Source organism: Schistosoma haematobium, chromosome ZW, assembly GCF_000699445.3.
Source record: "Schistosoma haematobium chromosome ZW, whole genome shotgun sequence".
Taxonomy (NCBI): domain Eukaryota; kingdom Metazoa; phylum Platyhelminthes; class Trematoda; order Strigeidida; family Schistosomatidae; genus Schistosoma; species Schistosoma haematobium.
Window position 1 is genome coordinate 80,183,374 of NC_067195.1, and position 60,948 is coordinate 80,244,321.

Below are 60,948 nucleotides of genomic sequence, written 5' to 3' on the forward strand. Positions count from 1 at the left end.
GAAGTAGTTGAACGTTAATTAATAGCAACTAACAATGACATGATTTAAGGTCAGTCAGTTAAAAAAATGAAGTTATGAATTTTAAAGAAGTGATGGAATTTAAGTAGGAGAGAGGAAAAAATACTGCAAGAACGATGTAAAAAATGAAGACAAAGTTACTATGGTAAAGAAACATTTGCAATTGTTAGTGATGATATCCTAAAGTATTTCAAAATCATGATGGGACAGTGGAATCTACCTCTTGATGAACATCGTAAAATCTAAATAGGAGACTAGGTTCAGATTCGACCACATAAACTTTTATTAATCTATTTAGACTTTTTATCAATTTAAGAACAAGTAAAAAGCACCCTACTAAACAAGATAACATTATAATAGAGTAATGGAACCCTTATCGTTCTGAAATTAGCTTACGTTTCTTTAATTACGAATCTAGCTGAGGTGTTTTAGATTTTCAGTTTTTACACTTCAACTGTTTGCAGAAAGAAAATAATGACAGAAACGTTACGATAATATTTATCGGATGAAAATTCAATATCTGTTTGATTCTAGAAAAAAGATTGGGAGTAACTCATTGTAATGTAAAATTAAGACATTAAAAGAATTGAATAACTATACTGCTTAGAAATACTAAAAATTCAAATAGGAAAGCTATCTACGAAGAAGTAAAACAAAGAACATTTATCGGGTTTGAGATATTTAAATCGTTCCAAAACATTTGTTTTACTGAATTACACTGAGCTCGGTGATTAATGTTAACATGAGGAAAATTTCAAGAATGGAAATAAGTATCTTAGGATTTTTATGTAACGCACTTTATATTAATCTATTCTATAAAGATCTTATTTTTAGAACACAACTCTAAAACTTGAATACCGTTTAGAAATGCAAGAAAAATCTAACAGATCCTATGTTTATTAATTATCACTAATCTAAAAATTCCTTAAACGATTCTGTAATACTGCAATGAAAACCATCTTTTACTCACCAGGTATGTGTTGAATCTGGTCACCTACGCGAACTGAGAATGTTTCTCCAGCATCGACATGAACCATTACATAATAGTTACCATTTTCATTCAATAATTTATTTGTACCAGTCGATTGAGAATTCGAAGGAGTTTTAATAGGATTTGTTATTGTCCCATCAATACTACTAGTTATAAGAGGCAATGGATTGTGTGTTGTTGTTGTTGCTTCTAGCACATTCGACGGCGAAATAGCTTTGTAGTCATTATTTAAAGGTATATTCGATACCTGAGGATTAACAGATTGTAGATGAGCGGTAGGTAGATTAGTTGAAGAAGGATTCGGCAACATGTAAGGTCCTTGGGGATGAAACAACAATGAAGAAAGGGGTACACTAGCAGAATTTACCCCAGCTGCCGCCGCCGCTGCTGCTATAACTGTTGGGATAGAAGATGGAAAAATAGATTGTGAAACCGCTGGTATATGAAGATCTTGAACAGAATTTGTAGATAAGTTGAATGTTTGAGCAATATTTTGATGTTGATGATGGTAGGTATTCAACGTTTGTGGAAATTCTGAATTTCTTAAATTATTAGCTGGAATAATGCATATATTTGAATTAGAATTTTCTACGATAGTATTACTTAGCATAGTAGTACTATCATTTTGCAAACTTCCAGAATTGATCAACTCTGTATTCATACTATTAAATGTTGCTGTTTGTGCACCAAAAGAACAATTACATTGACTTATACAATTTCGACCATAAACAGATTCCAATTTAGGTAGACAGTTGTCATTTCTAATTATCATTTGACAATGTTCATTATTAAACATGTTGAAACTTGTGATAATTTACGTACATTGAATAAATAAATCATATTCAGGTCAATAAATACTTGCGGAATATTTTTTGAGCAAACCTTTTATCAAATCACTTGTAGAAATATTATTTTTAGAACATTTTCCATGTTATGTATAACCGAATTCCAACAAAAATTAATATCTAATATAAGTAAAGTGATTTGAGTTTAAAAAATAATTGTATATTTTTACTAGCTTATTAATATACATATAATTACAGTAAGAAAGTATACAAACACTTAATTCAAATTTGATAAACGCAAATTACCGGTTTTCAATTAGTGCATTTAGTCATTTTTAGGAAAGAAATTAGTATCACAAAAGACTGTTTACACGAATCAGCAATCATACAAAAGTTTATTCAAACAAGACTTCGAGTTATATATTTTAAGCATGGACTACTAGCATACAACACGTCTTTCTAAGTCAACATGGGTGTAGTGAATATCCCATAACTGCAAACTAGTGTTTCAAAAATGTTACCAGCTTTTATCATCAAACCACTACACCAATTAATTATCAACAGTTTGTTTAATTTCAGATCATTTAGAATTGAACTATGAGTAATTGTAAAAAAAATTGTTAAACAAATGCGCATTACGCCTTTGTTATTTTTTACTACTCGAAATAAAGGTACAAATGTTAGTTGCAAGAACCAAGGCTGGTAGTTTAACATTAAAGTGGATGACCTTTAGTTGCTATAGCCTTGAAGTGCTTATGCTTGAAGTCATCTTTAATTATTCTTATTCTTGTATTTAATATTTGTATATGTGTTATTGTTTAAAAGAAGAACATCTATTCTACTGGGAGGCTGTTTTGGCTTCTAATATCAGCTCAATTGGTGGCTTGTCATTAATCCGACCTCATGCGAAGCCATCATTCGGACAATTCATGTTATTGCATATTACCTAATAATCAGTATTAGGTTTGTTCACTTAACAACCTAAAGACCGTTCCCACATTCTGCTGGTTTTTGGTGTTATGTTTTTCATCTTTTCTATAGATAATAGAAGCACTACAACAACACGCATGAACAAACAGTATTTTCCGTCAGATCTTTAAGTCTTTTATATAAAATAATATTCACATGCACATACATATTATTAAAGCAACCAAGGGACTAAGAGTTAATGATAACGATGAAATATATCATACAAATAAACATTATAAGTAGAGAGCAAAAATTGATGATAATAATATGACAGGTGTACTAGTCGTGACAAGGATAATCAAAGCTCGAATCAGTGTCTTGACATGGTTATCACTGCCTTAGGCGAGACTATAATTTATGGACAAAACGGTCAGATTTAAGATAACAGATCTTGGATTTTAGAGCAAAATTGATCCATCCATTTGTCTAAATAGCGCTTTGGCATTTTAGCTGGTCAGTTCGTGATGAAAGCCTAACCCTAACCAACGGTTGTAAATCATAATTCTTATTTTTCAAACTGCTTTCTAACCCTCATTTAGCCTCAGTAAGTAAGTGGACTTTCTCGAAGCACCAAGGCGTCGCTCAAAGGTCATCTACAAATTATAGTCTCACCCTTCCTTAATATAGTATGATTTAGTATTTTTCAAATACATAGATATAATTGTATACTATAGTATAAGTTAGGGAAGATTTAAGTGTAAACAATGCTGGTAGGTTATATACTGCACGACGGGAATCTTCAATATAATAAAAACAGATAACAGTCAAACGATGAAAGTATGAATTAGACCGCTGAAACTGTTAAAATAACTGAAGTTTACAATCAATTATTTTAGAACAGTCGGAAAATCTCTGAAGTAAGCCCTTAAGAAAAATTGACTATTTTTTCTGCTATTTATATTACTAGTCAACCCATTGGGTGCTGATGAAGAATGTTATGTGTCTACAATAAGTCTGTCGTACGGATTTTATACTCAAAGTTGGTCTAATTTATACCAGCTAGTTACCAAAGCATCAAATGAAACATAGTTTAATCAACAAAGAGCATGAATATGAAAATCAAAGAGGATTATGAAGAATCATCCTGATGTTGATAACGCGCCAGTTAGTTGACTTCAATATGCAAAAAATGCCCCAAAATGGCGCAGATAGAACCTTTAGACACTTACAAGGCACCGAATTTGGAGTATTTGTAAAGTAATACCACGCTTCTGAAAGCATCTGTTACGATTTCAGATGATAATGAATGATCAAATACGAATGAATTTACTAAAGTCAATAGAGAGTACGGAAACACGGCAAAAGTTTTAAGAATGATCATAAGTAGGACGATTGTGGCAAACGTTTGGCCGAAAAAATCGCACTATTAACTTAATTACCTAACAAGTCTACTCACCAGGAAAGTGAAGTTAAAAATAGCGGCTTTTATAAAGTGCAATAAAGTGAACGTATAAAACTAAACTAAAATCATGTTACCCCATCGTCTATGGATAAATAAAGGATCGAAAATCTTTCCAAATAAGTATAAAAAGAACCTATTTGATTTGAATGTTTATACTAGCTGATGATTCCTTTGGTTCTGTATTTATAACAAATTCATTTTAACTCCGTCCAGTACAAATCAAGTTCTATGTCTTAGATTTCACTACCCTGAGAAATCTCAGTTGACAGATAGATTCTCATTCTTCTAATTGTCGTGTTGCTCTAGCTAACTTTTCGATTGCTTATCAGCTTAATCACTTTTCAGCATGGAATTTTTATCGATGTTATTTAAGGTAGCCCAAAGTACTTGAATGATTTCGATTAGTTGCATATACCTGGGATAAAATAAAAAACAATCTAACCTAGCGAGCTTCAACTATGAGTGAAAATTGTTCCTCGGTGCTGTTAAGTAGTGGCAGGAATGTGAAAACAAGCAGGGGTACAGTATATATATATTAATGAATCACATTCATATCAACATATATCCAGACAGATGACCGACAGGTTGTGTTAAATGTTTAATATCAAGGCTCTCTTTGCGTCCAAATTTCGCTCGAAGGAGTTGTTTGAGGTCATGAACGATACTTATTACAGTACTTGTTTCTATAGTTTGTTTAATCGGTTGAAAATCAAACATCTCAATACGGCATTTTTCGAACATTGCTTCTGAATTCGTTTCCTCTCTTTAAGTTGCTCTGACATGAGTAAAAAAAGAAGTATTTGGCAGGTGCAAGACCTATTCTTATCATCTGATTAATAAGAATTAGATAATGTCTAAAGCGGTCAGTGGTTTACTCTTCTCATTGATTACAGTCCTCTTCTCACAATTTTCGGTTCAAAACCTTGTATTCTAGCTCACTCTGCAAACCGTATCCAGCTATGGGTCTTGATACTTTTGGGTTACAGTTACGATGTTCAGTATCGGCGCGCCCAACATTTTGGTTAGGCAGACTTATCAGCGAACACCCTACGGCCTCCGAAGATATAGTTATTTCCTTCCTTATAACAGAAGACCACGCACACTGTCGCCTGACAACTGCTGTTGGTTCCTTGCCAGTCTCAGCATCTTAGATACAAACTGCCTGCAGGAGCGACCCTATTATTAATAGAACGATGAACTACGTCACCAATGTCTGGCCGTCAAATGGACTCGATGGTGACATGAGGCAGCTTTGCCACCGTCGGAATTTATTATGTGTCGTGAATGAGTGATTGGTGTTTGGAGATAGAGTGGTTGTGCTAGAGTTCCTACAATCAGGGGTGCTAAATTTGTTCCGAATTGGCCATCCTGGTAAAAAAACGAATGAAATTCATTGTCAGAAGCTATGCTTATTGGCCCCTCATAGACCATACATATGATGGATTTCTTAGGTAAATGCATGCGGCGAAGTTTAACGCGAAAGTGCCGCCGGTCATATGTCCACAGGTTGAGTATCCCTGGCCCACAATACATGTCGATTTTGCCGATCCATGTAATAGAACCATCTATCTTGCCGTGGCTGACACCTTTTCAGAATGGCCAGAAATTGTTCACATCACACCACCAGTGACTACCGAAACGAAAAATCTCTGGACGGAGATTTTTGATCGCAATAAGTCACCGGATGTAATTGTATCAGATAATGGTTCGCAGTTCACCTCAACTGGGTTCCAAGATTTTTGCCAACAGCTAACCATCAAGCAATTCCTCTCTCCACCTTACCATCCACAATCAAACGGCCAAGTACAAGGATTTGTGGATACATTCAAGAGAGCTGTAGTCAAGTCTAAAGTGGAGGGAACGCCAGTACAAACATTGCAGAACCTCTTATTCACTTACGGAACGACACCTGGTGATATGTTACCTGAGCAGAAGTCCCCGGCAGAGATCCTCATGTGAAGAAAATTGGGAACGATCTACAATCTGGTTCTTCCGAGAACTGCACCATCGCCGTCACAGACCAAGTCCCAGGAGCTGACAACGTACGAGGTTGGATGTCCGGTGTTCTCTCGGGACTACAAACCAAATCATGGTCCCTGGAGCACATGTTGTCAGAAAACTAGGCCAAGTTATGTACGAGGTAGAGGTGAGAAGAGATGGGAGGACTGCACACCGGAACCAGCTACGTAAGCGGCTAGCCCCGGTTCGCCCTTCGACCGAGGGAAGTATCCCGCTGGACATCCCGTTAGTTACCTTTAATCTTCCCGTAGTCTCAACACAGAAAGGAGCACAACGACAAGTCGATCTACCATCCAGAATGTGATCACTTCGACAATGGAAACAGATGATCAAGATGCACGTGGACCAGAGGAACGTACGTTATTAAAGAGGGAGGTGTTGGGTATGTTAGGTTGCCAGAATTCACTTGGTGAACACATTATTTTTGAAATTTCATTTTAAAATTTTGAATTTATTGTTTTCTCTCTAAAAGAGCTCATTTTCACCTTCGTGTCATATTTCTCACTTGGGAGGATCTTGAGCGTTATTGGTTCGTTGTATCTTTTATAATGCTATTTTGTAACGCGTCTGAAAGACAATTTTGTACTGTATATATATGTTTGATTTGTGCCTGTTGTTATTCCTCGTACTTATGGCTGCCTCTGGAATATATTTCCACGTTTCGAACCTGGACTTCTCCCTCCAATTAGCGGGGCTGGGACACATCAGAATAACTAGCATATTGGTCTTCGGTCACAGAGTATTCGTTTGGATAGCAGACTAGATGAACTCGTAATCTCTTCAAACATAACAATATCTCTAGTGTCAATATCGGTTACATTTGCAGCATTATTTCGTCCACATAAAATAAAGCCTCAACAATATCACTGATGCCATCGAAACGATGTAGCCTTAGGCAAGTTTAGATGCTGGTGACATCTCATCCATTTTCTTTAGAAAAGTAGGACTCGATTCACCAATTCTGTTTCCTAAAACATTCACCCTATACTCAGTTTCATGAACGAACTCAAAAATATGAAAGATAGCTCATGTGGCCCCCACACACAAAGTAGGATCAAAAAGCAGGATTCTAAAACGAATAAGTCGTTTTGGTACTCTATGGTATAAACGAATGCCAACTGTAGATGATTTGGAGGCGATCATCAAAATCCTTACAGCATTGTGAACTAAAGCTGCCACAGAAACTCAGGGTTTCACCGTCCTTCCGTCCATAGCAACTTTCGGAGTTATGTCACTCAGGTAGCCTACTAGGCACGTATTGCATACAGGTAAAGATAACCAGTGTAGCATCAGGCTATGCAGAAGTAGGCCACAACAAGCAGAAGGGAAAAAGCAAGATACTCAAATATAACACGGAGAACACTAGCTCAATCACACTTGGTGGGAAAACTTTGGAAGAGGTGGAAACTTTCACGTATCTGGGTAGCATAATTGATGAACAAGGAGGATCCGATGAAGAGATGAACGAAAGGATTGAAAATGTAAGGGTAGCATTGCTACAGTTGAAGAACATATGTGACTCATAAGAACTATCAACCAACATCAATACCAGATTCTTCAATGTCAACGCGAAAATAGTTCTACTGTGCGGAGCTGAAACCTCGAGAACTACCACAACCATTATCGAAAGAGTACAAGTACTTACAAACGGTTGTCTATGTGAGAAACTCGATATCTGTCGGCTGGATATCATCAGCAACAACCTACTGTGGGAGAGAACAAACTACCTTCCAGCTGAAGAGGAAATTAGGAAAAGATTCTTGAGGTGGCCGGGACACGAATTTCAGAAATCATCAAACTGAATCATAAGGTAAGCTTTAATTTGAAATCAAGAAGGCACTAGGAAGGGAGAAAGATCGAAGGGCGCGTCGCGTGGCAAGTTGGAGGCTGACATCAAAGAATAAATAGCACTTGACGAGGACTGGAAAGTAGGTCCTGGGCTGGGTTGTTTAGAATATCCTGGTCGGTGGCTTGTGCTCCTTCAGGAGGGTTGATGGGCGTCAGTGAGAAAGCCAATTGGTGCTAGCTTGTCATCCTAGCTGTAAGATTTGCTCCGAAGTTTAATACCAGCTAAAACAACGTCACGTAAGATAGTTGCTGAGAAAGAACATCTACGTAAACTAAAAAATGGCAAAGGTTGTGTATCGAGATCTGAAAGTCGATGACCTGAGGTGGTTGGCAGTTTGGTCTGAACTTGGATAGTCTGTTATTCGTAACATAGAAATAACCCTTCCTCAAACCTTGATGTTTGTGGTGATAAGAATTTCGCAGATATCAGATGGTCATGGAACCATTCGTAAATCAAAGATTCCCCATCCCTTTTGACGATCAAAAGAAGAGTTATTGGCCGGTAGTTTCAGTCAGATACTTTCGATGGCTGGAGTCATACGTGTTATCTTTCACTTGTTTGATACAATGCTTTGTTTTCCGATACGTGGGAGTAGTAAACCAGGTGATGGTCTTAGAGTCAAAAGAGGCATTTACGGTCCCGTAGATGTGTTCTTCAGCTACCGTGGTTGAAGGACATTTCTGCAGGTTGGTTCATTTTTGGGACCCTGAAGTAGACGTCATTAATGATGCAGTGGTTGAAGTATTTGGAAGTCACATCAAAAACACTGTGGCACCATGCTTGTTGGCTAGGTCATAAGAACCCGATAATGGATAGACCTATGATTTGGCTTGTCGGAATGATGTCACATGACGAAATAAGCCTTTCAGAATGACGGCATATCCGTTGATCGGGCTTATCTGGTACTGGTTTTTACCTTTCCTTAGGGTCCATTACTTGTCTTAGCTATCTGCATACATTTTTCTCAGTGATACATTCGTTTTCTTTACAGTAGTTTTTTTTAGCTTCAGCGTTTGAAAGGTGTTATTTAATGTTCTCTTAGGTTGTTCCTACATTTTGGCGACTATTTTCAGGGAAAAACTGGTTCATAACATGAAAGGTTTAGTGAAAGTCCCTAATGAACATCTATCCAGGTCTCCTTAGTCCCTCTACTATAAACTGTCTTTCAAAGCTGACCCATCTAAAGATCTGAGACTCCAAACGTTGTTGTGCGCAGGATACTCTAGTTTGATCATTTTATCCTACGGGAGGTAAAATTGGGATGTTAATACCTTTGAACTCTGCCTCAGTAAAGACCCAGTTTAAATGAAAGCATTTCTCGAATTTCTCTGTGTAATTGCTGAGTCGACTTCTTAGAAATCTCCCCTATTATTTGTGAGCCCTGTGAGGTTCATTTTCGGATGATGAGAGCCTCCCAATATTACAACTTGCGTCTTGGGAGAGCGAAACGGTTCGACCTTTCCGGACCCTGGTTGTCGTCCCTGATGTCATCAATAGGCTATCCACAGGTAACTACAACAACATACCTTGAGATACCAAGCAATCTTATTGATCAACAGATGTCAGTATCAGTTAGGAAAGGACAGGAGGCTTGATGACCTGTGTTAGTCCCGGAAAGGACGGTCTCTAGGTTGATCCAACTTTTGTTTGAAAGCGTTGACAGATGGGGCTCCAATCACATGTGGAGTTAATGAATTTCACTCGTTGATAATTCGATGGGAAAGTTGATAGTCAGCTGACAGGTAATTTGTTTTGGGCTTGTGAACTCTTCAGAATGTCCCCGTAAATCCTATGTTTTGGAAGGTAAAAAAAGTGGGAACATATCAGGTGCAAATTTATCACTGAGTTATTGGAAAACAGCAATTAAGGCACCTCTAGTTCTTCGATATGACAACAGGTATATGTTTAGTATAGCCAGTCGAGCGAAATACAGGAGCTTCGCTATCCCAAGAATCAGCTTAGTTGTTGTTCTCTGAACATTTTCCAAAAGCTCAGTGTCTTTTTTAGCAGGAGCTAGCCGCTTGTACGCAGCGTTCAAATTTAGGACTCGTGAACACTGTATACAAAGTCAAAAACGTTTCAGCGACGACGTGGCTAAAGACCCTATGTATTGACCATAAATTTCTAAAACATTTGGCGGCTATTGCACGGCAGTGTGTAGTAGTCTTTAAGTCTCAGCTAACAATGACTCCTAAGTCATTGTGTGTCCGGGCGACAGGTAGCTCAGTGTTATTCATCGTGTGTGTATCTGTACCTTGATGACCGATATGCATCACAACACACTTTGAAGTACTTATCGGCAACTGCCGGGTTTTAGACAATTCGGATAATTTCTTCAGGTCATTTTGGAGTTCTAAGCTATAACCCTTACAACGTATAGTTTTCTATATCTTGACATCGTCAGCGTACAGCAAGACCGATGATGATAGGAGACGAGGAGGGTCATTCGCATACAAGAGGAATAACACTGGCCCCCAAACTGTACCCGGAGGCAATCCTCTGAGCACAGTTTCCCAGCTAGAAAAATTTGCGTTCACCCGTACTCTCTGTTGGCGCCCAACTGAGAGGTCTTATACACATCATTAGATTGTCTCCGATTCCGACATTTCTTAACTTATGTAACAGCTGGTTGTGCGGAACTTCGTCAAAAGCTTTTCTGAAATCAATGTAGGCTACGTCTTCAGGTAACTTTTGGTTCTTAGTAGGGCACCAGCTTTCACGAGCGACTAATAACTTAGTGAGACAAGAACAACCTATTCCGAAGCCGTGCTGCTTCTCCGAAAGGATCCGTTTTTCATCGAGGAACCTAAGCTGCTCATTCCGAATAATCTTTTCTCAAAGTTTAATATCAACGCTAGTTAGACTAACGGGTCTGTAATTCTCAGGTTTATGTTTCGTACCTGTTTTGAAGACAGGATTTACTATGGCGTTCTTCCCGTCATCTCGTAGTCGACCCTGGGTTACGCGTAGATTAAAGCATATACTTGAAGGGTTCGCAACGAAGTTAGATAATTCCTTCAGTAGCCTAAGGTGCAGTTCATCGGGCACCGTGGATTTGCCTATGTCAAGCTTATTTAGCAGACCAAAGATATCGAGTTCTTCAGTGGTCACGCTGTCCAGTGTTTGTTTGAGGGATTGCTATGGACTGACGGGAAGAACGTTTCCACGGTACATACTTGGGCTTTACCAAAGTCCTCCTCCACTAATGATGAAGCAGTACTGTCTCCCCATAGTGCAGGAATATTTACTCTTCTTATTATCCTTTGGTTTATATAGGAATACAAGCGTTTAGGACATTCTATGAATTCCTTGACAATTTTCTCTTCGCACAATCGTCTAGACCTACGGAGGGTCAAGGCACAGGTATTGCGAGCTTCCCAATATTAAGATTTTGTGTCGTCAGTCACCACTAACCTAAATCATACCCACATTTTTCTTCTCCTAAGAAGGATGCGAACCTCCCTACTGAACCACGGTGGAGAGTTTCTCATCTCCCTTAGTGTAGTCCAAGAGATGTGGGGTACAGTAAGGAAATGCGTCCTATGCCGTTTCAATTGAGGGTTCTGACTCTACTGTCCAATCTACTGACGACGGTGAGTGTGTAATGTCTTGTATATCTGCTTTCCAGCCGTTAGGTCTGGATTGAGCTGATGCATGCTCGTTTTCGACAATTATACGGAAGTCAAAAGCTTGAACCACATGATCTCTTCTAATAATATGTAAAAAGTAGTCTTGTTACGTAACAAAAGATCAAAACAATATAATATATTTAGCGAGGAAAAATTCCACTGTCGTTTTAAATAGCGCGCGTTGTGTGTGAAATTTTCATGGCATTATGTGGGCTCTTCCGTCAAACTAGAGCTAATTATTACAAGTTATCAATTGTTGTTTCCAACAAACATATTATTATTTTTTTGAAATTTGAAAAAAATTAAGGATAACCTTCGACTGTTATTGGCTGACCAGTCGCACGTTCTCTGTAATTTTTTCGCCGGGATACTATTCAAAATTTTAAGGTTCTGTCGGTGGTACGATTTGTTTGTCCTTCTGAGTCGGTGTCTTACCTGTAAAGTGCTTTTTTTTACGATGGAGAGCATAATCGTTGATTATAACTTTGATTAATCTTGAATGATAGCTTTTATTATTAAAAAAGAACAATATATTGGTGTATTTTAAATGACGTAGCATCGTTGTGCATTGAGTGCACGCTGAACTTTTTTAGACTAGAATTATTGCTGTTCCTTCTAGAAACAATACCCACTTATCCTTAAGAAATTCTGTCACTTTTCATATTTCCTTCACCGCGTTCCCCATGCAGTGATACTGTATTTTATTGGACAAACCAATGCAAATTTAAAGCACAATTTATTCATCCATATGATTACACAACATTTATGCATTACAGCTTGCGTTAGTTCGTGATGAAAACCCTTTTTAGTTCCTGACCCTAAATTCTATCTTTAAATCCCCGTTTTCCCCCATACTCATTCATAACCCTCCTTTGACCCTAGTAAGTAGGTGCGTTGTCTCAAGGTCTCTTCAGCGTCGCTGAAATGTCCATTAATTATAAAGCCACCTCCCATGCTACTAGGTGTAAACGTTATTGAGATGTTTTTGGCTCTAAAGTTCCTCAACGGTTTGATGTGGTTATTATGCAGAACAATTGGTGAGCTGTGTAGGGTTCTCCCTCTAGCATTACGATGGATAATACTCAGTCCTCTGTTTTGCACCACCGTAGATTTCCAGTTTAGTGGTAGATCATATAGTCTATGTTTTTATTTTTTTCCATCTGAAACTGACTCGGAAACCTCTAAAATACCAAAGAACCAAAACAAAATATTCTACGTTCTGATATATTTTTGTCAGTAAATCACAAATCACTAGGAGTTAGTACTGCAGCACTTGCGATTGGCATGTCATTCTGATTCCTTCAAAATGATATTGGACCTTCGTAAGACCGCGACTCTCAAGGATTACTATCGGTTAAATGATTTATCTGTAATAAATGAATTTATACACTCACATCCAGCATTCGGTTTGTCATACTTAATGCTCCATAACAATTAACACTAGTTTGAATAGGAGTTCACTGTTGGTTCTAAGTTCGTCGTGTTCCACTCTGGGGAGCTTAGATAGAAATTCGTTTGTGTCCTGACAGCAGTTTCTTGGGACTAAGGAGAAATTACCGTTGGACTGATTTTAAAATAAAGGTCTTGTTGTGTGCAATGGATTTACCATCTTGCCTCTTGTTTTATAACATGTACTTACGAACACATGTTCATCCTTTGGAATGAGCAAGCCGGTAATGGTTGTGGCGAATTTATTACTTTGAATAAATGCGTAAATAGTTGGTGGTCTTGGGTGTTTTCAAGAGTATACTCAGTCTCACTATGATCGCTGCTACATTTTTTCCATTTCTTTACCACTCACCTTTTTTAAAATCAACCTGTTTGCGAAAATGTTGTAGGTGGACTTGAAATAACGCATATGTCCCAGGTTTTTTGTGTTTGTGCTTGTAAGTTGGGATCTTTGTAATCATATCTCGCTGTCATAGTTTTTTTTCGAACAGATGCACTTAGTGCCAACCTCATCCTTATTCATTGACACAAATGGCGATGATTGTATATTTTATGATTTGACCAATTCAGGCAGAAACCACATTTATCTCTTCGTTCGAGACTTCTAAAGAAATCATTTTCCTGTTGTGTTCGGAAAACACATTGTTATTGCTATTACTAGCGTAACCTATAATTTGTGGCATTTTTATTAGATTTCGTGATATAAATCTTTCTGTGATTTCATTTTAGGTACTTCTGTTGACTTATCTATAGTAAGGTATCGATTATAATGGAAGCTTTCCTTACTGGATTCAAACAAAAGCCCCAAGATGGCAAACGACGCATAAAAAGTCAAAAACACATCCCTTGGGTTGAAAAATAGTTAGTTTTTCTCTATAAAAAGCTAATCGATGTAGTCGACCAAAAACAATAGATGAAGTAGCTTATCAAACAGAAGTTGTTAGCGTTCTTCAAAGGTGTATTGAAGGATCTGATGTACGTCTGTTTTGGCTTTTACATTTTCTGTTTAGTTGCCAAATTTACTGTTTTATGGACCACCAGGAACTGGAAAAACGTCTTTGATTTTGGCTTTAGCTCGTCAACTTTTTGGGTAAGATATTTATTCACATTTCCGATAGGTTGAACTTAGTACTGAACATAGGACCTCCATGGTAGTAATTAGCCTGGTTCTTTATTTCGACATTATTACGCCTCATTATTTTGCTGAGATTAAAAGTTGTAACTAATATGGACATAATTGTTATTGTGGAGTGGTTAAAAGCTAATGCATTGAGTATGTTTTATTTCACTTTTGAGATTTCTAAGAGTTTATGCAATATTCTTGTTACTTTGCTAAATACCAAGTTCTTAAAACCATTTGTTTTATTTCGTTTTTAACTGTTTGGGAAAGTGATTGTGACGATTTTTCTATGATCCACGTAAACCAATAGTGACTGACCAGTTGTAGTCCTTAACATCGATAACTGGAAGATTCGAACAAAAACGAAATAAAATTCATCGCCGTTGCATGGATCAATAGCTATCTGGACTCAGTGGTTAAGTGGATGATGCGTTGGGTTTTTAAAGTGAAGGGCACTGGGTTTGAGTTTCGGAGTAGACGCTAACGTGGATGCAGGCACATCCAACCGACATGTCACAAATAGGATCAGTCATACCTTATGGATTCAACTGCTAATCATTATCCAAACATTTGTTTTAGCTTTACATTGTTAACTGATATGCAATTATTAGTAGTTATCCAGACCAAATACTTCGTATTGTATATCTACAGCATCGGGTTTATGAATCGTTTCCTACCAACCTAATGGTAAGAAAACTTTTTAAATTTCTCGTTAGCGATAGCAATATTAAGATGATAAGAACAAGAGTGATGCTAGTAAAATCACTTACTAGTTTCATTCTTTATGTTCTACCAAATTCTAATCTTCTGAATTCTTCATGTCCCTTTCTTTTTTCTCTTTCCAAATTTATTTCACTGGATTATACTCTTTGAATAACATCTTCAAACCCTAATCTATCCGATTACTGCTTATACTCTTACCGCCTCTATCACTACGGGATTTGAATCGACAACTGCATCTCTGTACTAATGTGGTATGGCAACTTGAACTGATGTACGTACGTACGAAGTTCTACGTTGTTACTGACTGACTGACTTCATCACATAGGTTGTTTACAAAGCGAAGATGTTCACATCAAAATAATAAGCGACTACGGTCATAATTTACACGTAATATTGTCCTAAATGTTCGAGTTCTCTTATCTTTGTGTATTATTTAAGGGTATTAATAAACCAATTATCATGTTGTAAACAAATCACCTTATAATCGTCCAATCTAACTCCAATTTCGATGAACGTGTAAATATGCTATGAACATAAATCTTCCATTTAACTCCGTATATATCTCTATATCACTGAGCCGATATTCAACGGTGTTCATGTCTAACTTCAATCGATTCATGATCTTGCACAACCGTTTTTTTCTTTTCGACATAATCGTATTTTCTCCAAGTCTCAAGTATTTTATCCTTTGTTTTCTCTGATGAACTATCTTCTTTTCTTTTCAAGCCCTTTGTATTCAGAACGTGTTTTAGAATTGAATGCGAGCGATGAACGTGGGATCAGTGTTATTCGAGAAAAAGTGAAGGCTTTTGCTCACATCGCTGTTAGTAGTAGTACTAATAGCTCTGGTTCAAGTTCAACTAATATACCACCATATAAATTAATAATCTTAGATGAAGCTGATTCTATGACAGCACCTGCACAAGTATATTTCCTTTTTTTTCTGTGCGTATTTCAATTCTATATAATTGTATCATTTCCCTGTTTGTTTTCATTCTAATTAGAAACAAACTAATTGATTGGTTAATACTCAATCAAAACAAATACATCGAATTAATGGATAATGTTTAACTGAGTTTGCAGGACCAATTTCGGTTATATAATAATGCATTTCGTACAAGCTTAAGAACGTGTAGCTACACGAACTTATGGGAAATTTACAAAAAAATTGACGAAATATCCTAATTTTAAGAGGTTAAATATGTATTAAAAATTATCAGACGATAACTTGGACCACCACTCAATATTTTAAATGGATCTTTCAGATATATTGCTTAAGGAAATACTATCTCTTACCGGGCTTTTGGTTTTATATCCGAAATGTTTGTAACGATTTTCCAAAAAATATCTGTTGATGTATTATTTGGTTGTATTTCTAATTTTCTTATATTTTCAACTAGTCAATATCAGTCAGTTGTAATCCATGTAGGGTGTGTCACAGATTTGCTACAATTGAAGTTATAATAGTTCATTCTCTAATATGTGTATATTACATAACGCTTATCAGTTTATCTGTCCTCCAATTATTTAGGCTGCTCTACGTCGTACAATGGAGACTGAAATGAGAACTACACGATTTTGTTTAACTTGTAATTATGTTACACGAATTATTGAACCAATCACAAGTCGATGTGCAAAGTTTAGATTTCGTCCATTGGATAATGGAATTGCTCGTGCTCGTTTACGTCACATTGCAGATGCAGAAAATTTATCCATTACTAATGAGGTAGGTTGTACTGAGAATTATATATTGTACCAAAATATAATGTTGAATAAAGCCATTAATAATATATATATATATATGCGTCACAATAAAAATGAGGTTGTAGAGACAGGGAAAGTAAATTGAGTATAATAGGAAATAAGAATAACAACGAATATAAATTAGTGTATGGGAGAGAAATAATAATAATAGTGATAATAGGAGAAAAGGCTCGGTTGGATAAAATACAAACAAAAAGAATTCTTTCAGTTAAGAAATTTACTCACTTTTGTGAATGAAGTTAAAGAAAGTTACAGCAGGATCACCACTGGCTCCTGTTCTGAACCATTTCTGACAAAGTCTCAACCCACTAAATCGCACCGTCTCTAAGACTCCAACCAGGTAGTCGTGAAGGTCTAACTGAAGTCAGTCCTGTACAACTTCCTTTCATACCACGACACCATGTCATACACTGACCACCTCCGCTTTTTCCAACCAGTCCCAATGTCGGCAAATGATGCACGACGTGGCGTTCACTGGAAAATAAGACATGTCCAAGCCATTGAAGTCAATGTTTTAAGATAGTGACACCAATTGAATTATCATCATTGTGCCCGAACACACGATGCCGAACCTCTGCATTATTGATATGGTGTTGCTACTGGATATCAGCAATCCTTCGGAGACAACGAGGATCAAACATGGAGAACCGCTCGATGTCCTTAACTAGAAGAGGCCAGGTTTCACAAGCATGGAGTAAAACTCTTCTCACCGACGCGTTGCAGACCCGACCTTTTACAACCCGATTAACATCATGAAGACACTAAAGATGGCCCAAATTGGCATAAGCCACTCTGGCCTTCACTATACGTGAATCAATCTCATCACTCACGCCACCACCGGCATTTGTGCAGCTACCCAGATACACGAAATTCTTGGCTACTAACTGCCTACTACCAAGAGTAGGTGCAGATACATGTTTCTGTCAGTCTTATAGATGTACTTTGCACTTAGACCGTTCATATCACATGCTTTACCTACGGACACTGATTGCCAATGGATTAAATGCGGACTGCACGATTTGAATACCACTGGACGGTAAGACAATATCACCCACACGCTCAAGGTTAAAAAGTATTTTCCAGTCAACAGATCCACACCAACATTACCTACATCCATCAGAGCTGTTCCCAGAACGTCATCAATGGCAAAGTTGGAGAGGAATGGTGAGATTGGACAACCCTGTCCTCTCAACTATCGAGAGATGTATAACCTGCTCCCCTTTCTGGATATATTAGTTGGTAGAAGAGGTGATGGTCCTATCAAATGTTCTTTATGTAGAAAGCCAACATGGACAAGAAGATTCCTTAGTTTCCATAGTCACCGTTAAGTCCAGCACAATCGTAGGGTTTATAAACGGTTTAGTTACTAGGATCAATCGTATTTACATTGAGGGGAAAGGAAATCTCTTGACCGAAACATTGATGAATATAGGTTAATCATTAAGGTTTATGTACCGATGGAAAAGGAACGTTATGATGAGACCTACTATACTTCTGGTACCCAAACAACTAATCAATATTACCGTACCATTCAGGCGCGAATCATATAGTCTTATGTTGAAATGAATACTTAAATTAACTACTAGTGAGACATTTTACACACCTCAACTCATTATTGAAAAGTTGAGATATTCTGGAGAAAGATTGTGTAACATTCTATTACGTCTATTAATTTACATGTATATGCGGAAACAGGGAGGAACGGTCGTGATCTTCAGGTATGGGTAGTTGGATTCATTTAAATGGTTACAGAAGCCAATGAACTTCGATGGTCATATATTATCACAGGATAAACAAATATCTTCCTCTATTGCAAAACATTTGATTAAGACAGGTTATGATTTTGATACTGAGGTTTATTGAAGCCTTGGATGTGTGCTCAAAAACATTTTGTTCTAAACCTTAGCCTACTCCCTATTAATACTGATTATCCAGTGTGGTTTTCACATTGTTTACTTTATTACTATCTTTATTTCCTCTTGCCTTCAAGTTTGTATAATTAATCTTTTATTTTTCCCTACGTACTATCTTAATAAGTATACGTGTGATCAGTTTACTCAAATATGTCGCATAATTCTGATAACATTTGTTTTCTCATTGGTTTATCCAAATATATACTTCTTTACATTCGGTTTTTCTTAAATCATATCACCTATACTTAATATTCTTTACATATATTGACAATTTCACTACTTCTATTACTCTGGCATTTGTGTTAATAATTCCATTTCGCTGTGCTGATTCGGTGTAGCAACTCGAACTGAATTATATATGTTCCAGGTCCAACGTTCTGCTTGACTAGCTGACTAGATATCTACCCAGATAAATTAAGTCAATAGTTGTTCTCATACACTAAATTCCTTATCGTTTAACAATAAATTATATTTGTAAACAAAAGCGCCCTCATAAAATCCTACCCGATGAGTTCAAGAAATGTAGACAATCTCACATTCAGAACTGATTATCTGCAAACATCGTTTGTATGCTAAATTTCTAACATTGTATATCTTGCGTAGACAATTGTTTATAAATACTTGTACCATTTTGATGATGGTTTTAATAGTTCTCCAGGTTTCAGCTCCGTACAGTAGGACTGTGTTGACGTTCGTATTGAAGATTGTGACTGATATTGGTTGACAGACAGGTGTTTCGAGTTCCATACGTTCTTCAGTTGTAGGAATACTGTCCTTGCTTTGTCAATCATCGCCTTTACGTCTGCATCCGATCCTCCTTGTTCATCGATCATGCTTCCCAGGTAGATCCGATCCAGAGAGGAACTAAAAGCAGCCGCCGAGAAAACCTATTATGCTGCTAAACTGGTTGTAATTGAAAAGTCTAAGCCCATGATTCCAAATAGACCTAGACAACCCACGAATGACTCCATTGCATTTACCAATTTACGTGTTTGTGCGAACATATACATAGGGAGGAGTAATCGAATAAACCAATTAAGGGTTATGGAACATGTGCTAGATGGCTTCAGAACCAGATAATTTCAAATGTTCTGACAAAGGTGGGAAGTAGAAAACCATGTTCATCGATAGCAAAAAACATATAATTGAAACGGGGTATAGAGTTGATATCAATAAAGCTTTTAAAACGTATAGAAATTGTCAAGCACAAGTTCTCAAGTTTATAAAAGCCTTGGTTATTCGTAAATTCAAGCCCCTCTTATGTGTACAAAAAGATTTGTCGTGACCTTGAATTTACCCTAGCTTAGGGTAATGCGACAATTTCCTATTCTTTCTATACGATGTTAATTTTTTCCCTCCCCTTTATTGCTTTGTTTACTTGGACTTTCATTTAATTAAACCTTATTAATTATCATATAAAATATCCTAACAAGTATATGTGTGACCAGATTGTTCGAAATGTTTAATGCAAACACACCACATTTTTCAGATCAATTCCGTATTCTCATTGATCTGTCGAAATTTATAAAAGGAGTTAATTGCTTTAACACTGACCATCATCTGTGTATATTAAATTCAACCTACTCAATAAGACTTCCTTAAAACCTAATCAGTAGTCCTAGTCAGTTGTCCAGTTAATCTAATTCATCTTTCAAATAAAAAAAAACTTTTGTTAGGCTATGAGTTTGATGAATTGCAGGTAATTACCTATCTTATATTTATATATCTCACAATTATAATATTTATTAATTGAAGTAAGGTTTGTGTAGCTGGTTAACAGTTTAATGTCGTTGTACTGAACATATAACTCTAGAATGTATGGATATTTGTTGTAACTCCATATTATGTATTAAATTATTTTTCCTACAATCTTATTATCTTCCTAAAACAATATTGTTATTTAGACATTGGATCATTTACTGTCACTTTGTCATGGTGATTTACGGCAAGGTATCACAATGTTACAGTGTGTTCATCAGTTAATTATATCCGTTGATGATTCCGATGTCGGTTGTCGTTCTTCGATTACCTCAAAAGAATTAGATGAGGCTGCAGCTGTTGTTCCGAGTGATATAATTAAAAATCTTATTAAAACATCAGAAAATGGTAGTTTCGATGATTTACAAATCATTATCAAAGTGAGTTTTTTAGGTATAGACCTGATTTTTATTTTTATTCAATAAATAATATTATTTATGTTAGTGCTGTCGTGTTCTCTCTGCCCGAATAATGTGATTCTTAAATTGTTCATTGTCGTTTTGTTAAACCTGAACAACATCTACATTATTTAAAAGATAGACTGTTGTGGATAGTCTTCAAAATAATTCCTAAGGTTTCGTATATCAATTGTCTTAATAAACGTTACTAAATAAATCCCAACAGTACGTAAATTTCATAAGACAATACAAAGCATCGAATACAGTTTGTTATAGTACAACGCAGATCACTAAGTCACCACCATCAAAAGCTGGTTCGATGGTTAGCCAAATTATTAGGACCAATTCGTAGAAAACTGGCGACCAATAGCTTAAAAGACGCATTTCAGTTTTCTAGAGAAATGGACCAATTGAATATATCAGATAAATACATGGTAACTTTTGATGTGTGTCCATTATTTACAAGTATACTACTAGAAGAAACTATTAATATAATTTGCGAACAGTCTGAGTTACTTCTTTTAATGTGTTTGTTAAATAGTGAATGAATGAAATTAGCCAGTGCTACCGAGTTTGATCCATTTACCCACTGTTTTTAACGATTGTTTATAAATATTGAATGACCCCCAAGAAATTTGTCTTCACTTTTCCATACATGGCTTCAATCAACGACTTTATGGAATGATACCATATCTTTATCTACGAATCTCTACATTTTTTCAAACCAACTATGGTATCCAGTATTGTAAGTTAGGGTAGGCAGTAATTTATCACACAGAGGTTGGGTTGTTTTTTTTTACAGTACTTAAGCTGCTACAATGTAAATTATGAAATAGACGCCTTTCGGTATATCGGCAAATGAATTACTACACTACACGTGAGTTAGAATACATTGCCGTATGAAAAGAGAAGCAAATAGACTTATATAAAAAGTGTTTCTATCTCAAGTCGAGGTGAAAAATGTTATAAAACACCCCTGAACAAGTAGTGATTTAATGACTTTCTATTACAGAAGAAAAATAGTGCATTGAAAGTGAAAATTGAATTAACCAATAATAAAGGATGAAGTATGCAGCGTTTATAATCTATCACTTGCATTCAAATAAATATATCTTCTATCCACCCATTACGATAATTCTGCGTTTGATTTAATGCGATCAGTAACAAATAATGAGTGATAAGTATGGAAAAGAAGAAGAAATGATTAATTTAAAATTGCTAACCGAATATCGTGTTTACATTAATCAGTAAAATGGATCGATGGAAATATGAATAGAGAAATTATCCAAGAGAAGTTTAGTTACTTACAAGTAGTATAATTATATTACATAGATCTCATATGGGTCATCCAGATGTAATCTTACAAGACTGAGAAGTAATGCTTTAAAACACTCTTAATGGACCTAATTGTGAGGACGGTCCACAGTTGAACTCAAGGAAGCTCAAAAAAGCCAAAGATACTCCGTCCAATCATCTTTTAGAAGAACATTCCGGGACTTCGACGTGCGGATTAGATGACTGTAATGATGATTTCGTTGTTACTAAAAAACTATAAATACCTGATAATTTTGTGCCATATTTAACACTGTTGGAATAACATTCTTCTTCACTAGTCTTCTGTCGTCTCGTTTTGCGACTTGGAGGGTTCTGTCGTTCGAGTACTCAAGTAGTACGCGGTATATTAAGAATCTATGCTCTAGATATAACACTAATTTTGTGATATCTTAAAGAACTTGTTAGCAAATAACTTTAAAGATTGATTGTGAAGTCCAACTGATTGCTATTTCACTTGGTACACAATTAAATCCGAACGTGTTTGGGTGATACTGAATAATTTATGGTTGGAATTGAGTTATGATGATACCTTGGTATACGTAATGCATATTCCATCCACATTAGTATGTACACATTTACAAACTCACTAGATGGATATATGTATATATATATACATAATAAATGCTATCTAAGTTTGCTAACGCAAGCCTGTACTTGATTACTAATCTCAATCAATCTTAATCATTATTCCAGCAACGCTCTACTTGAGATCAGTTTATGTTTTGGACGGTGAAAATTGTGAAAATATGCAAAACTCGTTTTTTCTTATTATAAAATCTATTCCCGTAACTAATTTCTTTCGCTAATATTGTTTTTAGAATTTATTATTGGAAGGTTATTCAGCACATCGGACCACTTATCAACTGCACGAACATATAATCAATGACGATAAACTATCCTGTATTCAAAAAGCATCTATTTTGGAATCTCTTGCCGTAAGTACTGTTTAAAAAGTAATTTGCTTTTTCGTATTTAGTCAGCAATCATTCATCGTATTGCATTTAATAATAAAACATGAATATTAGTCTGAAATTTGAATAATCTATTTCACTTCATATTTAAAATACATTTGAAGCTGATAAATCTCAGTGTTAGGACAACGTTCAATAAACAACTAGTTAAGATCATTGTCGATAAAACAAGCTGTTATTCATGTACGGAAAAATTTAGATAGCCCACATTATCTGGCATTTGTGCCAATGTGGTTGACGAAAGCTCATAATTAAACCTCCCAGCTTTTTGGACAAAATTCCATCAAAATATCAGTAATCCTTATGATAAAATTGAGCCTTCTTATAGTTAGATTATTTTTATCATTTCTAAACTAAAAATCTCATCCCATATCATTCAGGTTAAAGGTTATGATGATTCGGGCAACTAATAATTTTTATGTTGAGGACGATAAGTAGACTGTATAGGAAAGAATCAATAGCTTTGTGGTTGGAAGAATTTCCTTTGAAATAATTAGTTGCAGGTTCAAATCATACTTCATCTAGTCTGATTTAAGGAATCGGTTAGTATCAGTAGCCCTTATATAAGGTATGTGGATCAACTAATCCCAACAACCTTATATAGACTGACACTTGTTAAATGAGTTTTGTCTTTCTCTCTGTAATGATTTTAAATAAAGGTTTGAGTCAACCGATCAAACAAGTACATAGCTGTCTGAACTAAGTATTATTTATTTAAACATAAACACTAGTACAAAAAGGCACCAAGCAGATATGCTTCACATCAATCATTCGGTTTATGTGAGAGCTAGAATACTTCCCAGTTGCCCAAACTAAAGCAGGTGGTATTCTTGGGGGCCACACCCTGAGCCTTTGACCTAAAGGTCTGATCCACAAGGTAGCGGAGCAACGTCAGAAGATGCAGTCCTATGGTAGCCGGTGACCAACAATTGGTTCACACACCGTTTGTTCTCTCAGGATACTGAAGCCCGTTTACACCATTGGTTTGGAATCAGGGTTTTCCAACTCCCCTAAGTGGACTCTCCATATCCACCAACCCGGTTAATGCGCCGGACATTCGCTTTTCGTCGTCCTCTCAATTTCGTAAACAACAGTAATGCCACAAGAGGGCTGTGAGTATGACTTCCTTGGCAGTAGTTGTATACACGTGGACATATGAGAGCATTTCGAGAGGTAGAGCTGACTCTCCCCCACCTCCACCGTACCAGGGCATTTGCGGGCAATCAAAGTTATACAATATACCATGGATCTAAAGTTCGCCGGGTTGCAACTGTCAATAATTTTGATCCATTGCAGTATTGTGATCGAATGAGTCCTTTGTTTGAGGTATTCATTTTTTTAACCATTTTGAAGATGTGTATTCATGTCTGTGCCTGTATTTACCAGTGAAAACTGGTTGTGAAATGTGTGTATCTGTAAATGTCGGTGATTGTATTTTTTTGTGCATATGACAGACTAGACCAATCATGATAAAAACATGAACAGGTTGTACTTATGAACTCTGTAGCAGTATTCGTCTTCCTGATAAGATATTTCACAATCCGAAAAATTTTGGCGAACAGAGTTCGAAATTTTCGATAATATGTGAACTGAGCCATGTTAATAGGTGTAGATCTACCTGGTTGGGGTCAGTGTGATTATTGTGACCAATGGCTAGAGACTTTGGGTGACATGGCTCACAATCGTTGCCCTCCTAAGTTTCTAAATTCCTCATAAATTTATCTTCACTAATTTATCTCAAATCGTCTTTTCGATGCCTAATGTTTTCTACCAGCATTAATGATGTTACTACCTCTACTATTTTGGGATTTGCTCCGACAATTTCATCTCATTGTGCTAATGGGATATGGCAACTTAAACTGACGTACATACGCACCAGGTCGTAGGCTGCTTATGATTGACTGTCCTCACATGTGATCTATGCTTAGTGTTTTAACGTCAGACCATGTCACATTTTTCTAGTATTTACGTCACGAAAATATTGGAGTTTTAGTTGACGGTCGGACCCTGTCTTGATATTTAGTCCGTGAATTATGAGGAAGGATAAAATGCTATTGGTACAAATGTTTTTTTGTTGAAAATTGACCTGTTTCCATTGTTAAAAACATGTTTCTATTATTTTAAAGTTTTTATTGTCTTATAAAGTATATATTTGAATGTGCGTGTGTGTATGTGACTGTGATGAAAATGGTGCTGAGTTTCAGTCTGTTCTGTTGACTTTTTTGTCTTCATTGAACGATCATTGAAATGAATATCGGAGCAACATTCTGAGTCACTTTAATTCGTTTAATTTTTTCCTAACATAAATTTTATGTAATGAATTAAAAAAGGTCGATGTCTTCATTCGTTATGTTTTTTTATCTAATATATTTATATATACTGTCACATTTAATGTTTAGTTCATTTGTTTATCCTACTCTTACAGTATATTTCTTAGTGTCATTTTCATATGCTACAAAAACCTTATCCTAGTGTTATTTAACAAGTGTAACTGCAAAGTTGAGTAGATATTTCTGTCAGTTTTTTTTTATAGTTATTAACTACAATTTTCTACCTTTATTTAAGTTGTCATTCGATTAAGTGAGGTGTTTGTTTTCTGTTCGAATAAATTCTATATAGTTTCTTACAAAACATGAAATTCAGAAGAAATTATAGGTATATGTATGTAGTTAAAAAATTATTCAGTTGTCAGGGAGAGAGTTAAGTTGTATATGATATATTTTTCTTTCGTTGAAAACAGTAAAAAATAGGTCTGAAGGCGAAACCGTACTGCTGACTGTACAGAGGTGTGACAGCAGTAAGGTGTTTCCTTCAGACAACCAGCATGACAGCGATGCTGCCTTCCCACAAGGAGGTGTGAGGTTAGAAAAGGTCGACCATAAAAATGCACACCTCGCCTTATCCCACGGATATCCGTCTCCGGCGGTAAGGTCTCAACAAGTACAGAGCTAACACAAAATTACCCATAAAAAGGTCGTATGTGACCGACCTTAGGCAGTTATCCCTTGGGCACTGCGGTCACGCTCTCAGGTCACTAAGACCACCTCTAATCCAATTTCCTTTTCAGGTACCTCCAGAAGAACCCTTCGACGGTGTACCTCAGGCGCACCTCAGAAGTACATAAACCTTGTGAAGGCTCTTTACTCGAATACTACTAGTCGAGTTAGAGCTTATGGCGAACTGTCATCTGCTTTTGCAAACTCAAGTGGTGTCCGTCAAGGCTGTCCACTTTCTCCATTTCTGTTTAACTTCATCATAGACCTACTGAATTCTCGGGCATTGACCTCCTTTCAGGAGATCTACTTGTAGACTTAGAATACGCAGATGACATAGTCCTGTTTGGTGAAGACGATGATAAAATGCAGAGTCTTTTGATAGCACTGAGCAACAATGCCAGAATGTTTAGGATGCGCTTCTCTCCCTCTAAATGCAAGCTGCTGCTCAACGACTGGTCTGCGTCAACACCTGAACTAAGGATAGGGAGTGAAGTAGTCGAACGCGTTAACAACTTCACTTATCTTGGAAGTCTGATCAGCCCTGATGGGTTGGTGTCTGACGAAATCTCAGCACGTATTCGTAAAGCTCGCTTGGCTTTTGCCACCTTACGTCACCTATGGCGAAGGCGAGATATCCGTCTATCAATAAAACGACGAGCATACTGTGCGACAGTTCGTTCTGGTTTACTTTACGGCTGGGAAACATGACCATTAAGAGTAGAAGATACTCGTAAACCACTAGTATTTGATCACAAATGTCTTAGAAATATTGTTCGCATCTGCTGGGGTCACCGAGTAAGTAATAATGAGGTTAAACATAGGGCATTGGGAAGTGATGGTAAATCAGTTGATGAGGTTGTGAATCTTCGTTGACTGAGATGGTTGGGCCACGTGTTACGTAGTAAAGATTGTAGAATTTTCATAGCTTTTTCCACGAACTAATCTTAACTAAAGCATTATCAGAAACCTTGAAGGACTTGAAGTCCATTTCCTTCTAGTATGAGAATCTTCAGCAGTGCTCATTTACGATCCTACACTCGTGAATCGGTCCGAGAACCTTCAGTCTGGCGCGTGAACGCTTAGACTGTAAACCACTGAGTCAGGGTCCATCGGCCTCAATGTTGAACTTCAATTAGACCATGATCTTGCTCAACTCTTCATCTATTGTCTGCGTCGGATAACTGACTCACATCTGATATGGCTGAGCTCCACTGGTTACGGCTTCTCACTACATCTTGAAGCTAGTTGCTAGTAAGCACAAAATTCTTATGAGTATAGGGAGTTTGGTTTAAGACGAAACGATCGTATGTTACTTCCAGGTTTTCAACGATGATCTAGCTGCAATCAGTTCTTGACTTTAACTACTAAAACTAATTATTTTCTAAAAACAATTACAGAATTTATGACCAATTTGACACATACAAAAATCTAACGTATAAAGGATAAGTGATATAATTTAGTTGTTTATAAAGACTAGGATTCATAAAATATTTTAAAGTGACATTTATCACAGCGGATCATAAAAATTATTTTGATTCTTGATCATTTTCAATTTTGTTCAGTCTATAACGAATATTTTATTGACACTGTTTTAGAATTAGAGAACTTACCAACACTGTTTTTAATTGTTATTCTTTTGTTAAAAAAGTTATTTATTTATTTTTTTTGCTAAAAAAAACTGTCTTTAGGTTGCTGATTCTCGACTAATTGATGGAGCTGATGAATATTTACAACTTCTAGCCGTCGGAGGGACTCTACTTAAAACTATCCAATCAAATTAAAAGATGTATTTATCTTTATATAATGCTCTTTTTCTTTTTAAAAAAAGAATTTAACAAGTACTGTATGATGATGAATAAATATTTCAGAAATACTATCACTTATATCTTTAACAATCGGTTTTGTTTAGCTTATAGCTTTTGCACCATGTGATTTGTTTAAGTAATAGAAATTACATGTGTTAACATTTTATAGACAGTTTTCAGGGCAGTACACTACATATTGCTTAGTGATGTTCCGTTATCTGGATTGTATAAACAACATACTTTTTAAAGCATAGTCTGAGTCATTCTATTATAAGCAGCGTTTGGCATGACACATATGCTTCATTTCAATTCCTTACTTCATATCTGCACAGAGAGATAAGATTGCCAAGATAAAATCCCAGAGCTGTAGAAGTAGTAACAATGTCAGCGTCTAGAGGAAGATGAAGAGTGAATCTATTCAGGGTATTGTGACTGATTCTAAGCCATATTACCCAACGTCTCCAACTATTTGTTACAATAATCTGCACCTGTGACCATGGCTGTCTAAAAGTAGATAGAAGCAAGTATAAGCTGCAAAGGTTACCGAAACACTCATCAGATTTACCAGACATGACTAGACTCCAAATATTCGATCCTAGGTAACTTTGGGGAGTGGTGGTGCTAATGTTCGAAATAGAGAAGTGCTAAGAAATGATGACAAAACCTTATCGATTTAGATGTCTAGAACTTGTGATTTAATTACAGAATTGCTATGCGGTTTGACCTGTTAATTTACTAGCGTAGTAGTTGAATAGAAAAAGACTAGGGATGGTCAGAATTAGACATAAAATAGGTCCTTAACAGTTGGTTTTAGCTGTCTAGGGATATTCTTCATACTAGACGCCATCATTGATGCAGTCCCACAAAAATGAGGCTCGTCGGTTACTTATTACTGGTAATTTCTCTTGTTTCCAAATGTGAGAATACAGGCAATTTTGAAATAACTGAAACGAGTAAAATCAGCTAGTTGCAGTATTATTTCCCATTGTGGTGAACTGAAACACAGAATACCAAATAACTGAACGCAGTGTCCAAATTTCACACATGTATGAACGAAATACAACACTCAAGTTACAGACAAGAAGAACGATAGATGGAAATGAATTGTTGAGTGAGTACAACTTAATCAATGACAGAATAGTACAGGAAATTTCAACCATTTTCAGGATACATTTCACTTTACTGAGGCATTTACAATTACACAAACTTAACACTCGAACTTTATATAGTTTTGGTAATGTCTAGTGTCAACCATTCATTCATTTTTCAAGTCAATTACTTTTGTATCTTATACGCTAACGAGCGCTTCCCTCTGTATTATCAAGTGTTGTTTAATATGCTTTCATTCTGACCATTATGATTTTTCAAATATTATAATTGACTTCGTTTCTTAAATGTTCAGCAGTTAAATGATGTAATATGATAATGATCTATGGACAAGGGATATTCACAAAGAAAAACTTCATTGTAATTACTATCAGATTGCCAGTCTAAAATGTTGAAGTACAATAAGTTAGATTCATTCTTCTTTCTAAAAAAGGTAAAAGTATATCTAACTGACGAACTTTAAATGACCCTGAAAAAGTAAAGGCAATCAGGATGCAAGTAATTTGAGTGAGTAGTTCACTACTGATGTGAACAGAGAAACAAGAAGCTATGACAAACTACGGAAGCTATTTTTGGGGACGTTACTTCATTTAATTCAAAGCTTGTAAAAAAAGTAACATTCATTCTTTTCCCTAGTTTATTCTAGACCATAAGCTTTCGCTTGATGTGTGGTTCACTGCCATAGCCTTATCTGTTCCAAAGCTATTGCAATTTAAACACAATCTTTTATTCTCTATTTTCTATCCCAATCCCCAGTTTTGGACGTAATTGTATTTTCCTAATTGTTTGTACATTGTGGTCTTGTTAAACATCTATTTATTCATGTACCTTTTTACACTAATCTGAATCTGAACGAGATCAGAATTGGGAATAAATCGAGTAATGTTCCAGTTATCTCGTCTTCTCTTTCGAGGCCGCTTATCACCCAATCAATTGATAGAATAGTTTTCGTCTCTCTACCCCAAGCAGTTATTCTCACTTCGAATCTACGCATACTAGTATCAAAGTTAAACCACTCAGCTTGTCACATCAAGGTCTTAATCTAGATTGAGACAAGTTATCAGTGGGTAGAAAAATCAAGGACTTAACAACTACATATAAACGAAAACAAGGCTAGAATTAGGAGTTGGAGTCACAGTGGGGAACTGTCTCATAGTTATACTTACACTGATAGTTTTTCGATTTCAAATCTCAAAAACCTTTAAGTTACCTTGGGGAATTCACAAATCACGTGGAAACTTTGTATACATATTAACCACATGTATATCTTACTATTTTCTTCGCGAAAAATTGTCACGTCTTAATAACTATTAGCTCTTATTAAGATATACACTAATCATCACATTTTGAATTCCGTGCAAAATTCCAATAACCGCTATGATGAATCCCACTGATTCATCAGTGAAGTATACTTTCTTCAACGATTAGTTTAAAAAAATACAACAGTATTATTGGGATATAAAAAGAACGACCTCATGGATATATCATCTCCAGTGATCTTTCGCAAACGTGATATATATATATATATATATATATATATATATATATATATATATATATATATATATATATATATATATATGGTGTATGTTACTTATGTTGATAGATATAAGTAGTATGTGGCACCAATCGGAAGTGAAATACCTGCAAACAGAAGATTGAAATGAAAAGAAGTAAGAAAGAAAACTGAGAGCAATCAAAATAATAATAGGAATGAAGGAATAATGGGGTTTGTAAAAGACAACTAATGGAAGATGTGCAAATAATGTATTGAATGTATGATTTTTTTTGTATTTTACTAAAGCACTCTGTAGTTTTTTCAGAAAATAATAAATTGGTCTTCTCTATCTGAGTTCTTTATTCGTTATTGGCAACTTGCAAAAGACAACATTCAGTAATAAAAACAAATTTTATTTGATGAATATACGTATACATGATATATGAAATTATTGTATTGAAGAAGGTAACAATCGACAACAACAGGGTAAAACAGTAATAATAAATAATAATAGTCAATGAATAAATACTTTTACAAATAAACAGTAAGAACAAGTGAATTATTAATTGAAATAGATGAATATCATTACGTCATTGTCATCTATGAATTGATGCCAGATAATACTGCTGCCACTTATACATACAGATAGATAGAAAGAGAACAAAGCACTATCTGTTCATCATTCTGCTGTATTTACTTATTTACAATAATAATAGTAATATATGATTTATGAATTGATTGATTAGGCTAAATGCTCTATGTTGTGGAAAAAAAAGAAAGTCAAATGAGAAACTGATGTAAGTTTACATACATTGAATGATAAATATCACCGGAAAGAAATATAAATATATAGAATGAAGAAGAGTGTACTGTTTCAATGGAGAGAGACGTGATAACTTAAATTAAGAGTATCAAGTTTAAATAAGTCAGCATAAAATATATGTATAGAAATAAATCTGTGTCTATGTGTAGATTCCGGATTGTTATCCAACTAAATAATGTCATCAACAACAATTCTTTAAAGATTCTAATCGTGCAACTAATTTTAGTGCTGGTCCTATTTTCATACCAATCGGTGGTTGAATAAATTGATCTTCAGCTAATAATAATAATGCTTCACCATCTATTTCATTATTTAAAAATGCCGATGCATATGCTCCACAACCAGGTGTACCACGAACAAATGCAACAACATCATCAGGAGTCCATTTATATATTGGACCTTTCGGTGGTGGATTAGGTGTTAATAGTCCAGGTGATGGTGTAATTGTTTGAGATATACCATACATTGCTTGAGCAATACTTGGTGTTCGTTGTTGACATGTAGATTGATTGAATGCAGTGGAAGTTAATCCAGTCATAATCTGTTAAAATAGAATTAAGTAAAAAAAAAGATCAACAAAATACTAATATTAAACTTGAATAACAACCTATGTATGTAACTCTATAATCCTATATACATAATAACTTTTGCCCTATTAATATATAACGTAATGATATCGCTAATTATTGAACAGTGACTTATCAACCAAATCAATGACGCATAAACTCGTACGAGCAGTCTAGAGTCCCTAACGGTCATTCTTACTGCCTAGCCTTGACTGTTGAGTCCAGAACACCAATAGCAGCTTCTACTATACGAATCATTTATTTCAAATATACTGGGTTTATATACAAACCAAACAGACTACATCGCACTACAAAATAGAAAACAACATTTGTGCAAGATCTAGCCAAAAGTGGCTGTGAATGTGAAAGAATGTAGCTAATAGACTGGGCATAACTCAAGAACGGTATAATAATAGTCTATGGGTCAAAATAAAGCTTGTAATAATAGGCACATGAATATGCATAGTTTAGCTTCTTAACAATTATACAATAAAAACATATGGATAGTATTGGTCCATAAATAGATCCAAACAGTTACCATTCAATATTCTCGTCGGGATAGTATATATAATACTTATTATTTGTGTTCATTAAATGTCACTGGGTTTAAGTGTGAATCTGTGTTACTGGGGCAACAGAGTTAAAGATAGTATGAAAAGATGTTTATGTACTACTCTGGCCTTACTTTTTCCTGGGAAAGTTTCCTGAATACAGTCAATCATTCTCACTTTGTATAAAATTTACAAACATAGATATATGATAATTGGCATGTCACATCTACAGTATTTAAATGGTCAATTCGAATTTCTTTAGGATATAAGAACTGTGGTTAATATTTGTATCTACGGTTCACGTTTCGTCTTACTTAAGACTCATCAAACAGATGTACTCCAAGGTTAACGTTCACATTTGGATTCGAATGCAGCAACTTCGTTTCAAATCTTAATGCACTATCTACTTAGCTAATAAATCGAGATAGCAACTCGTTTCACAGTTACATTGTCACATATGGAACATAAATAATCATGTTCACTTATTTTCGAACTATCCGGTAAGAGAAAAATCCTCAAATACTGAACTCCCCAGTATTTCAAACCGAACACATCTTTATTAAATCTAATTCTATTCTTTTATGAATGATGAATATTGAAGAATAAAAGTGGCAAAATAAAACACTTATTCAGTATTTATTAGTTTTCATTTCGTCTTTAAATGGAATTATTATGTAATGAACATTATTCTTGAATTATTCCAGTAATGTAAAAGTAACTTCAATCTTTATTATTAAACACTTGGCACCGATTTTTTTACTGGTTCCCATTACCGTTTATATGATTATATGGTACATAATAGTCTTATTTGAAATAATGAAGAGAATAACGTTTTCACTTACTGATTGCATCTATTGTTTTTACTCTTTTAGTATAATTAATCATAGAAAAAGTGGACCGACATGAAACAGTTGCTCGTAAAACAAAATATGAGTGTTGTAATCAATACAATGGTTAAGGTAAAACACAAGTGACCTACCTACCTACCTACAAATTTGATTTTCCATCAATCTCATTTATTCGTTTAACAAATATTTTGTTCATGAGCATATTATTTTATTAGGAATACACCTATTCTACTGAGCAACTAGTTGTCTTGTCATCTGATATCAATTCAATTTATAGTGAGGGGAAAACGAGTTTTTACAAATAAAAAGTTCTCGTAAACAGCCATCAGTCAGAAGCCATGTATCATTGTATTTTAACTATCGTTCATTTTAGTGAACAACAAACCAAATCTACTTATGAAATTGCAAATCATAAAAACAGTTAAACGTTGGATTATACACTACTAAACTAAAAACAAATAAAAATCATCATGTTGACGGGCAAGATAATTATTTTGTGGAATTAAACACCGCTGAAAAAAGTAATTATGAACTATGATGTCATGTATTGTAAGTTATAATACCTACAGAGGGTAGTTATAAAGTAAAGATTCGATAAGGAAAATAGATATTTTAGTTTTACTTACTCCAGAACTGGACTGGATTTCATTTAATGGTTTGCTAAGCGATATTGAAGATTCAGTGTTCTGATATTGTGAGATCAAGGAATGATGTGAATAACTTTCAATTGATTTACCATCTATGACAGTTGGTTCATTTCCTCCTTTCATATCAGAAGATGATTGTCTATCATTTCGACTAGGAATTGATACAATTGGTGATTGAGTGTAAACCACACTAGCCGAATTACGATTAGCTAAAGACAATATAGTAGAATGGGGATATGATGCTAAAATTCCTTGTGTAGGTTGATGATAATGATTGGTTTTTGATGCTAGAAATGAATAAATGAATTTAAACAAATCATTAATGAATTTTAAGACAACTAATAATTATAGAACATTTTCAAATCAATGCTCCCAATGAATTTTAATGGTCCCCATTTGAAAATAATCTTCACTAACTTGCCTCAACCAAACATTAATTGTAAGCTCATTAACTGGTGACTGACCTCGAGAGATGAACTACCGAAGTTCTAGTGAGAAATAATAAGCTGGTACAATTTAACCAAGTAAAGCAGTGTCTAGTAATCGTCTATCAACGGTACTGGATGATGTCATGCTATGGATAGAAAATTGACTGAATTAGAGAATACGGATCATAGGATTCTAAGAGTGAGGTCTAAGGTTTTGCGTTCTCAATCACTCGCCTGGTTTTAAAGTGAAACAACTGTCCACTGCTTCTTGATCTTTCAGTGGTTTTTCATTTGATGTTAAAAACGGTGACGAAAATGAACTAAAAATCAAACAATAATGTAGTCTAGTACTACCTTGTGTATTAATTATGCAGACAAAAAAGAGGCCGAGGGGGAGGAGAGTCAGCATTCACTCTCGAAATGCTCTCACATGGCCGTGCGTATAAAGCCACTGCCAGGGAAGTCCTGCTCACTGCCTTCTCGAGGTATTACTGTTGTTTACGAAATTGAAAAGAAGAAAAGCGAATGACCGGCTCTTTAACCGGGTTGGTGGATATGGAGGATCCACCTAGGGGATACGGAAAACCCTGATTCCAAACCAAGGGTGCACATGGGCTTCAGAATCCTGAAGAAGCAAATGGCGTGAGAATCAATTGTTGGTCACCGACTATAATGGGACTGCATCTTCTGACGTTGTTCCATGACCTTGAGGCCAAAGGCTCAGGGTGTGGCCCCCAAGAACACCACGTGCTTCGGTTTGGGCAGCCGAGCAGTATCATAGCCGATACACAAATCAAGTGACTTGTGTGGCGCATATGTATTCAGTGCCCCTTTGTAACAATATTTGTGTTCAAATAAATAAATAAATAAATAAAGTCCGAGTAGCAACAGGAATGGAAGGGCGATGGAATTTGTAAGAGACAATTCAAGGAAGGTATGCAAATGGTGTATTCAATGTATTGTTTTCATATTTTACAAATAAAGTGTATGATTTTGTTCAATACAATAGCTTATATAGTCACTCCTCATAGATATCCGATACCCATGATGAGGCGTTAAGAAAATAGAGCTAGCACACAATAAACTACTCATAAGGACGTCATTTATATGACCAGCTACAAGTAGCTATTCCTTTTGACTACGATTCCTCTTTATAATAACCGAGATCACTATTAACCTTCATAGCGCTAACAGTATACAAGGTTCATCCTTACTGTTTCACTGAAATGTACTGCGTTTGAAATCATTTAATTTTGTTATTTACTGATGAGGCAAACAAATGTGAGCTAGAGGAAAGAAGAAAACTTACAGTCATTTTCATCATGAATATCGTTGTACAATTGTTGTTCACTGGATGGTTTACGACGTCGAGTTTCATAATGTAACAACATACAGGGGGAATTAGACGTAACAATTGATCCTGGATGATTCGTATACTTGTCTACAATAGACAGTGATGATGAATTTGACACTTTCAGTGGGTTAATCCAACTACTACCACAGCCACCAACATCTTGAATAGGTAATCTAGATGAAGAAGTAGCTATAAACGCCTCGGATTCACAGTTATCAACAGGTTTTACAGCTGTTGTTTTCAATGATGAGAAAGATGGAGTTGTAGGTGATTTGACATTATTCATTATTCTGTCTTCATAACCATTCATGATGAAAGTCTTAAGTGGTGAATTGGTAGAGCTGACTACACAAGACTGTTGCTGTTTCATAAGAGCTGTTTCAACCACTATCATACCATTTTTCACCTAATGAAATAAAAAGAAACAAAAATAAGAGCATTACATGACACATAAATAAATACGATTATGATCGATAGTATACGTTAAGGTAAGCAATTATTACTATCACTAACAATCTATTTTAGTGTTCAATTGTTCGAGATATAAATAATATGCATAAAAATTTAAAAATACTTGTTTGAGGGATTTAATTGGTTAAACGATCAACTATTCCTTGGTTGAAAAGATTGATAGGTAAGTTCGAAGTATCATTTACCGACCACTTTATTAGTTACTATTGGTACAAATTCGTGCACTTAGTTTTGAGACACACTTAAGGTACGATGGCAAGTGATACTCTTATCATCTAGCTGCTCAAACTCTATTAAGTGTAGTGGCTTTCAACACTGTGACTTGGCGGCTGAAAATCGTACGCTTGATTGGTTAACAGTTAGTAGTAAACTGAAAGAAGCAGGAAGTAGATGAAGATAAAGTTAGAATGAATCTTCTAGTGTAGGTATCATTTACAGTATGTTATAGCATAACGGTATTAAGATAGTGAAACAGTTATTTCTGAATACTGAGCGCAAAAGAATACAGAAAGAAGTCTTTATAACATTTGCTTACTGACTCAATAAAATATGTAGACTTTTCTGAACAAAATGATAAAGTCTATTGATGAAGCTATTAATCTTCATTGACTGACATGATTAAGGCATGGGTAAAACATCCATAGTCTATGTCTAGGGTGACGACCAATGCTAGAAAAAAAACCGACGAATGAGCAAAATTAGTCTATGAAGTTATTTCATAGTTTACAATAAGGACTAATATTAGTTGGGTAACTATTGAAAAACAGGAAGAACTAAATATGTTTCGTCCTAGTATGGAACCCCTCGGCAGTGTGAATCCACGACCCCATCTAGGACCGAACCCAGGAGATTCAGATCACTTAGCCGGCATCCAACGCTTTAGTAGTAATCATGATGCTATTAATCATTGAGCTGAGCAATATTGGTAGGCACAGAGAACTCTTGATTAGAGTTCATGTAACAATCGTCATTTATTGGTGTGAAATTTGATGTAGTAGCATTAACAGTAAGTTAAGTGCCCATTCTCAACTGTTTAGTCTTTGGTCAAATTTTATATTTTTGTACTTCACTTCCACAACTTAGGTTTTGAATGTAAATTATACTACTCTTTTCCACTTCTTATCTTGACAATTTTCTCTCTATCCTGATGTAAGTCATGAGAATTCAAGCCGACACGTAAATTTATCCTAGGGTCCTACTTACATCAATAGCAAATGGTTAACTAACTAGTTAACAATAGTTTATTCAGAATATTAAACTGTAAGACATGACACTATAGTTCAGAGACGACTTTTAAGAGATATCCATCTTATTACCATAAATTAGACTGTAAAACAACCAACTAAAATAGGACGAAACGCACATGCTGGATTCGATCGCTAGCCACCATTCATTTCTGCTTACAACCAAATTATATTACAGAAGCATTAAGGAAAATAAAGAAATGATCGCAAAATACATACATATTTTTAACTTACTGGAAATGGTTTATCACTTTCATAAATAATATGTCCATCAATATAATGAGTTAATATACGTCGATCATCAGGACCGATAATTACAGGTGGAGGAGGAAATTCAAAAGGCGTTATCGTTGATTTCAATTTAGAACATGTTGTACTACTAGCGTTAATACTATTACTACTACCACTAGTACTAACACAAGCTGTGCTTAATAATTTTGAATAATTTGCATTAATTGAATCTTTCTGATCACTACTATTATCAATATCATTATTTACTAGTAAAGTGCTATTGACCTGTGATTTCATTTGATTATTAATGACATCTTTTGCTGCTTCTTTGTCATCATATTTTCCAACTGATACCACTTTATTTTCATTTTGTAAAATATCTGAGTTCTTGTATACCAATTTATTATTATTATCAGCATTTGAAGGTGAAAATGGTAGAGAAGTTGAAGAAACTGAACCATCTACATTGTGATTAAGATCATGAGCTTTGGTTGCATTTAAGGCTACTATTCGACGATCTGGGCTGATCGTAGAGGAAGTAGTAATCATTTGTGAAGGAGTAATTGTTATATTTGATGTCATGCTGATGGTTGACAAAGTTGGAATTAGTTGCGTTGTCACTATGGTTGTCATTACTAAGGAACTGTTGATAAAAGTAGCACATGATGATGAAGGAAGCTTAGCTATATCATCATACTCTACTGAATCCTTTTGTTGGCTAAAAAATCAATGATAATAATAATATTAGTAAATAATAGTATTATTCACGAGATGAAAACTAACCAGTTTATACCAATATTACCGTTTAATGTACAGATTATCATCTCATCTTAAAAACTGTAAGTAGGAATTTGTAATAGAATAGAAAACTGAAACAAGTACAAATTTGTGTACTTGACTATGAGAGACATTTCTAAGTCCAGGCTAGAGGTATACTTGCTACTGCTTAGTTGATCAAATCAAATTAGGGGGAGTGAGATTTAAACATCTTAGAACCAACTTGTTAAATGTTAAATGTTTCAATACAGTGTACCGACTAGGATATTACAACTACTAACAGTGTATCTGTTTCTGATTAGAACCCGTGTAAAAACCTATTTGTACACAAGAACATTCACATTTGAGTTTGGAAAATGATTAAAATATACGCACTAAACTTTCCAATAATTACTCTCTATCCAACAAAAATAGTCCGACTACATTCATTGTGTGACTTAAACATGCATTGTCGAAGTTAATAAAACAAAACAGAACTACAGTCAACTACAACTGCCCGTTCACGGTGAACCAACCAAGTGGGAAATGTTGAGAGTAAACGTAGGTTACTGGGGAATGAGTGCAAACTGGCTGATAAAGAAGTAAGTCTCCCATAAATTCAAGTAGATGTGACATGTTTAACCAAGTGCGATGTTGTATGGGATAGAAGTAGGTTGTAAACAAAACTATACGACCATTAAACTAAGATGTGATATCAGTTTATGAAATCCGTTTCTTTTGAGCTGTATTATTGGATACAGACTACCTAAAAAACTGATTGATTACCGATTAATTATCAATGTCACGTATGTCATGTACTTTTTAGTGCTTGGGTGACATGAGATTGAATACTCCAAGGAGTATCAGCTCTCTCAAAATTACAGATACTCCTTACTGACGAGTGTCAATAGCTGGAATGTAGATCTGGATTTTTCTATCGATTAACTCAAACAACCACCTTATACAAACTACCTGTATGCTGACCTTGTAATAACCATGACTAATGGTTTAAGAAGTTAGGTGATACGTCCCGAAATCGGTCAAATATATACACATTATTGTTTTCGAGGATTCTGAGTTCCAACATTATAGCATACATTGTCTAGTTCAATTAGGCATCCCTTATTTCGGGCATTATAACATAATAGTTATGGTAATTTTAATAGTTGAGATCATGAGCCAATTAAAGCTAGATCATCATGGAAAACCTGAAAGCACTGGACAGCCATCTCGTCATCTTGTAGGACTTCTCACCAGTGCGCGTCCACCATCCCGCCTCGTGAGATTCGAACCCAGGACCCATCGGTCTCACGCGCGAACGCCTAATCACTAGACCACTGAGCCGACCGGCATTCAACGGTGTTAATTTCTAACCTCAACTAATCCACGAAATTGGGCGACACATCCACCATTGTCTTCAGTGAGTTACTATTTCACAACAGATTTGGTTGAGCTCTACTGGTCACTGCTTTTCACTAAAACTCCAGGAAATACACCTTCTGATATTAATCAACATATGTTCACTAGTGACTGGCTTCAGGAGGAATTCCCTGCAGTTCTAGTGAGAAACAGTGACCAGTGGAGTTCAACCGGGTCTGTTGTGAGATAATAACTCACTGAAGACAATGGTGGATGTGTCGCTCAATTTAGTGGATTAGTTGAGGTTAGAAATTAACACCGTTGGATGCCGGCCGGCTCAGTGGTCTAGAGGTTAAGCGCTCGCGCGCGAGACCGTAGGTTATGGATTTGAATCTAGCGAGGCGGGATTGTGGATGTTCACTGCCGAGGCGTCCCACAATAGGATAAAACGACCGTCCAGTGCTTACAGATTTTTACATAACTTTAAGAATAACAAAGTATGTATTCCACTTCACTACAGTGAACAATTGTGGATAATGATTCTAAATAAGCGCTCATTTCATAATTCTTATATACATTTCAATGATAAATTGATCAAAGAAATTAAATGTGAAATCGAATCAATGAAACAAAATAATACGTTAATCAAGTATAAATGGTTATTTTTAAAAATAAAAACATATAAGGGGAAAGCTATAACAAATTATTTAAAACTAGAATAATTCTTGAAATCACAGAGAGATAGATTAGATTAAGAACTTATCATTCACGTAATAATACACTAAGAAGATTTCAGATCACCTAGTTTGTTTTTTTCAATGAGTATTAATTTCCTTTCTGTACTAATCAATCCGAGTACATTTTTCTAATTCATATTTCTGTATAACCTTTGTTGTTTTATGTTCGATTGATACCACTTTCAGTTTACTAATTTTACTGTCACGAGATTATGTTTTGTTACTATTTGTGAAGATCAGTTCCGCTTCAATTTGATTTTGTTAAATATCAAGTCTTTTCTGTAACTCATAAAATTTTTCTCAGGTTCTATAGTTCCGGGATTATTGTTTAAGCGGTATGTGTTAGTTGCCGTATTATGAAGGTTGAAATAGATCCCAATTGTATTAGAATAATCTTGATCAATCGTAATTGAAAATTACCATAGACCTAAACCAAACTGATCTCAAGACATATCGTAATGAAACTTAATGTGACTAGATAATATGTTAGATATGGGTTGGAGAATGTTTGGGAAAGGTGAAAGTTTTAAAACTAATATATAATGAATTATTGTGTCTATACTACGTATTTATTAAATAGCCGGTTCACGGTAATTTCATATTATCCTATTTATAAGATTTCATTTAACTTAATAACTAATGATGTATGTTAAGCCTTCCCTAAGCTATTATTAATCAATTATGAACTTGTTCCTCAGTTTTTTATTACCTATGATATAGTTGTATGTCCGAATTTTGATTTCTTATTTACGTCAGATTAAGCTAAAGTATATGATCCTGTTAATTATTTAGTCTTATCTTATATATTTGTCTTCCGACCGAATATTGGGGATAAAAGGAAGTATGTCGGACCAATATTCAGAAACTTAGAAGAGAAAAGAAATCAAAAGTAACTTACATTTCTTTCGATAATTTAGAAGTAAATTCAATATCAGTAGAGATCTGATTACATAATTGTTCACTTTCAACAGATTGTTGTAACGTGTCGCTCCTGAAATTGAGTATTGTGGTAGTTGATGATTTTGTAAAAGGGGTCAATTTATCGTACGACTGAATCCAATGAAATGAGTGAAGAAAAAAAACGAAAAACAATATTAAAAAAGATGGTATATTGTGTAATTTAACTCATTCACTAGGTGTACAAATGTGTATACTTAGCTTTGCAAGCCACACTTTAAGTGTGAAAACCAATGATAATGTTCGGTTGACCAGACCGAAATCGGTGGGGAAAAGGTTCGAACATCTAACTTAGACGTTTGAAGTCGAATGCTTTTAGAACTGGGTCACCACCCCATAAACCACTTGCACTAAACTAACACGGCCAGTTATTATTATTGTGAATGAAATGTGAACGGTAAATTTAATGATAATTATGAATGAGAAACAGTGAAATAATAACAAAGTCAATGAGTTAAACTTATAAAGAAACACCTTAGTAACAGTGTTTACGTTCGTGTATATTACTACCAGTCAAAGTCGTAAATTGAAAGTTAATAATAAATGGAGGTCATGTAGCAACTTCAACTGATATATACTTATATCAAGTCCTAAGTTTATTATTATTATTTGAACACATATATTGGTACAAGGAGGCACCAAATACATATGTGCCACACAAATCTCATTTGATTTCTGTGAGGGCTGTGATACTGCCCGGGTGCCCAAACTGAAGCACATGGTTTTCTTAGGGAGCCACACCCGGAGCCTTCGACATGAAGGTCTAATCCACAAGGCAATGGAGCATCGTAAGGAGATGCAGTCCCATGGTAGCCGGTGACCAACAATAGGTTCATACGCTATTTGTTTCTTTAGAATTCTGGAGACCATGTGGAGCATTGGTTTGGAATGAGGGTTTTCCAACTCCCCTAGGTGGAGTCTCCGTGTCCACCAAACCGGTTGAAGGGCCAGACATTCACTTTTCGTCGTCCTCTCAATTTCGTAAACAACAGTAATGGCAAGAGAAGGCAGTGAGTAGGACTTCCCTGGCAGAGGCTATATACGCGTGGCCATGTGAGAGCATTTCGAGAGTGGATTATAAAGAGATAGTGGCTAAGTGGTTGAAAAGGGTCTTCGACTATTCGGTGTATGTTAAAAACTCATCATGTTTATTTTGGATACATCAGTGTTAAATTAGATTTTATAAGAAAGATCTGAGATCCATCGATACTTCTTCTAAACAAACGTCATTGCCAAAATGAAAGAGATAATGTGATTTCTAGGATATGACTGATATGGTTATCAAAAAAGTTGTCATAATTGAACGTTAAAGGAGTTATCAGTCAGTCACAACCATATCATACACTGACCACCTCCCCGCTTTTTCCAACCAGTGTCGGCAAATAATACACGACGTGGGATTCTCCGGGACGACATTCGTAGAACATATCAAAGCTACCGAAGTCGATGTTTCAAGATAGTGACACTAAGTGAATTATCGTTAATATTAATATCATAAAGAATCAATCCATCCTTTTCTATATTATGTAATATCTCAAGTTGATTGAGTTTATAGATGACTTTTAGGTAAATTTGATAGTACAACAAACCTTAGTTTATCCGAGAAAGGGATGATATGATGACTGTGATCAAGACACATAAAACAAGGAAAATAATTCTATTGATAAACTTTTAGCAAGCTAAGAAAAAGAGAAAAATATTTATGCGTAAACAAAGGTAAGATAAGACAAAACAACCAATTAAATTTTAGGTAAAAGGAGATAGAGGTAGACTAAAAAACAAATAAATAAATATAGGCATATGACGGGATGTAAGCGACTGATCGAGAGAGAAAAACAGTTAGTGAAAAATACAAATACACATAGAGAATAATGTTCAGAAGGAAGAATACGATATGGGGGATGATTTAAACTTTTGTCAATACACATACGATTGAAAAACGGACAATGCGAATTCTTTATATTCTTATAGTAGTAATGAACCGATGGATGTTTTGAAATTGTTTGCAGTGGAAAATTTGGTAACATGGGATATTATTTGTATTTTTCCGTTGTTGTTATTAACCAAAAACTAGAATTAATCAGTCTCTATTGATAATAACTAATTAGACTCACTAAATTAGTGGATAATATGTTGAGTTTGGAAGTCATAGGTACTGAGTTAAAGTTTGAACTTAGATGGAGAACGTACATCTAACGAGTTGGGTCGTCATTAGGATGTATTGAGCATCTTATATTATAACAGTTGGATTCAAGAGTCAATCTAAGCTAAACCACTATCGAAAACCTGGAAGCCCTAGATTTAGATTACACTGTGAAATGCGATTCAAATCTACTGAAGAATATATGATATCAGTTTATGATAAAAATGACTTCCAAATTATAGAAATAAATAATCCACAAAATCACCTTAGTAAGCACTAACCGAGTGCTTACGCATACACTAGTGATTAGATTCAAGATACATTTTTCAAAGTTCTAATACAAAGCTGTAACCTGTCGATTCAACGAAGTTTAAATTAGGATAGTGTTTAGCCAATAATATTGGATTAAGATCGAGCTGTAGTAAGAAAGAAATAAACAACTAAAAAAAACTAATATCCAAGATATCAAAAGCAGAATGGATGCATTCAAATAAAATGTTTTGTCAGGCAATATTGATAGTGTGACCATTTCAACAACTCTGGTAATTTTTGTCTTGCTATTTACAACTCCCTGTAGTGATATGATGTAGCAACTTGAACTCAATGCACATATTTGCTGAGTTCGACGTTATATGTAACTGACTGACTGAGTGAATGACTGTTAGAAAGGCAAACTGATTGAATCGGGTTCAAATCTCACAGGGTGTATCAATGCTCTCCAGGTTTCAAACACACCTTATTGACAAGTCCCCACTAGCATGAAACCTGATGGGGTCTGAGGGATTCATGTAGACCATTACTTCCAGCCACCTAGCATCACAAGATTTCATGATATATTTCAGTTTTCGTGAGATGAGTAGATATATAATGTCGTTAACCGTTTGAATCTCATTTAACATTATTATGCAAAGTGATTACTAACATTTCTTAACGATTAAAAAGTCACAACAAAGACTTACCTGCATAGTGTCTGATTGTTTCAATTCATTGTCACATGTTGTTAGAGAATCACTATTAATATTAATAATATCATCAACATCATTATCAACACTGCTATCACTATTATTATTATCATTATCATTACTATTATTAACATTTGCACAAAGTTGTGAATCAGATACCGTTGGAATATTTGCATCATCACCAGTAGAATTCACCACAGTAGAATTATTACTCTCATCATTCATGGAATTAGTATGGTTTAGAAAAGGACTTTGAATCACATTTGTAATTGGTTTAATACCATTTTGTGCGAATAATCGACGGCGACGACGTATAGCTGGTAGGACAGTTGCCGAGGAATTAAGTGGGACTATATTAGTTTTGTTATGATTACCATTATTACTATTATTATCTAACGTAGAGGTGATACTAGTAGTGGTAGTAGTATTTATTGTAGTAAACGTACTGTTAATTGACGAATTAATTGGTACCTAGAAAAAGAAAATAAAAAACGAAAATAAAAATCAAATAAACGATTTCCTGCTAAACATGATGAAACCATTAAGATAAATTATTTTTTCTAAAAAGAAATAGTTTACAAACAAATGATAATTAAAAAATCGTACAACCTAATTAGTCAACACTAAGCAGCAGTCAAATTATTTGTAAAGTATGGATTCATCTATCTGACTTAGGACTAGTGGTACTACTAGTACTACTTGGCTGCCTAAACTGAAGTACGCGGAGAGGGGTTTGCATCTGAGACTTAGTGGTTGAAATTTGGACGCCATAACCACAAAGCCAATGCTTGAAAACAACATTAAGTAAGTAGAAGATAGTGATTAAATTACTTCTAATTCAGTCAACTAGGTTGTAGGTTCAAACCCCGCTATTGTTTACTTGATTTAATACAGACAACTCGATAGTGACTGTAGATTACAGATAAACAATGCGATGCAAAATTGAGCATATACACCTATAACTGATGTCAGTGAGTTGTATGAACATTAGGAAATGTAATGAAATTATTACATTGATATATTTAACACTGTATTATACAGTAAATTATGAGGAAAATAAACTTCTGAAGCAAGCACATAATAGTGTTTTCGATTTCAAGTTACAATTATTGTGTAAGGTATAAATATGGACACATTTAGATATGAAACAGTAAATCGATTCTACGAATCATGACTTGGAAAAATTCGAGTAACATAACTGATTATAATTCACTAAAAATGTTAACTGATCATAAGCAGTTCTACAGGAGAAACTTCAATATGAATTCGTACCTGTCAGAACTGATTCTAACAAGAGGCAGCTTAATTAAATAGTAACATGTTAATTTCTTATTAACCGATGACCTAGAAGTTTCCCATACTTTAAATTTCTGTTCATACTATTACATAGTTTAAATAATTTAATTGGATACTATTACTAATTTTTATTTCTTTTCTGTTACAATTCAAGTAGGATTTTTTGAGATTCTTTCAAGATGTTGTGAGATAAATGGTACACGAAAAGGAATAATTCATTGATTTTTCACTCAACAATACACATACACAGTGATATTGCTTTTAAAACAAGCAAACATTGTATACAATAACGACTAAAGTAATTTTACAATATTTAGATACAAATTCTTTCATGATGAGGTTTTTAAAAGACTACCACAGTAAGTGATTCCCTGCCTCAGAGATATAAAAGTTATAATAATGAAAATTCTACTTCTAAGTAAATAACAGTGACAATTAAAAGTGCAGTATTTATTTGTTCATTTATTCGTTAACTTATCCTACAAGGTACAAACACTTATGTACTTGACTTTGAGTCAAATTTAAAGTGTGAGGGGGGGGGCAACTGAAATTACCCAGTTACGCAAACCGAAGTAAATGGGGAGAGAGAAAAAGAAACCATTAATACACCAATCTATTGTGAACAATTTACGTAATAAATAATAATACATTAATGAATTTTCTAATTTAAATACATCAAGTATATATTAGTTATCAAGCAAAAAGAAAGAGAGAACTATTAAAACTATGCTACACTGTAACTCAATTAAGGTGAAAATTAATATGCAATTTACTTGAGAATCAAAAAACAAATTCTAAATATAGACAGTTATCAAGTTGATTAGTTCAATATAGCAAATTAAAAAATGGTATAGAAGTAATTAGTCTTAATATATATATGCTATTTACCACGATCCATTGATGTGATTAGTTTGTATGGAAGTTAATACTAACTAATACAATCAAAATCACAAGCTGTGACTGATAGAGTTCAGTTATCTACCGCAAGTAACTGAAGATGGTCGTGTAATATCGTGAATTAATCGGAGTTAGATATTAACAACATCAAATGCCGACTAGAGCCTAAGCATTTATGCACAAGAATGAAGTTTTCCCGTTCGATTACTTGTGGCGGGGTCGTAGAAGAATCCGATATGGCTTAGATCAGCAGATCATAATTCTGTGAATTGATGCTATTATTATTATTATTATTATTATTATTATTATCATTATTTTCACTATTTAAGAGTAACATGACGTTTTTATCTGGCCGCTACTTATTTTCTTTCGATCTATTTCTACATTGTATATGAATTTAACACGGTAGTTACAAAAAGCATTATGCAATAAAGGTAATTAAATGAAGTTCATTAAAATGTGACTATTAGAGTATTAAGTAGAATTTAACACGATATTTGCAATTTGCATTTTGAAAATATGGATTTCGCATAAAATATCACAAATACTGTTGAGTTTAAATACCCTATTAGTTATTACTTTACATAAATATATAACTCATTGATTAAAGTTTACATACAAACGTGCGACAAAGAACCGATTAACAATAAGAGGTCAACTATTTGAGTCCATACATCTAAGAATTAGTTGTACCATTGGTTATATTGAATCTATTAAGCACCTAGTACTGCAATAATATTATGAATATGCTTTTCCTAAACAACAGTTTACTTTCGTATAGCTTTTTAAAAAATAATATATTTCCTTTTCCATGGTGGTACAATAAGTAAAATGAAACACGACAGAATATCTAATGAAAAGTTTTCACGGTTTGTTTTTCATTTGATTCAACTAAGGCGAATGGGGTGGTATAGATGTAGATTAATAAGGAAAACAGATATGAAGGGATTGTTTGAAACGTTAATTATGCATAGTATTTGTGAATATTCTAGAAAGGTAAATCTAAGAGCCCATCCTAGGAATAGGAAATTTACGTCACTAAGTAATTAGAAAAACTGGATTAATTAGGAATAGGATTAGTACAAGTAGACTCATTTCGACTTCACGTTATCTGCATTTGTATCTATCACATTACATGTATACACTAAAACACATGCATCAGAACAAAAGAAATAAAGGATTCCCAATTGCAATTACGAGTCTACCTTATAAAATTTGAGACGAAAATCAAAACATAGATTTAACACTGTAATAGCTTATTACTTGGTTGATGGTCATCATCCTGTTGGTATCTATCCATAACCTATCAAAATAAAGCAATCACCAGACGACAAGCTAATCGTGCCTCCAGGAGTTAGGACAACTGAACCTACATATGTAAGAGGACCATGTTGTTAGCTTGGTGAATTCAGTTCTGAACATTCAATTGTGTAATATTTTATTCAACAAACTGTACTTCTTAAGGTCTGTTGGTTTTAGTTTATTTATAACTTTAACAATGATCATTAATTCATAGAGAGAGCATCAATGATAGTGCAAGTAAACTGAAATGAAAAGTCACTGATTAAAATAACCAGTAAAATTATTTATAACACACTTAAAATTCTAATTTCATTAAACAAGATGACATACATGAGTTAATGGATTTATGGTAATAGTGGTAGTAGTAGTAGTAGCAGTCCCACCATTAATATTTTCAGGATTATTTAAAATACCACTATTGTCTGTATTGACATCGTTCATTTTACTTCGATCATTTAAACTATTATTACTAACAGATTGTAAATAATCTGTTTGATGAGTTGAATTGGTGGCTTGAACAATAGATGTTGGATTTATTAGATCATTTGAACTAACATACGGCCAATAAGTTGATAAACAAGTACCACTATTACCGCCAAGACTATTTCCAATAATATTTAAAGATGATTTTGTGTCACAAGTAGAAGTTAAATCAGTTGGTAAACTAGATGAGATAAATGTATTAGTTAAACAATTATCATTGGTTTGAAATAGATTTGGAAATGTAGGGAACTAAAAAAAGAAAGAAAAAAAAGAAATGAAATGGATTATAAAACACGATAAATATTTTTGATAGAAAATATACGACTGACTAAATATAGAGTAACTAGTGTTGAAGTAATGTAATACATGGATTACGATAGTGTAGTAAACGGGAAATCAAGTACGGTAAACCAATTTACTATTTTTATGCAAAATCACACATTGTCTTTATAAAATATGAAAATCATACATTAAATTACATTATTTGCATATCTTCCTTTAGTTGTCCTTTACATACTTCATCTTTCTTCAGATTGCTCTTCGTCTTCTCTTTATTTCACTTGTTTGCTGATAAGGATTGTACTCCCAATTCCTGATACATACTACTTATATATGTCCGCATATGTAGCGCACATCACAATAGAATATCTGTTATTAAAGACGTTGAGTAACAAGGCTTAGAGTTGAACATAATGATGTAGATGCATTTATTTTTTTATCTTTTCTTAGATTTCGAGCTAAGTATTTCTTTATACCTTTATTTATTCCGAATGTTTAGTGTTTCTCATTATCTATGTTACAACATTATTTCAACCGAGTTAATATGTACATCTTGCCGTGCTAGTGTGGTATGGGGAACTTGAACCAACGCATATTTGTCCCAGGCTCTATTTTCTTTATAACTAACTGACTGAATGAGTTCACAACTCAAACATTACAACTTGCACAGCAGAAATCAGTTTTAAGAAAAGCATAACCAGGGAAAAATACACTGGATGCGATTATGGTGTTTGGTTAAAAGTTATCCAGACGTAGAAATATAAGGATATTTAAAGTCTGTTTAAAAATAACAAAAAATAAAAACTTCAATGCCCAGGTATTTTTTTTCGAGGCTAAGATATTGCGTTGAATTTATCTTACCAAGATTTTACGTTTAATTAAAACAGTCACGGTGTTTGTAAGTGTTTCGAGAGTGGATGTCAATTTTTAGTATTCGTTTAAGCTATCTAAAGATATCTAAGGAATCTAATAGTGATTATTTTATTTAACTATATAGACAAAGTGAACGGTTCCTGTTTAAACATTTCCTTTGATAAATCAAGTTGGGTTCAAATCATTCTGAAGTTAAAAAGCAACATGCCTCAGGTACGGGATCAAGGATCATTATTTTGTTAGAATGTAACAGGAAGATGTAAACATTTAATAAAATTAAAGCTTGATGAATCCAATAGACAAGATAAACCGTAAAAAACGAATCAACGGCATTTTCTAACTAACAGTGTGAACAGACTATATTAGGTCACCTCATACGTGGTATGGTGTTGAGTACTATAGTTAGGTTTGTATAACAATTGAAATTCTATTATTTGATAAACCTCGAAGTATTCAGAAAAAGAATTTATGTGCATCAATAGGTTATTAAGTGTATAGTTTGAATACTTAAATGATTAGTTATTAGCTTTGAAATCAATTAAATATACTCAAAATGCTTTCACTACTTTATATAATCGGCTTAAAGATTGATAACTAACCAGTACTGAATCGGTCAGTCATAATCAATCTATAGTCTAGCATAAACAAGCGTTAGCTCAAATTTTCATGTTTTACACTGAGACAAAGAGATGAAATTAATAAGATGAATAACAAAGGGATCAAAACAATCGTATTATCAATGATAATAAATAAGAATAAACATGGGAAATATGATTCAGAACAACAAGATGAAAAGGTATATATAAAGAAATATTTACAGTTCGAGATCAAGAGTGATTGTTTTTGCACTACTGTGACTGATTCTGAACCAAGTTACCAAAAGTTTCTAACCACTGTTATCACGTAAACTTCAACTAACAAGTCTGCATCTAACAGGAAAGCTCACACGAATGGTCAATAAATTCATGAACTAACACCAGTATTAAATGGGTGCTTTGTATTTATATTAATCGTCAATAATTTAGACAAACATGACATCTCTTTAATGACACAATGGAAGATTTTAGTATTTTACGATGACAAAAGGAAGTAATCATTACTAAATCGACGATGTATATACTTTGATTGTCATGAATTCCAGACTTCAACAAATAGTACTATACTTTTGCCGTAGTATTACATACATCGTTGACTGATTCAGCACCACATTTGTTTTATAACTTTACTTACTTACTTACGCCTGTTACTCCTCGTGAAGGAACATAGGCCGCTCACCAGCATTCTCCATCCAACCCTGTCCTGGGCAATCCTTTCCAGCTCCTTCCAGTTGTTATTCATACTTTCCATATCTGGGTCTATTATCCGATGCAATGTGTTCTTTGGCCTTCCTCTTTTCCGCCTTCCTTCAGGATTCCAAGTTAGGGCTTGCCTCGTGATGCAGTTCGACGATTTTCGTAATGTATGTCCTATCCATTTCCATCGTCTTTTCCTAATTTCTTCTTCAGCTGGAAGTTGGATTGTTCTCTCCCACAGAAGGCTATTGCTGATGGTATCCGGCCAATGGATGTTGAGTATCCTGCCTAGACAGCTATTTATAAATACTTGCACCTTCTTGATGATGGTTGTTGTAGTTCTCCAAGTTTCAGTTCCGTACAGTAGAACTGACTGCGTTGACGTTCGTATTGAAGATTCTTACTTTGACATTGGTTGAAAGTTGTTTTGAGTTCCATATGTTCTTCAATTGTAGGAATGCGACCCTTGCTTTGCCAATCCTCGCCTTTACGTCTGCATCGGATCCTCCTTGTTCATCGATGATGCTTCCCAGGTATGTGAAGGACTAACGATATTGTCTAGCCACTCCAACTAAATTGGTTTGTGTATAGGTTATTTAATGGTGTAGTAGTGAAACTATTGGGCTAAAGCTCCACGATTTTAAGTAGAAACCAAATATTCTAGCATAAAATTCCGAAATTCACCTAATGGACGATCTACTGTTTTTGCTTACTAATTATGATGGGGATTACCTTTATTATTTTCTAGAGCTTTAATACTTTAGGTATGTAATGTTGACAAGCTACATTCAATTGGGTGGTTAATTACACATTCGACTTACTTGACAAGGCGGAAACAATTGTCCCGGATTCGGAGCGAAATTACTTGAAATGAAAGAAGCACCATGTGGCGGTCCAGATTGAAACATGAAATTTGTTTCGTTTGAGTTATGGATATTTGGAAAGTTTGTAACTGCAGCGGGAACTAAGGAAGTAGCCATTTGTGGTGCAGTTGCATTCACCAAATTTGTACCAGCCGCTAAGGCAGTTGAATATGGATAGGACACTGGACCAGAATGTGTAGATGATGTTGGGAAAAAATTTTGGTTGGGTGGATGTAAAAGAGTTGGATAAATTGATGTGAAGGATGATGAACTAGGGTTATTTATAGCACTTATGAGAGCGATCGATGTAGGTGGGGTTAAAACAGAATGTCCTAAACCCATAGGATTTTGTGGGTCAATGAGTAGATCAGGTATAGTGGGAGGCTGAGGGAAAATGGTTGACGGATAATTTTGTGGTTGTAAAAAATTGAATGTTGCCCCACCGACTCCCGCAGTTCCTGATAATCCAGGTAGCAAGTGTGTTGATCCTTGAGGAAACTGGAAGCTGTTTGCACCCGCAACTGGCCCAGTAGGATGTAGCACATAACTAGGAGTACCTAGTAAACAAAGGGAAATACTTATGGTAAGCATACTGTTAATTAGTAATCGACTATAAGGTGGATACAGTGTAGTCTCTATAAACAACCAAATTCCCTTCCAGTTGTTATTTGTACCCACACGTTGCAAATATATACAATTTCGGTTGACGCAATATAACCGGTATTTTATGTCAAATGGATACCTAGACTACAAAACGTTTAGATGTTGGTTGAAAGAAATTATTATTATTAATAATAATAATAAGTTGTGGTAGACCCATGCATAACTAAACACAGTAAAATCGTGGGTTATTTAAACTAAAACAGTTTATAAGTCTACCCGATATATCCTTCCTTTAACTAAGATCTTTAGGTTTTTATATTTCTTGAGTAGGAGCTAGTTTAGTTCTGTTTTCTGAAATTAGCTAGCGACCCACCAGTTAAATAAATGGGGTTACTAACTTGTGGCACAATACGGTTCACTTGTCGGAAAGAGTAAAAACACAATTTGAACTTACTGAGTTGTGTGTTCGATCTAACTTCAGAATTAACGTCATCTTATGTTGACACAATCCTTACGTTCTAAAAAGTTCCTTCAGTCAAATATAAACTATCCCAACTTCAACAGAGGAAAAGCTTTGTGTTCTCTCAGATTCTAATCTTCTGAATTCTCCATGTCCCTTTTTTCCTCTTTCCAAATTTATTTCACTGGATTATACTCTTTAAATAACATCTCCAAACCCTAATCTTCCCTATTACTGCTTATACTCTTGCTACCTCTACCACTACGGGATTTGAATCGACAACTGCATCTCTGTACTAAGGTGGTGTGGCAACTCGAACTGATGTACGTAAGTACGAAGTTCTACGTTGTTACTGACTGACTGACTGACTGACAGAAGAAAAGATATTCTAATCCAAGATATAACGATTAAAAGCCAAGTAACAAAACTAAAGGGCAAGAAATTTTTCTCATGACTGAAATAATGGCTAATGCAGGTCAGTAATCAGGTAAGAATTTATAGGTCGTGCTTCAAACTACACACATTGTCACATGACTGTTTATCATCTCAAAAGAGAAGAATTACAATTCGAATTCGTAACACACTATTTTGAATCAAATTTGGCTAACAAGTTCTTATATCAAAATGACATGACTAATTACGCAGATAGAATACAAAGAATAGTATAAAGAGACAACAGTAACGAAAAAGATATACATATATGAAGCTATGAAAGAAACTGGGATCGATAATTCACCAACATGTAGATTAATTCTAATCAACAGCAACATGATATATCACAACGAAAGTTCAGGAGATTAGCTCGTTTACTGGCTTGATGCATGTAGATATACATATATCCTTAGAAAATAAAGATACACTAAAAATATAAAGTTTTTTATCATAACCTACCCATAAATTGTGGCATGGGTGTCATGTTGAAAATTTGAAGCGGAGGGCATGGTGCAGTTGGTGTACCAGCAATTGGTATAGCCTGGTTGTGATTTATAACATTTCTTAAACCGGTAGATGTTGCAGAAACTGGCATTGTGACAGGCATATTACCGACAAAAGGCATAAAGTGTACGGTAGATTGAGATTGTAATGATGAAAGAGAAGTTTGTGTGGTGAGAGATGGAGCTGGTTGTGGACCAACAGACAACACTGGAAGTACTGACTGAGCGACCGTTGGACGTGTTCTAACATTGAATATACTTGGCATGCTGTGCGTAGTAATCACAGAAGAGTTAATAGTAGGAGCAATAGAAATTGTGACTGAAGTTGTGCCAATAGACGCAGGTTTGGTGATACTAACAGAAGGAAAGCTAAGTCTTTCATTTGTGCCGCTTTGACTAGATTTCGGATTGTAAGATACAGATGATGTTGTAAAAACAATTTCATGCTTGCTAGGAAATATTGATGTAACAGCCTGAGGAGTGGCCTGATTGCTTATAACCGTATTTGTCTGGGTATCTTGTGGAGCAGGTTTAATAGGTCTTAAAATTTCATTTCTGAATGTTATTGAAAAAATAGAGACTTAACTGACAATGATAAAAAGGTAAACACAGATAAACAACTGAATATTAACTATTTAAACAAGTTCTGATGTAAATAGACCATAATATATAACTTTATATATTACTAAAGCTACAATGGTACTCTACGTCTACAAGCAAGCAATATCTTACTAATAGCAAATGAGGAAACTGGAACTAAAACTGCTTTGTAGAAAGTCATGAAGTTAGTTGTGTAATGTTAATATAACTAATTTATCAAGTACAGATTTTTCGTACATGGCCTTGGACCATACTGGTGTGAAGGGAAGTGACACTAACCACTCCCTAAACAAAAGTAATTGAGGTAGTATTCGAATCTATAACCTAATGATTAAAAGTTGAGTGCCCTAAACGCTAAGCCGCTGCAGCAGTTTTGCAAAGTGTATATATCTGTAACATTTATTTTGTTTTTGTGTCTAGTTTATATGATGAATCGATTGGTCCCAAAAACGTGTCGTTTACAAACGCTAGGAGTATACATATAAAAACAATGAAATCGTATGGTGAGAAACATAGGAAACGATCCTGGATTATAAACAAAGATCACCGAGTTTGCCATTTTATACTGTGAAGTAGATCGTAATTCCGTAGGAGCGATTCACGAAGAACAAATCACATATTCTACATTTGAATATCTATTAGTATCAAAAAAGTTAGAACATAACATGTCTAAGATTAAGTTTTAGAATATATTTGCAGCATTGGTTAGATAGAGACTATACATAGTCAGTGGACATATGAATATTTGTGATGAGCACAACTCTAAAACCAGAGACTTGTAAACAAACATCTAATTTATATTATCACACTAAGTAGTATCTAACTACAGACCGCCCACAGTTGACACCAAACCATTTCGCCACAATTTAGTACAAATACAATCGTGTCGTTTAATAGCGCTATTGATCTCAGTGACTATTGACTATGTATGTACAAATGATCGATGAAACAAACTCAATATTTCCAATTATTTAATTAACTCAACTAAATGCTAAGAACTTACGAAAGGCTATAATCAGGCCCCACAGATGACATTCTTATAGGAGCCACAGTTGCTAAAGCAACAGGAGCACTAGTATGATGTACCTCTGAAGAGCAATTTTTGTTGGGAACACTAGTAGATTGGAAGTTTTGAACTGAAAGTGTAGATTGGCAAGACGAAGCTGGTGAAGACAAACATACAACGGCGGATGGCGTGTTGTGGATTACGACAAATGACGTTTTACTTGCAGTTGTAACACTGGAGGTAGGATCCTCTTTCTCTTCAGTCACTGAATCTAAAATACACATTAAATAAACATGTCTCGACCTAAATATAACTAAAGGATTCATTTACAATACATTCAATGTACATATTATGGTAAAATACGGAAAACATTACAAGTAGAAGAATGTTAAGCGCATACGATATTGTGACAGGTATAGAAAAAACTTGAGCTGCTTTGATTTTGACGGAGTAACATCGAGCTAAAACATCTTTTATCATAATATCTAACCGGGTGATAAACCTAATACTTTGAATAGAAAGCTAAACGGATAATATGTACCTGCCACAACTATCAACACAACGAGAAAATATAGCTCGAGGATAGTAAATGGTACAATGGCTTCAAAAATGTAATTTTAAATAAGGCTGTCAATCGACTTTAGAATGTGACCACAGAATAATATTTCTTAAAAATATAAAACGACACTTGGACGTTATGTATCTTTATTTGGGGACTGAAACCTTTACCTAATGAGTTAGAAGTGAACTGTAGAAGTAGGTAAAAATGCACAAGTACCTAATTTTTGGCTTTGAAAAGTAACTTATTAGATATGTATGGTCTTGACTGATATTTTTTTTGTTAAAGTTGGTAATATTACCAACTGAAGAAACCGAATTAGGTGGTGGGAGTTCAGGCCTTTTACTTATAGATCTAGAGTGTCTTGACTAATAAGCCATTGCTTCGATAAGCAAGTTATGAACTTGCGAAAAGTTTGTTGGAAATCAAGCATCTAAGCATGTGATCTATAGCACGCTATATTTCCTACTGGGAATAAACGTTTTATGATGATGCAGAATACTCCAATACATAACAAAGTCTGATTCTCAATACTTAACAGTTTTGACTTACACTTCGATCATACGGCTTTCCAGAATTACTGAAATTCGGGAGTAATAAAAAGTAGGAAAATATAAATGCAGCAACAATAAACTACTTCTAACGCTAAAACGTTTTCCGTCAAGGAACATTAGGAATGAATAATGGTGAGTAGTGTGGGTCTCTAAGACGTATCAAATCTTTGGATATCTTCAGTAGCATTTAGCATTATACTCACTATGTAAGTGTGGCGATGGCTTAGTGGTTACAGAGTTCAACTTTGAACAACTAGACAATGGGTTCGAACCGCTACGGTCTTGAGAAGCGAGTAGTAACATCAGTACTCACACAATATGGTTCAAACCCGATTACATAAGCCTGTACTAGACAAAAAATCTTCTGATGCATGAATGCTTTCACTATGTGGATTATACAGAACATATCACCCAGATGTGTCTACAACAAGACTGTTCTTCACAAGTGAGATTATGTGATTAACATGACTTTGGGGCGTTATCAAATACTAATATACACACGACAGTATTCGTCGCACTGTTCACTTACGAGATATAGTGGATACGGGGTTGTTAGTACTGAGAATTGTCTTTTTTGAAGACTCATTGAGTAATACTTCATCAGATTCTTGAGTATCGACGGTTAATGGTCGATCTTCGAGGTCCACGTCATCTTCATCTTCCGCCTCGAGATCACATGTAGACATTTTCGCTTTAGATTGTAAATAATATTCCCCAGTTAGAGATTCATTACCATCCCTACTAGCGTGGTGGTTAGAAGTAAGTGAGCTCGATTCTTTTCTAGTTGATATGTGAGTGTTTTCAAGATCAATTGACCTAGGTAGATGATTTTCCGATGAAAGAGTATTTGATAAACTATCACTTTTGTCATCTGAAGATGTCACGGCCTAAAATATACGAATATTAAGTTTGTAAAACTAATAGTAAAAGAGTGAGCAAATAAAAAGTGAAATTCGAATGCATTTAAAATACCATACTTGGAGGAATAGGAAGTTTTGCTTATTTCACCAATTAAATTAACTCATTTACGAAACTGAACGGAAAGACGGATATATATATATGAAACAAGCATGTGGCTAGAAACTCTAGATAGGCTTCTGAAAAATGCGACTCCCTACAAACGAGTGATGAGAAACCATACATAAGTTTTGATATGAACATGCGTTTCTGAAAAGACTTAGATAATGTATTACGGATCTTAGGTTAATCACATAGCCAAGCGCTCACACTATAACTTAGTTAACTTTACATTTACCAACTCATTGTATTATCGTCTAGAACGATTAGAAAAATAAGTGTCGAAACCAAACTGTGACTAACTTTTATGACCATCACACTGTTTTCTGTATACGCAAAAATCAAGTGTCCTCATGTAGTTGTCATTAGGTTCATTTATTAGTCTGTTCACTCCCATGAAGCAAAGTTCATTGGCTATGACCAAAACTCACTGACATTTAAAAAGAAACACACTTAAAGGTTTTACGGGAATGAAATGAACACAGTTACAAATATTAACTTGAGATAACTGATAAATGTTGACTAATCAACTAATCTGTTTACTTAATTCAGAGTTGTTTGCAGGATTAACTCATACTTTGAAAACTATTTGTCGTCAACTCCATATGAACAGAAAACGACTATCAAAGTAGCATTAGAACCAGAGACAGTAAAAAGACAAGACGTTAACAGTACGATTCGAAAGGAGAGAATTCGCACAATCAGTGGCACGATTGGGTGTCATACACATCCCAAACACTTCGCTTGATAAAGGTTCAGTCTCATCGGCCGATTCCGGACCCTCAACAGGTACTCGACCCTGCTCCAATATAAATGAATAACACTTTAAAAGCACCCATGAACAGCCACTATTATCCTACAAATATACTTTCGTTTCAAAGGCCACTGCACTAAGAGGTATTATCTCAGATAAAAGACAAAGTAGAAAATTCATAGAATCTATACCGGTCGTCTATCCTTCAAGTACAACTATGGAGGCAATAAGGTTATGCACCTGCGACAACGAAAGTGGAAGGCTCGTCGATTTTAAGGGGCGAAATATTAGGACCAATGTGCTAGAATGTTTTATCATATGGAGGGACTTGGGGAAAGGAAAGATGGAATTAATAACGCCGGTGTATAATGTACTTGTCCACATATATAGTACAATATGAAAACTCAATGTTCAGGAATTCACTACTCGTTTGTATTTTTATTTTATTTTAATAGACACAAAAACGTACTGGTAAAGGAGATTCAGACTTTAAGTCGTGAAACGAAATTGATGAGGAGCCAGATTTAATTGGGCAAATTTCCTCGACTTTACAGCTACTACCCGAGTTTTCTTGCAAGGTTATATTTGATTTACCACTAGAGAGTTCGGTAGATTCATGAGTTTCAGTAACCTTTATTGTCAGAAAGGAAGTATCGATTGCTTACTTTGGTTTTGGAATTTATAAGTTCTACCAAACACACAGGGGGTGAGTCGTCTTCGCTGCGATCCACTGATCTTGTGAATACACAACTGTTCATCTCATCCTGCATTTAAAAGTTAATAAAATAATAAGACAAGATTACCATAATCTAGAATGCAGGATATTCGACACCATATGAAGGGCCCAAGGTCACTTATACAACCACTAGGTCAAAAGAAAACAATTAAGGAATCCAAACAAAAGCAATGCTCAAATTCTATTGGACAGAAAGGTCAGTGGACTCAGATCTGCATTTGAGTTATAAGAGACAGTTAACAATGTATAAAGAAATTTGATGCCAAGTGTATTAGATAGTTTTTGTAACTGCAATAAAATACAATTTCTTTCCATTTTGTGTGACTTTACATAAGTAATCAAATTCATACTGAATATTTGTTGTTTGTTTGTACCGCGGGTGGATATGCTTCACTCGCCAAACATTTATTACTTCTACTATCTTTCTTGTGACAATTAATGCATAAATCTAGTGTTGATGTAGGCAGTAATTATTTGAACGCCTATAAGGCTTCTCGTTCGGAATACGTCAGGCTCACCAGATTTGTAGTGACCTGAATAAGAGCTTAGTTGGAATAAGAAAACATTTTGCAGATCAATAAAGTAGATGATCTATGTCGAGTGACTGGGACATACCCGAGTTAGACATAAATGGTGTGACCAACAACAAACTCCAAAGCCACACCACGCGGTCAGCACCTAACGTGGATTACCCCTTCGTCGTATCAAGATACTATGTCTGCCTTGAAGATCATACAACACAAAGGACAATATTATAGAAATGTATTTGTAAAAGCGGGCACAAGAGGGATATTGCGACTACCACCACATGGGCCAGTACATGACATGTGATGGATTGATGCTCATTGGTTGTCCTTGAACTTGACAAGGAACGTTGAACTATTCGACATCCAGTGGCCCGAATGCAAAATGATTTAACTGGGACCCATTGACCCTAAAGTGTAAAACGAATAGAAGTAAGCAAACACTGAATGGCAATATGAAATAAGTTTTCTTGAATGGAAAATGGAGCATCTTTGAAGTTACTTCCGAGTCTGACTTTAGTGTTTCAGCTGGTATATTGTCAGATTCCTCTGCTTTACCTGCTCTTGGTTTGTCTGATGACCATCCTGATATCTTCAATCGTTGGTGGAGTAACATCCATAGGAAGATCTATAGGTGCTGCCTCGATGTCTGGTGGATTTAATGGAGTCGGTCTATTCAAAGATTTCTTAAAGTATTCTACCCACCCGTTTCTCTGTTTCCCTATCTCAGTCATTGGCTTGCCTTCCTTGTTTTTGACCAGTCTCTGATTTACTCCGTTTCTTTGACAGCTTCTTTGTTATGTCATATCGTTGTCTCATATTTTGTCTTGAAGCTTCCTCCGCTGTCATTGCTAGTCCTTCCACGTAATTCTGCTTGTTGGTCCTAATACTCCTTTTCACTTGCCTGTTTGCTTCTGTGTATTCAGCTTGTTTCTTTACTTTCTCTTCTCTTGTTCGCCTGTTGTTAGTTGCTCTTTTCTTGTTCTTCCTTTCTTGATTCTTTGTCCGGGGTTTTGATAGTGATCCGTACCTTATGATGATGGTTGTTGCGGCCCAGAACCTCCTGACATGTTAAGGCTAGTGGTTTTTCGGTCCTTTTTAAGTTCTCCTCCATAGTAGTTTCTTCTTTTTTGATTAGATTTTGTAGGGCTTGAAACCTGTTGTTGAGAGTTATCTTGGATTGATTGAGTTTTTCAGTATGTTGAAGGAAGGATATACCGAACCTTGGTAATGCTGTCTCCTCAGCTGTCCAGTGTTTCTTCAGTTTCAGCTTCATCTTGGCAACCACCAGTTGGTAGTGATTTGAAGCTACATCAGCTTTTCTCCCCATTCTCACGTC

At 35.0% G+C, this 60,948-nt stretch overlaps 3 protein-coding genes across 4 annotated transcripts in view; 1 reads left to right on the plus strand and 2 right to left on the minus strand.

Annotated features, from left to right (window-relative positions):
• Nucleotides 1-1,975, minus strand: part of FNDC3B (Fibronectin type III domain-containing protein 3B) — a 134,537-nt gene extending 132,562 nt beyond the window's left edge. The window contains exon 1 of the mRNA XM_051218880.1: nucleotides 989-1,975. Within this exon, the coding sequence (XP_051072606.1) occupies nucleotides 989-1,805 (817 nt within the window). The 5' untranslated portion in view covers nucleotides 1,806-1,975. The remainder of the gene's footprint in view (nucleotides 1-988) is intronic.
• Nucleotides 1,976-11,849: 9,874 nt separating this feature from the next.
• RFC4_1 (replication factor C subunit 4) lies at nucleotides 11,850-28,074 on the plus strand. Of its 2 annotated transcripts, XM_051212423.1 has the most exons (9): nucleotides 11,850-12,061; nucleotides 13,841-13,972; nucleotides 14,008-14,086; nucleotides 14,122-14,201; nucleotides 15,681-15,879; nucleotides 16,486-16,680; nucleotides 20,536-20,769; nucleotides 22,941-23,057; nucleotides 27,778-28,074. In XM_051212423.1, the coding sequence occupies exons 2-9, from the start codon at nucleotides 13,881-13,883 to the stop codon at nucleotides 27,868-27,870; spliced, it is 1,089 nt and encodes a 362-aa protein (XP_051072608.1). In that variant the 5' UTR covers nucleotides 11,850-12,061; nucleotides 13,841-13,880; the 3' UTR covers nucleotides 27,871-28,074. The 2 variants fall into 2 exon arrangements, with proteins under 2 accessions (XP_051072608.1, XP_051072607.1); XM_051212422.1 differs by having other exon boundaries at nucleotides 11,850-13,972; nucleotides 14,241-15,879.
• Nucleotides 28,075-30,925: 2,851 nt separating this feature from the next.
• Nucleotides 30,926-59,399, minus strand: PHC3_3 (polyhomeotic). Its single transcript, XM_051212424.1, has 14 exons — nucleotides 59,153-59,399; nucleotides 59,015-59,113; nucleotides 58,819-58,980; nucleotides 57,108-57,465; nucleotides 55,463-55,736; nucleotides 53,816-54,414; nucleotides 51,820-52,418; nucleotides 48,402-48,803; nucleotides 44,574-45,047; nucleotides 41,413-41,564; nucleotides 37,666-38,380; nucleotides 35,672-36,122; nucleotides 33,914-34,221; nucleotides 30,926-31,863 (listed from the first exon to the last, which is right to left on the minus strand). Exons 1-14 carry the CDS (start codon nucleotides 59,153-59,155, stop codon nucleotides 31,504-31,506), a joined length of 4,956 nt encoding a protein of 1,651 aa, XP_051072609.1. The 5' UTR covers nucleotides 59,156-59,399; the 3' UTR covers nucleotides 30,926-31,503.
• Nucleotides 59,400-60,948: the final 1,549 nt, after the last annotated feature.

Coding starts and splice junctions, on each gene's coding strand:
- PHC3_3 (XM_051212424.1), bottom strand. Junction 45,048..48,401: donor CCATAAATCCATTAACTCAT/GTATGTCATCTT, acceptor TTCTTTTTCTAG/GTACCAATTAATTCGTCAAT. Junction 38,381..41,412: donor TCTAAATTATCGAAAGAAAT/GTAAGTTACTTT, acceptor TTGATTTTTTAG/CCAACAAAAGGATTCAGTAG.
- RFC4_1 (XM_051212423.1), top strand. CDS start 13,881: ATGGAAGCTTTCCTTACTGGATTCAAACAAAAGCCCCAAGATGGCAAA. Junction 14,087..14,121: donor GGTGTATTGAAGGATCTGAT/GTACGTCTGTTT, acceptor TTTTCTGTTTAG/TTGCCAAATTTACTGTTTTA. Junction 15,880..16,485: donor CTATGACAGCACCTGCACAA/GTATATTTCCTT, acceptor CCAATTATTTAG/GCTGCTCTACGTCGTACAAT.